Source organism: Saimiri boliviensis, chromosome 5 (genome assembly GCF_048565385.1).
Source record: "Saimiri boliviensis isolate mSaiBol1 chromosome 5, mSaiBol1.pri, whole genome shotgun sequence".
Taxonomy (NCBI): Eukaryota; Metazoa; Chordata; class Mammalia; order Primates; family Cebidae; genus Saimiri; species Saimiri boliviensis.
This window is the reverse complement of record NC_133453.1, coordinates 6,225,135-6,297,223: the sequence shown is the minus strand read 5'-3', so window position 1 is coordinate 6,297,223 and position 72,089 is coordinate 6,225,135. Positions and strand designations below refer to the sequence as shown.

At 44.4% G+C, this 72,089-nt stretch overlaps 1 pseudogene; it reads right to left on the bottom strand.

Annotated features, from left to right (window-relative positions):
* Positions 1-36,478: 36,478 nt before the first annotated feature.
* On the bottom strand, positions 36,479-51,151 carry LOC101049514 (peptidyl-prolyl cis-trans isomerase E pseudogene; annotated as a pseudogene).
* Positions 51,152-72,089: the final 20,938 nt, after the last annotated feature.

Sequence of the window (72,089 nt, the reverse complement as noted above, 5' to 3'; positions counted from 1 at the left end):
CAGAAAATGGGGATTGAAGTAAAGAGTAGACTTTGACCCAGATCCTTCTCACTAATCTATTAGAAGGAATTGGAAAAAATTCACCCACATTTAAAACAGTCTACAACTTTCTCCTTCTCCAGCAGTGACTGAAATTATTTAAATGTCTAATTTTAATTTGATACATTTATCAGTATTTCTTAACTCTCGTGAACCTATTCCAATCCTATTATGCAGAGATGTAGATTCAAATACATCTCAGTAATTTGCAGCAGTTAATCCTTTCCTGAATCCTATGCTCCAAGGCTAAACCTGGCTTTGTGATGTCAGAACCGATTAATGACAAAAAGGTAACACTCGCTGAGTGTGAATATTTCAGTTCATTTCTGCAACAGCTCTCCTTGGCCATTTTTATCAGACGGCATCCCCCCAGTGATTCTCATTTCTCTCAGACAAGGACTAGCACAGTGAGAAAAAAAAAAAAAAAAAAAAAAAAAGCCGTAATCTTTGGTACCAGACAGACTTGGGTTTCAGTCCCAGATCTGTAAATCTGTAATTAATAGCCATAGAATGTGGACAAATAGATTATTTCTGAGCTTCTTTATCTGCTGATGGAGTCGTGATTGTTTAACTTTCAGGATAGTGGTGAGACTTAGAAATATGTGATATGGGCTGGGAGCAGTGGCTCACACGTGTAATCCCAACATTTTGGGAGGCTGAGGCAGGCAGATCACAAGGTCAGGAGTTGGAGACCATCCTGATCCATATGGTGAAATCCCATCTCTATTAAAAATACAAAAATTAACTAGGCGTGATGGTGCATGCCTGTAGTCCGTTAGTCAGGAGGCTAAGGTGGAAGAATCAGTTGAACCTGGGAGACAGAGGTTGCAGTGAGCTGAGATCATGCCACTGCACTCCAGCCTGGGTGACAAAGAAAGACTGTCAAAGAAAAGAAAGAAAGAAAGAAGGAAGGAAGGGAGGGAGGGAAAGAAAGAGGAAATAACGAAAGAGAAAGAAAGAAAGAAAAGAAAAAGAAGAAAGAAAGAAAGAAAGAAAAAGAAAGAAAGAAAGAAAGAAAGTAAAATGGATGGATGGTTGTGATGTGTCTGTGTCATGCCAAACTCCATGCTTCAGGTCTTCCACAGGGCATCTGGTCTATTTCTCACCTCCGTTGGCCCTAATCCTTCTTACTGGCTTTCCAAAAGCAAAAGTAGCCTCCTTGTATGGTAACCCTGAACTTTGCCTGGATCCCTTTCAATCAAAAGGAAAGAATGTTCTCCTTCCCATTAAAGGAATGTGACATTCTTCCAGCCATCGATCACTGCTCAGTGGATTCTATTAGGAACTTAATGTTCCTTAGCAACCCCCTAGCAACAGAAACTTACCTGAAATTGCATAAGGCTTTCCAGAAATTGTTTTCTAAAAGCAAACTTATTCCTTCCCAACAGTTTTACCCTCAAGGAAATAATTTCTCTTTATTGCTTTTTCTGATCACAAAAGTAACGCAAACTTGCTTTAGAAAATTCAAGCAATATACAGGTAAAATAAAACTTCCTGGCTGATACTACTCTGTTCCCACCCTCACACCCCACCCCTAGGAGAATCTCCCAACAGGTACTATTAAACAAGATTGGGGAGGTGGTGCCTTTGTTGTTTTTTGGGTTTTTTTTTAAATGGAATTTAAGTTACTTTCGTTGGCAATATGTGACAAAACATTTTTTAGGTGTCAAAAATAGAAAACAATTCCCCTTTCCTTTTAAGGAAGTGACTATCAGAATGCCTTCATTCTGGGTTGTTTTGTTATTCTTGTGTTTTCCTTTCTTTCCTAGAAAATAAATACTTTATCCTGAATTTCAATTATCTACCCGCCAGAAATTTTATTTAATGAGGATAGGACACAAGGAGACAAAGGTACAGACTGTGGAAAGACGGTGAATAAGTTTGCCCAACCCAGTAAGCTATGTGGTATAAAGACCAAAACGAACTAACATAAAGGTCAAGATGACATGGTGACTCAGTAGCTATCATGATAATAAGATGAGCTGGAATCCTCTGCACCTGAAAATAACAAAGATGCTTTTTAAACCTTAATGAGAGTCTAAATGGATGCCATTAAAGCTAAAAGGAAAAATAGGTTCTCTTGACCTCACACACATCTTTAAAACAGTCTAGAACTGTTACTGTCTTTCCACTGCAGTTAGAACTGAGCTAGTGGAATTTTATATCACCCAGCACTGAGAAAACCTGTGTAACAGACAGGGGTCTGGCCCCTGACTTCGGAAAAGCTGAGCACCTTAACTCCAAGTCTTCCTGTCTGAAAGTCAATGTCAAGGTCATTTATCCTATATGGCTAAGACAAGACTGAAATCATGCTTAAATGACTGTAGACTTCTCCAAAGAAAGAAAAAGTCTGCATTTGTATAATCGCCCACTCATTCAACAAATATTATTAAGAATAAATTCTTAATCAGACCCTTTGCTAGGCTCTAAAGATTTCAGTTGACAAATAACACTGCAGGTACCACAAAAGGTAATTTTTGCATTTTTAGTAGAGATGGAGTTTCGCCATGTTGGCCAGGCTGGTCTCCAACTCCTAAGCTCAGGTGATGCACCCACCTTAACCTCCCAAAGTACTGGGATTATAGGCGTGAGCCACCGCCCCCTGCCCAATTAAACATTTTTCTAAATAATAATTTTGAGAAAATAAAAGAGTCACATGAAGTCCAGACATCAAGCAAAAGGTGAAGGCACAATGATTTTACAAGAGGAAGGCAAGCTACCACCAGCTGGTCCTATTTAATAAAGAAGGAAATTAGAAATGAAGGACTCCATTGTGCCTAGCGATAAAGAAGAGAGGAAATAAATATTAACCAAGGCAAAAGAAGAAGAAAAACAAGCCACAGAGAGTATTTTTGTTAGCTTCTGAAAGGCCTAAGAATGGTGTTCTAGCTGATCATTCCCACAAATGGTCTAAGTTGATGCCCCCAGAGTAGATCATTACCAACTGTTCTGTGGTCTCAGGGTCTCTCAGTCTCTCATACTTTTTCTTACTACGTATATTAAAATACACAAAATGGTGTACATCTTCTCTCCATTACACTGTAACCCAATGAGGGCAAAGTTCAAGTCTGTTGCCCTTGCCCCTCACCTTGATATCCACAGAGTACTTGACACATAACAGAGAATCCAGTGAAGATTGATTGATTGGTTGATTGGATGATTGATTGAATCCATGCATGAATAAACCCATAAAAACCCTTCTTGGAAAGCAGTGGTTGCACTGGTGTACTCTTCTTGAAATGGGATTGTAAGTTGCAATTGTATTTTTGGAGAGCAATTTGGCAAACTCTCTCAGCATTTCTAAAGCACATATCCTTTGACCCAGAAACTCCACTTGCAGAAATTTTTCCTGCAGATAAAATTCCACAAATTTACAAAGACGTAAACATGGACTTTTTTTTTAGACACAGTCTCACTCTACTGCCCAGGCTGGAGTGCAGTGGCGTCACCTCAGCTCACTGCAACCTCCACCTCCTGGGCTCAAGTGATCCTCTCGCCTCAGCCACCTGAGTAGCTGGGACTACAGGTGCACGCCACCACACTCAGCTAATGTTTTGTAATTTTTTGTAGAGATGGGGTTTTGCCATGTTGTCCAGGCTGGTTTTGGACTCCTGGCCTCAAGCAATCCATCCACTTTGGCCTCCCAAAGTGTTGGGATTAAAGATGTGAACCACTGTGCCTGGCCAACATATACATTTATTGCAGCATTATTTGCAAATGAAAAATCCTGAAAAACATAAAATTATTTAAATAAATTATGATATATTTGCATAGTGAAATACTATGTTGTCATTTGAAAATAGGTCTTCATATTTATAATCTATATTCAAAGCTAACAGGCAAATGATTGAAGAATATATTTAAGGTAATCCCAGTGGTGCTTTTTTCACCCCAGTGTTTATAACTGAAGAGAAGAACTACAAGAAATACTATCTCAGGAACAGGATTGTGTTTAGGAGGGGGGCAGTAATTTCTACTTTTCAGACTGTACTTTTCCACACTCTAAAATTTTTTTGACCATAAGCATGTATTAATTTTATAATATAGGCCAGGCATGGTGGCTCATGCCCATAATCCCAGCACTTTGGGAGGCCAAGGTGAGCAGATCACTTGAGGTCAGGGATTAAACGCCAGCCTGGCCAACATGGTGAAACCCTGTCTCTACTAAAAATACAAAAATTAGCTGAGTGTGGTGGCGGGAGCCTGTAATCCCAGCTACTCTGGAGGCTGGGGTAGGAGAAATTGCTTGGACCCAGGAGGCCAAGGTTGCAGAGAGCCAAGATCGTGCCACTGCACTCCAGCCTAGGTGACAGAACAACACTCCAGATATATATATATATATATATATATATATATATATATATATATATATGGACTAGTGTGAAACAATTCTCAAACCTAGAACATTAAATTGTAGAAAACATACCAACTGAACATTAGTAGGCTGTGCATTTCCTGTATGTTTCACATTTCCCCAATTGGATCTCTGTAAACAGGAAGCACCTTTGACGTCATGTTGAGCATGTGAGTTTTGTTTGTTTGTTTGTTTTTTGGATAACCCTTGAGGAATTTCAAAGTACCTGAATTAGTCAGAATAAACTCTGCTATGCTGGGAAAAAAAAACCCAATAGAGGTTGATTTCTCAGAATACAGTTGGGGCAGCCCCCTTACTTCCCTAGCTTCCAAGGTAGTTATGGTAGAAGAAGGGAGAGAACTAGATGGGAGGTGGCTCACGTAACTTCTGCCCATGTCACATGAGCTGGAACCTAGTCCCGACCTAACTTCAAGAGAGACTGAGAAATTAGGAGACAGAGGAATATTCAGCATTAACTACTAATCACAACCGGGCACCCTCATGTGTGTCAGAACATTTGTACTTAACAAATATCCTTGTGAAGTCAGAAGGGAAGCTGTTGCTATCCCTTTTTACAAGGCAAGGAGACAGACGTTTTATTCAACATTCAAAGAAGCCAAGGGGGCCGGATGTGGTGGCTCACATCTGTAATCCCAGCACTTTGGAAGGCCAAGGTGGGCAGATCCCTTGAGCCCAAGAGTTCCAGACCAGCCTGGGCAACATGGCAATAACCTGTCTCTACAAAAAATACCAAAAAATTAACCAGGCGTGGTGGCATGTGCCTGTAGTCCCAACTACTCGGTAGACTGAGATGGGAGAATCACCTGAGCCGGGAAGGTCAAGGCTGCAGTGAGCTGAGATCATGCCACTGTACTCCAGCCTGGGTAACTGGAGTGAGACTCTGCAGAAGAAGAAAAAGGAGAAGGAGAAAGAGAAGGAGAAGGAGGAGAGAAAGAGAAGGGGAAGGGGGAAGGAAAAGGAAAGAGGAAGAGAAAGGAGAAGCTGAGGGCATGGCATTGACACCCATTAAGCTTCCCTTGTGCCAAATGATCTGTGCAAGATGCTTTAAGTCTGTGACCTTAAGTCTCACAGGGAGTTGCTTTTCTTCCCATTTTACAGCTGAAGAAGCTGCTCGCAGAGATGGGAAATGCTGTGAGATCAATGACTAACAGGGAAAGAGCTCTCATGAGAACCCAGGTCTTCAGACCCCTGGGCATTCTCCATCACTCCAAGTGGCCACCCCTACATTCCTGAGTCACCTTGTGACATAATCTCATGTCAATATGTAGTCCCCAGTGCCGGAGATAAAGCCTGGTGGGAGGTGATTAGATTAAGGGAGTGGATTTCTCATGAATAATTTAGTACTATCCTCTTGGTACTATCCTCGTGATAGCATCTTCCTCCTCTCTCTTCCTCCTAGTCTGGCCATCTAATGAGTCTGCTCCCCCTTTACATTCTGCCATGATTGTAAGTTTCCTGAGGCCTCCCAGAAGTCAACATCATGATTCCTGTACAGGCTGCAGAACTGTGAGCCAAGAAAACCTCTTTTCTTTATAAATTACCCAGTCTCAAGTATTTCTTTACAGCAATGTAAGAAGACTAATACAACTCGCAACTGCCATCTCAGCCTCTCCCAGTTCTGGAAGGGAAGAAGATATTAGCACCTTCAGCCCTGGTACTGGGTGGGGACCATCCCAAGATACCTCTCCATTGCCCCCTTCAGCCTTGTGACTAAGCAGCAGCTTGTCTTGACTTCCTGCTACCTCCTGAACCGACCTCTGAATCTCATCCAGGCTCAGGGCCTAGAAGCCTCTGAAAATCTGCCAGCCCATGACCCCTATCCACACTCCCCCCATAACTGCCATCTCTGGACAAGTTGAAGGCCAAAGCCCTTGGACTCCCTGGGTCAGCAGTCTCCCAGTCTCTATCTCTGGGTACCAAAGCCCCACCTCCCTTAGACTCAGCTGGGCAGAAGAGCAGGGGTTGTCATCTTTCATGGATGTGATCTATACCCCATAGCCACCCAAGCCTAGACACCAATGAAAGTCCACTCAACCAGCCCTAGACACTTACAAGAGCAGCCAAATGTCCCCCTCCTTCTTCTCCCCTCCTGTTGACTGGACCTCCAACCTGACTTCTGATTCCAACAGCAGTGCATGGTAGAGAATGCAGACCAACTATGGATAGTGACTGGAGGTCCGAGATCTTAACACCCCTTCCTCATTCCCTCGACCCCACCCACAGTATCACATCACTATCTAGCCCTGCACCTTCAGAGGGTCTCCATGGAACCTCAACTTTTCCGGTGTTACCTATAAAATAATCCATATTAGCTGGGAGTAGTGGCATGTGCCTGTGGTACCAGCTACTCGGGAGCCTGAGGTGGGAGGCCTGATTGAGCCTAGTTCAAGTCCTGTCTGGGCAACATAGTAAGATACCATCTCAAAAAATATAAATAATCCATATTGCAACACAGGCATTTATAAATTGCTAGGGAAGAAAGCATCTTTTTTAAGGCAATAGAATGAAAAAAAAGTTTAGAAAAAATGGTCAGAATAATCGATGATTATTTACTATTATTGAGCTGCATGGAAGAGTTTAGGGGATTCCAATGTTATTGTGGGGACCTGGTGTCAAAGTTGCAGAGAAGGAGCCAAGAGCTCTGTCCCTGTATGGAAGGCATGATTATTTTATCTGTCCAGCAGTCCCTTCCTCCTGCTGGCACTGAGCCTGCTTTGTTCATCTACGTGGCCTTCAGGAAACATACAGGTTCATATATCACAATGCTGGGCACCTGACTCAAGCCAGACCAAGGAGTTATTTGTGTGTGGGGAGAAGTTCCATATTTATACTTAATTCCTGGCATGGAAGAGGACGTTTTTAATCTGAAATTTACCAAGATTAATTTTAAATGTATACATAATTTGGAAATGAGACTGTTTCCATGTAAGCTTGACTATTGTCTTGAATGGAGCCAACAGGAACGTGGGAGCTGTTGGGGCGCCATTTTGAAATGTGTTGTCTGGGATGCAGAGATGGTCTTTCTCCAGCAAAGTAAAGGCTCACACAAAGACTGAGGGAAGCAGAAACTCGAGTCCCTGGTAGTATTCTTCCTGAGAGTCTCACTGAATTCCAGGGCCTGATTCCATTCTACCCTGAAGCTCAATAGCATCCCAGGCCTTAGGTTCACAAAGGCCCCATGCCCTTAAAATGGATTTCTCTTCTTGGTTAGACAGTTCATAGGCTATTCTGTGCTTTGCAACCAAAATTCCTAAGTAATACATGCTGTAATTGAGTCAGACCACCATTGATCAATTTGCAATCAGAATTTTCTATTGATACTCTCAAAAACATTTATGGAATGTATCTAAACTGAACAAAATTATTTGGTATTTAGGCAATGAATATGTGTTTTCCATAAAATTATATCTTTCATGAATAATTTCATGAAATTATTTACCATTTTGACCAAGTTTTCTCAGAATTGACAAACACATTATTAAATCAATTTTACTTATTCCACAGGAGGCAAAATATGTTGGTAGAACAAGATGAATTGCTGTTTTCAAGGTAATTGCCTTTGACTTTTTTGGCATTCTGAATTTCTAGCAGAACCTGTCAGTCTTTCTCAGCACTGGTTAGTAGAATCTCCAGTTTCCTGAATTGGATTACAAACCTGGGAATCTTTTCTTTTTTTTATTACAATGGCAACACACATACCTGATCATTTGTCCTAAATTTAACAGGAAAGAGGAAATTGGTTAAAAAGAAATGCAGTGAATTCTACCTTGGCTTTCCTCAGGGGTCAGTGACGGGAGGGATGCATGTATGGAAGGCTTTTGTGTGGTATCTGCAGTTCCACTCAAATGCGTTGATCTCGCCTTTGCTGTCTGCCAGGTCTTGTGCCAGCTGCTAGGTGCTCAAAAATAACTGCAATTGTGTCCTGACCCTCCACGAGCCTTCAGAGTCATCAGGAAGATGGACAGGTGGCCAGGAACCATGGCACCATGTGACAAGCCCTAAAGAGCTCAGTCTTTGGGCACAAAGATAAGAGAGTAGGGCAACTTGCCAGGTCATTCTGTGGAAACCACAGAGAAGAGTGGGCATGAAGGGAGCTGGGCCAAGCAGACAGAAGTGGGAAGAGGATGAACGAAATGAACCGAAGCGTGGTGTCGAGAAGGTGCATGGGGACTTGAGAAACTGCTAGTGGACCAGTTTCCTGAATGACCTAGACCCCTGGGCTCTATCAGGACAGGCAGTAGGGGTGCCTGCTTTCTTCTTTCTTTCTTTCTTTTACCTTCCTTCCTTTCTTTCTCTGTTTTTTAAAATAACAGCATTATTGAGATACAATTCACATAACATAAAATTCATCCATTCCAGTGCACAATTCAATAGTTTTTAGTATATTCACAATATTGTGCAACCATCAGCGCTATCGAACTTTAAAATATTCCATCATCCCCAAAAGAAAATCCATACCCATTTGTATCAGTCAAGTTTCCCTAGAGGGACAGAACTAACAGGATATATATGTGTGTGTGTGCATGTGTGTGTGTGTGTGATATAATAGGATATATATGGGATATATATGAGATATATAGATATATAAAGTAGAATATTTATGGATATATATATGAACATACATTATATATATGTAAAGGGGAGTTTATTAAGTGTTAACTTACACAATCACAAGGTCCCACAATAGGCTGTCTGCAAGCTGAGGAGCAAGAAGAGCCAGCCCAAATCTAAAAACTGAAGAACTTGGAGTCCAACGTTTGAGGGCAGGAAGCATCCGGCACAGGAGAAAGGTGTAGGCTGGGAGGCTAGGCCAGTCTCACCTTTTCACATTTTCCTGCCTGCTTTATATTAGCTGGCAGCTGATTAGATTGTGCCCACTAGATTAAGGGTGGGTCTGCCTTTCCCAGCCCACCGACTCAAATGTTAATCTCCTCTGGCAGCACCCTCCCAGACACACCCAGGAACAACACTTTGCACCCTTCAATCCCATCAAGTTGACACTCAGTATTAACCATCACAACGTTAGAGAGTGAGAATCACTTCCTCTTTTCCCCAGCCCCTGGAAACCACAAATCCATTTCCCATCTCTATACATTTGCTTATTTGGGACATTTCATTTAAATGGAATTAAAGAATATATGGTTCTTTGTGACTAGGTTCTCTCACTTAACATACTGCTTTCAATGTTCACTCATACTGTTGCACTTCAATCCTTTTATTATCAAATAATATTCCATTGTTTGGATATACCACTTTTTGTTTTTCCATTGATATGTTGATGGACATTTAGTCTGTTTCCCCTTATTGGCTATTTTGAATAATTCTGTTATAAACATTCATGCACAAGTTGTTATGTGGGCATATAGTTTTCTTTCTCTTGGGTAGATATCTAGGAGTGGAATTGCTATTTCATATGATAACTCCACGGGTAACATTTTTAGGAATTGCCAGACTATTTCTCAAAGTGGGTGTACCATTTTACATCCCCCCCCCAGCATGAGGCTCATGCTGAATGAGGCCCCAATTTCTCCACACATTTATCAACATTTAACATCTTATTATTATAGACATCCTAATGGTTTGACTTGGTATCTCATCGTTGTTTTGATTTGCATTTCCCCAATGACTAATAATATTCCACTTTTTTCATATGTTCTTTCTTTTTAAAGTTCCTCCTTACCGCGCCATTGCACTCCAGCCTGGGTAACAAGAGCAAAACTCTGTCTCAAAAACAAAAAAAGTTCCTCCTTAAAGATCAATAAATGCCTGACTTCTTGATGTAAGAAAAAACAAAAAAGCACTGAAGGTCATCATTTTAGATTGGACAGATAAGGATTGCCTAACCCAGAAATGACATGAACACTGTACACAGGTATCAAGCTGAGTGAAGCCACAGTATAAGCGGGAAGCTCTGAGGACCCATTCATGTTTTTAATTCTTGACATTAAGGAGGATGTTTTAAATCTGAAATTTATTATGATTAAATTCACTTGTATACCTATAATGTGTCAGAAGGTTCTTTAATATATGCAAAAAGCATAGACTTAGAAATGAAATGAATCTAAATTTTATTCCTGTTCTGCCATTTGCTAATTAGTTGGCTTTGGGCAAGTCAATCTCTGTAAGGCTCAGTTCCTCATCAGTTACACAGGAAGCAAATATCTAATTCACAAGTCTGTTGTGAAAAATAAATTAAATGATGTATTAGATAGAACTTGTCGCTTGGTGATCACCCCAATAAGCTGTGGTCCATTTCTCGCTCTCCTAATACTTGACTGAGGACAGTTTCACTGTAGCACATGGTCATGACTGTCATAATTGTTACATGTTTTACAGTAAAAACAAGATATTCTCTTGGTCTACGAAAGGAATTTCCTGTCGTATTTACTCAGTGTTTGTCAAGGGCTGATAATTTGGGGCCTGAGCCAATCAGCACACACTCCAGAGCCTTCTAGCCTGGTTCTCAGCAGTTGAGCAAGTTCAAAAAAAGATCTAATTGCATTTTCCCCCGACCTTTAGGACCTCAGAATCTTCATGTTGACAACACAAGGAGTTGGTGAGATGGCTCAAATGGTACAGAAAATATGTGCTGTGTGCTCAGGAGTGAGATCCCTGGAAACCCGGGTTTTCTGGGAAGGTCATAGAGAAGCTGGTCCCTGAGCCAAGAGCGGGAAGAGGAAAAAGAACTGCAAAGTCGGAGGAGAGGGGCATCATTTCCCTCAAAGAGAAATTGCCATGTCAACGGAGCCTGGGCTTGGGAAGTATCTGAGGTTTCAGGAAGTGAGTTAAAATTTGGTTGGGCAGAATGCAGGTACAGCAGAATGGAAGATCTGGTCCTGAGAAGTAGCCACCCAGAATCCCTGCTTTTCCACTGTGTGTGGCTTTGTTTGATGAAATGTGATTGCCAGAGGTCTCCTGGATGGCTGCTGTTGGTGTCCCAGGGACGGTCACATGGTTTGTGCTATTTTTTTTTCTTTTTCTTTTTTTTTTTTTTTTTTGAGACAGATTCTTGCTCTATCACTCAGGCTAGAGTGCAGTGGTGCGATCTCGGCTCACTGCAACCTCTGCTGTGATCCTCCTGCCTCAGCCTCCCAAGTAGCTGGGACTATAGGCGCCTGCCACCACACCCGGCTAATTTTTGTATTTTTAGTAGAGACGGGGTTTCACTATGTTGGCCAAGCTGGTCTCGAACTCCTGACCTTGAGATCCACCTGCCTCAGCCTCCCAAAGTGCTGGGATTACAGGCATGAGCCACTGCACTTGGCTCAGTTTGTGCTATTTTTCTTGTGGATAATCAACTCATGAACGGATGGAAAAAGCACTGTCTTAACAAAGGCTTCCCCCACCAAATGTGCTAAGCAGGTCTGGGGGATAAGGCAGGGGCACCGCAAAGCTGGCCCTGCAGTCAGTGCCATCCAACATCCATTGCCACGCTGGGACAATAAGGCTGTGTCCCTTCTCCACTCACCTCCTCTTGGCAGCCCCTTCACACTGGCTGGATGCTCCTGGCTTTCCTGCCTGCTGGCTTTCAAGTCTAAAAGATGAATCGCTTTTCAGTAAATGTATGTACAAAATACATGTTATAGACTGAATGTCTGTGTCCAGCCAAAATTCATATATTGAAATCCTAACCTCCAATGAATGGTATTTAGAGATCAGGCCTTTGGGAGGGGAACGGGATTAGATGAAGGTGGGGTCCTTATGATGGAATTAACATCCTTACAGAAGAAATGCCAAAGAGCTAGCTTTCTCTCTGCCTTCATGCCCATGGAGAGGCCATGTGAGCACACAGCTGGATGCCAGCTGCCCACAGCAAAAGAGGCCTTAGCGAAACCTACCACCAGCACCCTGATCTTGGACTTCCCAGCCTCTAGTGCTATCAGAAATCAATTTCTGTTGTTGAAGCCATCCAGTCTATGGTATTTTGTTATGGCAGCCTGAGACAATATATATACCAGAATATTAACTTCTTGGGAAAATTATTGAAGTATCCCATTGCAGGTTGCAAAAAAAAAAATCCACGATGTTCTTTTTATAACTAGTTCATCAACTTTTAAAGTAATAGTTAATTTTTAAAATTGCTTTTCAGGAAGCACCTACACCCTTTGATAAACGACCTCTTCGAAGATTCAGCATCGAATGAGTTAACTTCATACATTATCATTTTAGCTCTTTGTTTCTAGGGCCCTCACGCATGCCTTATGACAACATTCCCCTGAGCTCTTACTCTGTGTGAAGGACTGCATTTGTACTTATCTACCCATAAGAATACTTCAGGCCAGGTGCGGTGGCTTACACCTGTAATCCCAGAACTTTGGAAGGCTGAGGTGGGAGGATTGCTTGAGCTCAGAAGTTTGAGACCAGCCTGGGCTACATGGTGAGACTTTGTCTCTACTAAAAATAAATTTTAAAAATCAGCTGGCATGGCGGTGCATGCCTGTAGTTCCAGCTACTCAGGAGTCTGAGTTGGGAGGATGGACCAAGCCTAGGATTTCGAGGCTACAGTAAACTATGATTGTGCCACTACACTGTAGGTTGGGTGACAGAGTGAGACTCTGTCTCAGGAAAAAAAAAAAAAGAATACTTCTACATTTGATATTTTTCATTTTGCTGTTTTTCAAATTGTATGAGATAGCAAACCCATTTCTTTCAAAGAATCAGTATGTCAGTATGTTCAGCTCTCTTATTCTTTAACTCTCTATTATAAAGTTTAACTTTTTTGTAGTTCCAGTAAACAACCTTCTCCACCAGTTCTAATCAGTAGTTTATATCTGTTCTCCTGGCCTCTGGCTCTGTCTTGACTCATCCTAGTCACCTGCTTCAGTCACCTGCTGCAGTCACCTTCTTTGACCTAGGTCACCCCTGGCCACCTGCTCTGACCCACCCATAACCATCCTTCCCACCAAACCACCCACTCTGCCACTCCAGCTCAGACCCCTGCTCTCTTTAAAATAGCCAATCGGGATTAGTCTAGTTTGTGCGGTCTGATCCTAGCCAATAGGGAAATGACACAGCAGTAGGAGCAACCCCCGTCAGGCATAAGTACCCCTTTTCCTCGCTTGTCCAAATGTGCAGTCACCATTGCTCCGTCCATGAGCCACACCCTTCTATGAAAGTAAACTGTCTGGCTGAGAGGATTTATCTTCAAGTGCTATTTCTTTTGCAACATTGAAATTTTACTTATAACAAACCGTAAACTAACACACAAAGTGCTATATTAATTTTATAATCTGAGACATCCATTTTTCCAAATTGCATAAAATTGTGAGTCTCTTAAAAAAAAAAAAAAAAAAAAAAAAAGTTTCCCAGGTGAGTCTGTTTGCTTCCCAGCAGTTCCAGGAAATGTTGAGCTGGAGACCTCCTTAGCTCACCCCTTATGGAGAAAATTTGATCAGATGGGAACAGAGCGTGGTGGAACTAAACGTCCCTTTCTGAAGCTATTTATGCAAAAAGTCATTTCCCCACTGGCTCTGCATATTATTTGGCTGTGAACAATATTATTTGCCTATATCCAGCACATCTTATTTGGCTCTATTTTGACAGCAAACCACTTTATCAGACCACGTGCAGTTTACAGCTTACTTTTCCAAGGCACAATTGTTTTTAGGAGATGCACTTGCTATAAGTAAAATTCCGATGCCACTAAAGAAATAGCACTTGAAGACACATCGTCTCAGCAAGGCAATTTACTTCTATAGAAGGGTGCAGCTCATGGATGGAGCAATGGTGACTGCACATTTGGACAAGTTTGGAAAAGGGGTGCTTATGCCTGATGGGGATCACCCCTACTGCTGTGTCATTTCCCTATTGGCTAGGGTTAGACCACACAAGCTAGACTAATCCCGACTGGCTATTTTAAAAAGAGTAGGAGTCTGAGCTAGAGTGGCAGTGTGGGTGGCTTGGCAGAAGGGATGGTTATGAGCAGGTCAGAGCAGGTAGCCAGGGGTGACCCAGGTCAAAGGAAGGTGACCAGAGCAGGTGACTGAAGCAGGTGACTGTAGCAGGTGACTGAAGCAGGTGACTGGGATGAGTCAGGATGGAGCCAGGGGCCAGGGGAACAGATGAGAACTACTCATTAGAACCAGTGGAGAAGGTTGTTTACTGGAACTACAAGGAAGTTAAACTTTAAAATGAAGGACAAATAACTAAACATTATGACATACTGATTCTCATTGTATCCAATACACTTATATGTGAAGATATGCAACACTGGACTTCGGCATACAAGTCTTTGGCCGATTGCTTGCGTATAAAGAGATTTTCATAAATGTCCTCAATAGCTGTGAAAAACTGGAAAAATCATATCAAAAACTGGAAAAATTGTATCACTAACCACCCCGATGTCTTCAGAGTTGCAGATGGGTCAGCCCTTCATTTACGGAACGCACTGTGTTGAAGCTGTTCTGCCAGTGACTGCCTGACTGAGCCACACCTGGGCCCCCCTCAGCCATGCCACAGCTTCAGAGTCTGTATCTTGATCCCTCACCGTCCTGCCCTCAGGCATAGAATGTGAAAGCCGAAAGGAAATTTCAGACTTAGTGTCTATGATGAAAGGGACCTCAGGGGTTATCTGTCCAGTGCTTTCATGGATGAGGACACTGAATTGCAGCAGTGTGAACTAGCCTGCCAAGGCCATTCAGCGAGTTAAAGGCTGAACCCAGGCTCCATCCTGGGTGTCCTGATGTTCGTTCTATGGCCCTGTCCCCCACTCTCAGTGGCCTCGTGGTGACGTGTTTTCCCACTCATGGCGGGAAACAGGGAGAGTGACGGCGGTCAGCATTCCAACACTCTTTCTCCTGTTGCCCGGGTGGGGCATCCTCTCTGTGAAGTCCCATTTAGCTAATAACTGTGTTACTCAGTTAATTAAGTGGGAAAACACAGGCGCCATCCTTGCCCTTCAATAGTTTCAATGCAACCTGTTCCCATGGTGTTTTAACGCCTCCTCCCTCCTCCAACTCCACCCGACACCCACCTCTCCAGCAAGGAATTAATGTACACATTGGAACTGTCTTTCCAGTAAGAAGGCAAGGTTTCGAATGGGAGGCGCAGCTTTTTAAAAACGCTTTTGCTGCATCAAAAGAGGTGGAGCAAACATAGATACTCATGATTCACGTAGGCGATCACAGTGCAGCTTTTGAATGAGATTTTAAAACAAAAGGAAGAATCCATTGTAAGAATTGAAAGCAGTTCACTTTGGCTTTTCAGTTCAATTCAACAAATACTTAATTAGTCCCCACTGTATACAAGTCTCTGGCCATGCTGGGAAAACGAAAGATGAAGACATGTTATCTCTGGCTTCAAAGGAGCATATAGTTTTGAATAGGAAGAAAGCATGTGTTCAAATAAAGCTCATTTATACCATGCTAATTATTCATGTCAGTCAGGAAGTATCTTCAAGCGAGCCTAGCAGCAGAAACCTTTTATCTTCAGGATGGAGTTCCATTTCTGCAAAGAGCAGAACGAGGTCCTTGAACTTCTGGAACACAAGAAATCCACAGGACAGAGCCAAGCCTGTGTGCAAGGTCCCCAGACCAAGTGCTCAGTCACCGTTTCTGTGTTACTAGAGCACTGTTTTTGTTTTTTGATGTTTTTTAGACAGAGTCTCACTCTGTCGCCCAGGTTGGAGTATGGTGGTGTGATCTTGGCTCACTGCAACCTCCGCCTCCTGAGTTCAAGCCATTCTCCTGCATCAGCCTCCTGAGTAGCTGGGATTACAGGCACACGCCACCACACCCAGCTAATTTTTTATCTTTAGTAGAAATGGGGTTTCTCCATATGGGCCAGGCTGATCTTGAACTCCTGACTTCAGGTGATTCACCCACCTCAGCCTCCCAAAGTTCTAGGATTACAGGTGTGAGCCACTGCACCAGTTCAAGAGCATCGTTTTTTTCTGTCTATTTCCATTGCGACATAAGAAGCCCAAAATTCCAGCAAGAGGTCCTTTGAGAAGGATTTGGAGCTCAGATTAGCTCACTTGCACCTAGGTTAAGATGCTCCGGTTTTTGACAACTAACAGGAGGAGATGGGCACCTCACAGCAAGCCCTGGGTCGGATACTTGGAGAAAGAGGGGACTCACTCTGAGAGGAGGAAAAGGTAGTTCCTGAGGCAGAAGCCCAGAGGCGCCTGGTGGCCTGCTGGCTTAGCTACCCAGCTCTTTGAACCATCCAATCTCTCCCCACCCGCTGTGTCCAGTGCCACATTAAAATGGGCCTCTGATGCCTTCCTCCTCTCACAGTTTCCATCCCTATCCCTCCCGAGCTGACTCGTACAGCACATCTCACTCGCTCCAAGTCCCCCCAGTCTCAGCCTTGTGATTCATTTCCTCATTGTTCCCTTCCTCCTTCCTCCCCCTAATCTGACTCCTGGTGCCTTCTCTCATCAATCAGGCTGCCATTGCCCACAGAAGTACTACCTGGGCCACCCCTGTGTATTTTTCACCCAGTCTGGTCCAGGTCCCGGGGTCCCAGCCTCTAAAAACACCCATGTGGATACTGAGGATTTCACATCCTAGCCTTGAGCCAGGCAGAAGTGGCTGCATCATTGGGGGAGGGCAGTGAGGGGTCCAGATGGCAGCAGCCATGGCAAGGGGTGTTGGGATCTGGACCAGAGAGGAGTTTGGCAGGGCTGCAAGGGACTGGACCAGCCAGAGCAGGACAGGTGCCAATCCCAGCTCCTGTCCAGAGATGGAGGGAGGAAAAGCTAGAACATCCTCAAGGTAGATCTGGATGGCACCTGGGGACACTCCTGGGATAGCTAAAGACACATCCATATCTGGGCATGGTGGCTCATGCCTGTAATCTCAGCACCTTGGTAGGCTGAGGCAGATCCCCTAAGCCTGGAAATTCAAGACCTACCTGCACAATAAGACAAAACCCTGTCTCTACAAAAGAATGCAAAAAAATTAGCCTGTTGTGGTGGCACATGCCTGTAGTCCCAGCTACTCAGGAGGCTGACGTGGGAGAATAACCTGAGCCCTGAGGTTGAGGTTGCAGTGAGCTGAGATCATATCACCGTACTCCAGCCTGGGTGATAGAGTGAGACTCTGACTCAAAAAAAAAAAAATGGCAACAACAAAGACACGTCCACAACACATTTGCAGCCACAGTTGCCTGCTGCATACAGAGGAAGAGAGATTCCGGGGCTCTTCCAGACCAGTATTTCCCAAACCTTGCTTTTTTGCGTGACCCACAATAAAAAGGCATTTTACAAGGTGGCCCATTATACACACACATAAATACACTCTCACACACACAGCATACGCACAGATGAACCAAAACTTTATAAAATATTAGTTACTCTCACTGAGTGCAATACACTCCAATATTTTCTCTCTTTCTTTTTTTTTTTCTTTTTAGATTGAGTCTCACTCTATTGCCCAGGCTGTAGTGCAGTATTGCCATCTCAGATAACCACAACCTCCACCTCCCGGGTTCAAGGGATTCTCATGCCTCAGCCTTCCAAGTAGCTGAGATTACAGGTGGGCACCACCACCCTGGGTTAATTTTTGTAATTTTAGTAAAGATGGGGTTTCACCATGTTGGCCAGTCTGGTCTCGAATTCCTGACCTCAGATGATCCACTCACTTCGGCCTCCCAAATTGCTAAGAATTTCATTTTTTGTAATGCAGATCAAAAACCTCTACATTGTTTGATGAACTCCTAAAGGTCATGACTCATAATATGAAAACACACAGCTCTAGGTCTCAGGTACCTTCAGAGGCAGGAGAACACATGACTGGAGGCACAGGTGCAGGGGAAAGTGGGGGCTGTTGGCCTGATGGGGGCTAAAGCCAAACCCAGCTCTCACGGTGTACAAGCTCTTGATGGCTCAGAAAGAGAGCAGCCCTGAAAGTGAGAGTGACAGCTATTCCTCCTGCTTTTCCACCTATAGAGAAAGAAAAAGAGAGAGGAAAGTGAATCACTAATATTAACAAAGGAGGAGTGAGCCGAGATTGCACCACTGCACAGAGTGAGACCCTGTCTCAAAAAAAAAGAAAAAAAGCAAGAAGAGTTGCATAGTCATAGTTCACCTTACTGCCTTTACAGATACTGCATTTTTTACAAATTGAAGATTTGTGGCAATCTTCAATTTGTAAAGTACTTTGAACAAGTATATCGGTGTCATTTTTCCAACAGCATGTGTTCACTTTCTGTCTCTGTGTCACATTTTGGTGAAATATCCTTGAAATATTTCAGACTTTTTTGTCATTTGATTATTATATCTGTGATGGCGATCTATGACTTTACTATTGTAAATGTTTTAGGGGCTCCATGAACAATGCCCATATAAGACAGCAAACTTAATCTTTAAATATCACATGTGGTGTGACTGCTACACTAACTTGTCATTCCCAGTGTCTTTCTTCCTCTCCCCTGGCCTCCCTGAGATACATAATGTTGGAAGTAGGCCAATTAACCTTGTAAGGCCCTCTAAATGTTCAAGTGAAAGGAAGAGTCACACACTTCTCACTTCAAAACCTTCTGGAAATAATTAAGCTTAGTGAGAAGGGCACATCAAAAGCCGAAGTAGGCCAAAAGCTAGGCCTCTTCCACCAAACAGATACCCAAGTTGTGAAAAGTTCTGGAAAGAAATTGTTGGAAATAGTTGTTCAGTGCCGCCAAGAAAAATTAGCACCAAGACAAAGGATCTTTTAGGAACTCTATTTTTACTTCCTGGACTGCAGGAAGGGTTTTCTAACTAGCCATCTTGCCACAAGAGTACAATGAATAAAGGAAAACACACGCATTTATCCCTTATGAATTCGGGGTTGTCCTCACTGCTGTGTCTGATCTCCATTGGCTGGAGCCAGACCTCACAATCTAAACAAAAACCCGATTGGCTAATAACTTAAAACTTTTCTAAACAAGTAAAAGTAATGGAGAGCTAGGACATGCCTGTGAGCACATCCAGCACAGATATCTTGGTTAAAGTACAAGGACATAGAATGTACTATGTGCTTGTAATCATGGCATGTTTAACAGCTACAAAGAATAGGGCTTAACAAAGCTAATAGCACACTTACTCTTTAACAAGAAAAGAAACTGTAAAAAGGAACTTCTACTTCCCACAGAAATTAAAAGAGTGACTCCAGTGAGCACAAAAATAATAAGAAAGTGAAACAGCCTTATTGCTGATATGAAGAAAGTGTTAGTGACTTAAGTAGAAGAAAAAAACCCAGCCATAACATTCCTTTAAGCCAAAAACCTAATTCATAACAAGGTCCTAACTCTCTATAATTCTACTGAAGGCTGAGAGAGGTGAGGAAGCTGCAGAAGAAAAGTCTGAAGCTGGCAGAGATTGGTTCATGAGGTTGAAGGAAAGAAGCCATTTTCATAACATAAAAGCACAGGGTGAAGCAGCTAGTGCTGATGTAGAAGCTGCAGCAAGTTATCCAGAAGTTTTAGCTATGATTATTGATGAAGGTGGCTTCACTAAACAACAGATTTTCAATGTAGAGGAAACAGCCTTCTATTGGAAGAAGATGTCATCTAGGACTTTTATAGCCAGAGAGGAGAAATCAACACCCGGTTTCAAAGCTTCAAAGGATAGGCTGACTCTCTTGTCAGAAGCTAATGCAGCTGGTGAAATTAGGGGCATTTACCATTCTGAAAATCCTATGACCCTTAAGAATTATGTGAAATTGATTGTGCCTTTGCTGTACAATGGAACAGCAAAGCCAGGATGACAGCACAGGTTGGTTGACTGAATATTTTAAGCCCACTGTTGAGACCTACTGCTTAGGAAAAAAGATTCCTTTCAAAATATTACTGCTCACTGAGAGTGAACCTGGTCACCCAGGAGCTCTGATGGAGATGTACAAGGAAGTTAATGTTGTTTTCATGCCTGCTAACACAACATCCATTCTGCAGCCCATGGATCAAGGAGTAATTTTGACTTTCAAGTCTTAGTATTTAAGAAATATATTTCATAAGCCCATAGCTGCCATATATAGTTATTCCTATAATAGATCTGGGCAAGGTAAATGGAAAACCTGGAAAGGATTCACCATTCTTTAAGAACTTTAAGGTCATTAAGAACTTTGTGATTTGTGGGAGGAGCTCAAAATATAAACATTAACAGAAGTTTGGAAGAAGTTTATTCCAATCTTCATGGATGACTTTGAGGGGTTCAAGACTTCAGTGGAGGAAGTAACTGAAGATGTGGTGGAAATAGCAAGATAACTAGAATTAGAAGTGGAGCCTGAAGGTGTGACTGAATTCTGCAAACTCTTGATAAACGTGAATGAATGAGGAGTTGCTTCTTATGGATGAGCAAAGAAAGTGATTTTGTGAGAGGGGATCTACTCCTGGTGAAGATGCTGTGAACCTTGTTGAAATGACAACAAAGACATTTTTATTTTATTTTATTTTATTTTTAACTTGGCCTGGTAATTTGCATTGAGGGGATTTAGAATATCACATAAACTTAGTTGATTACTCAACAGCAAAGTTTGAGAAGATTTACTGCAGTTTTGAAAGAAGTTCTACTATGGGTAAAATGCAATCAAATAACATCACATGCTATAGAGAAATCTTTCATAAAAGGAAGAGACCATCAAAGCAGCAAGTTTTTTGTCTTATTTTAAGAATTTGTTACAGCCACCCCAATCTTCAGCAACCACCATCATGATCAGTCAGCAGCATGAACAATGAGGAAAGACCGTCCACCAGCAGGAAGATTACAACTCATTAAAGACTCAGATTGTGAGCATTTTTTAGCAATAAAGTATTTTTTAATTAAGGCATACATATTGTTGTTTTAGACATAATGCTGTTGCATACTTAACAGACTATATATAGTATAAACATAACTTTTTTTAAGACAGGTCTTGCTCTGTCACCCAGGCTGGAATGCAGTGGAGCAATCTTGGCTTACTGCAAGCTCCGCCTCCCAGATTCAAGGGATTCTCCTGCCTGAATCTCCCAAGTAGCTGGGATTGCAGGCATAAGCCATCATACCTGGCTAATTTTTGTATTTTTAATAGAGATGGGGTTTCGCCCTGTTGGCCAGACTGGCCTCAAACTACTGGCCTCAAGTGATCCACCTGTCTTGGCTTCCCAAAGTGCTGAGATTATAGGCGTGAGTCACTGTTCCTATCCTAAACATAACTTTTATATGCACTGAGAAATGAAAAAATATGTATGATTCGCTTTATTGTGATACTCACTTTATTGTAGCAGTCTGAAACCAAACCCACAATATCTCCAAGGTATCCCAGTAACTGCAATGAGAAAGAATAAACTTCTGATAATCACAATAACATGAATGCATATCACTGGTGTTATGCTAAGCAAAAGAAGTCAGATACACAAGAACATGTACTGTATGGTTCTATTTATATGAAGTCTAGAATAGCCTAAACTAACCAATGGTGATAGAAACCAGAACAGTGGTTACCTGACGGTGGAGTCTGACCACAAAGGAGGGTCCATAGGAACTTTCTGGAGTGATGGAAATGTTCTGTATCTCGATTGAGATAGTTATTAGATAGATGATACACTTATCAAAATTCATCAACTTATACATTAAAATGGATGCATTTTATTGTATATAAATTAGACCTCAATAAATTGACTTCTTAAAAAATAGCTAAAATTAATAACTATGTTCAATTGAAGATGGCATGGATGATGTACTGATAAAGACAGGAAACCTACCCCAAAATAAGGATCTTGAGAATTCCCAATCACACTGGCTTGGTAGAAACTTCTAGGCTGGGCACGGTGGCTCACAGCTATAATCCCAGAACTTTGGGAAGCTGACGCTTGTGGATTGCTTGAGTCCAGGAGTTGGAGGCCAGCCTAGGCAACATGATGAAATCCCATCTCTACAAAAAATACAAAAAAATTACCCAGGTGTGATGGCACATACCTGTGATCCTAGCTACTTGGGAGGTTAAGGTGGGAGGCTCACTTGAGCCTGGGAGGCAGAGGTTGCAGCAAGCCAAGATCACTTCACTGCACTGGGTGACAGAGTAAGACCCTGTCTCAAAAAAAGAAAGAAAGAAAAATTTCTGGCTCTTCATGGCAACCAGTTTTGCTAGCGGCTAACCAAGTTAACTGTAGCACGTGCTAGTGACATGTGAGCTGTCGCTTATGAATGCTCCTTTTTAGAGGCTATTGATATCTCATGCAGAGGAGTCCTTGATCATAAATGAAATGCAAGTCCTTGGACTGTGCACTCAGCCCTTAGATATAATACATGACTTGCCTCTGGGGACCTGCCTGAGGCCACCACGTGGATCTTCTCCACACCACACTTTGAGAATCACGGCAGTATACATGCTGTCTTCCTCGCCAGGAACACTCAGACATCCGGCCAGTCTCCAGGGTGTAAGACAAACCTCAACAACGCCCCTGCCTCCCCTGCCTCCCCTGCCTCCGGGGTGCTTTGTGTCCTATGACCCAGCAACGCAAGCAAAGGGTTTGCTGTGAGGAGTCTTCGTGTATCTCCAGTCCATGCCTGGGTTGTGGTCATCAAATACCCATTTCCTGGCTTGTGACCTACCCTTACACAGCCTGGTGGGAACCCACTTTCTGTCTCACCTGAAGGCTGACTGGCTCTGCCCCACACAGGTGGGGGCCAAGGAGGCCAGATCTCCCGAGGCATGTCTTCTCCTGGGCAAGTGCCACTCCATAGAGAGTACAGCCTGGGCCCATCAGATGACCATGAGGCAGCCCCACTTCACCCTTTTTCTCTCTCTGGATAGAGCAACCCTGGCTCACAAGGAAGGCTGGAGCAGGTGTCCCAAATCTATGCAGAATCAGACAAAGAAGGAAACTCACTTGAGCCTGGGAGGTGGAGGTTGCAGTGAGCCAAGTCTCCCCCTTACCATATGTGGATGCAGACATACAAATGGAGGACATGAAACACTTACAAGTCGCATGTGAAGCTGCATGTATAGGCCAGGCTCGTTTCTAGGCCCTGCCGCCTAGAAACATCAGCTTACTCCCTCAGAATCAGCCTCCCGGCCAGAAGCTCCACAGGCCCTAATGCACAGCATACATCAGCCAGGCCCAGCTCCAGGCTCCTGGGTGGTGACTGACCTGCTCCAACAGAGGAGGGGCAGTCAGCTTCCTAGGACCCAGACGGGCAGGTGCTGTCCTCTACCATCTCTAGATTTCCTGGCAGCTCCAAGAGATTCCTGAGCAAAAGGCACTAGGAATGGGGCCGTCGTGGTTGTCTGGGGAACCTGGCCTGCCTAGATACCCTCTTCTGCCGGTTCAGGGACAGGGCTGACTTGGGACTACAGCAGCCCCATCGTCTGTTAGCTGTCAGGGGCAGGATCAGCAGGGTGGGTGGCGGCCCTCATGGAGGATCATCAGTCAGTGCAGTCAGAGGAGTGCCATGGGATGCGGACGGTCTCAGGGGCCTGCTGAGGTGGCTCTGCAGGAACTTGGAGAGCTTTTGAGTGAGTCTCTTCCTGCTGGGCGCAGTCTCCAGAAGCAGGACAATGAAGATGCCAAGTGTGAGTGTCCTTGAAGGTGGAGTCAGCCCAGCAGCATTCCCACCGGTCCCTGGCTCACACCCCAACTAAGGAAGCATCCTCCTATCCCGCCATTGACCCTGCGTGCTCCCAGAGGAAAGGGGCCACCTACCCTTCTTTATCAATCCCAGGCTAATCTTCACAAGGACATAAATAAAACAATGGTTTCAAAGGCTTTGGGGCATTTGGTTTTGTTAAGTGCGTTGTATCTGTTACTTTAAATAAATATTGATATAAGCTAGTTCTCGCTCTCTTTTTTCCCAAGATGGAGTCTCACTCTGTTGCCCAGTCTAGAGTGTAATGGCGTGATCTCAGCTCACTGCAACCTCCGCCTCCCAGGTTCAAGTGATTCTCCTGCTTCAGCCTCCTGAGTAGCTGGGATTACAGGTGCCTGCCACCACACCCAGCAAATTTTTGTATTTTTAGTAGAGATGGGGTTTCGCCATGTTGACCATGCTGGTCTCAAACTCCCGAACTCGTGATCCACCCGCCTCAGCCTTCCAAAGTGCTAGGATTACAAGTGTGAGCCACCATGCCCCACCCTGTATAAACTAGTTCTCTTAAAAAGAACAAAGACTTAGCTCTGAAAGACTTGAATGGAAATCATGATTTTTGTGCACCCAAAAGCTATGCATTGTAAAACAATGAAAGTTGTCAGTGAATGCAGAGTGGTTGACAATTCAGGCATTGCTCACTGTTGCAGGGACCCCAAATGTCCCTGGTAAGAAAGTAGATTCTGGGCCTGAAGGGGAAGCCGGACTGGCCAAGCGCCCAGCTGGACCTCACTGGAGTGGCCACTGCAGCACCAAAGAAGCAGCTGGCAGCCAGCCAGCCGTGGACAGATTGATGATTGCTGCACAGGACAAACACGATTCTGAGAGTGTACCTGAAGGACACCAGTAAGAAGCTTCAAGGATGGGGCTCCAACAGGAGGAGAGCCTGCTGGTGCTCTCAGGCATGAATTGTCAAAGCACAGGCATGCCTGGTGCTGTCGCCTCTTCCACACTCTTGTAATCTAGTGGGACAGAGTAGGAGGGTACATTTGCATGATTCTGAAATCTAAAAGCATTCACCTTCTAGTTCGAAATGGTACCTGGACAACAACCCCCAATCTATGTGAAAATGTAGAAGATAGAAATTCAGAAGGACTCCCGTTTAATAAATAACAATATAAGTTATTGCCAGGATGGGGAGAGGAATTGACACTAGTTATCAGGCAAACAGTAGTAAGTTAGGAAACGTATCTCCAGGCTTCTGCTGAAGGCAGGCCCACCTTTGTTTCATAAAATAAAGTCTCACCCTAGTTTCCGCTCCCAAGTTCAGATTTAGGCATCCCAACCAGAGAACCAGCCAGTGACCTCATCACCCTGCAAGTGTCATGCCCTGCGAAGGGCAGGAAATGATTTCACCATGCCATAACCCAAAGCAAATGACCGGTAAATACGTGAAAATCCCTTGAAAGCAAATCACTAACACATAAAAATATGCTCAACTCCCATAGTAATTGCAAAAAAAAAATCAAACTAAATAAATCAGCCTGGGTGCAGTGGCTCACACCTGTGATCCCAGCACTTTGGGAGGCCAAGACAGGTGGATCACCTGAAGTCAGGAGTTCGAGACCAGCCTGGCCAACAGAGAGAAAATCTGTCTCTACTAAAAATACAAAAATTAGCTGGACGTGGGGGCAGGCACTTGTAATCCCAGCTACTTGGGAGGCTAAGACAAGAAAATCACTTGAACCCAGGAGGTAGAGGTTACAGTGAGCTGCGATCACGCCATTGCACTCCAGCCTGGGCAACAGGGTGAGATTCCATCTCAAAACAAACAAAAAATTAAATGAATCATAGGGTCATATTTTGTCTATTAAACTTGTAAAGCCTTTAAAATGATAATACTTATTTTGGGGAAGGGTGCCATAAAGGAATAGACACTCACGGCTATTTCTGAGAATGGAAATTGGTTCGCTCTTCTGGAATCAGCATGTATCAGAAAATAAAAAGCATGGACATTTCCTTATTTGTCCAGCATGTCCCCTTCTGGGAAACCACCATTCTCCTTTTCTGAGGGAATTTCATAACACTTCAGATTGAGAGCCATTTCTCCCCATTCCCAAGAGTAGACATGAGACTCGAGCTGATGCAGGACAGGCGAGCCCCGAAATGGTGGCTTAGTCCAGGAAGGTTTTGGGCTTCACCCAGGAAAGAATCCAGGGTGGGCCTGTGGCGTTAGACAGATTTTACTGAAGCAGCCTTGCACAGCCGCAGCAGAGGTATGGATCCTTGCAAGCTGGGCTACCCCACAGGCAGTGTGCCAAGAGTCACTGCTAAAAGGAAGTCCGCCAGTCATATCTATATTCACTTTTAATTACATGCAAATGAAGGGGCACATTATGCAGAAATTTCTAGGAAAGGCGTGGTAACTTCTCGGTCATCAGGTTATTGCCATGGAAAGGGGTGGTAATTTCTGGTGTGCTGCCATGGCAGTGGCAAACTGACATGGTACGCTGGTGGACGTGTCTCACAGAAAGCTACTTCCGCCATGGACCTGTTTTACCTAATCCTTGATTTGGTCCAGCGTCCGAGCCCCACCTCTGGAGTCAAGTCCCACCTCCTACCTGAAGGCCACTACACGAAGCCTTTCTCAGGACTTTTCCTAGAGATACCAGGAAAGACAATTGCAACCTCTATAAACCTTATGGGACAAAACTGGCCAACGTTCCTTTTTGACACTACGTAAAGACTTTTTGCTTGAAGATCAAGCCCTTCAACAGCTGTGGGAAGATAGCACCAATGCCCTAATTACATTATTTGAACTTCTGGATCCAGCTGTTTCTGAAACAGACATCATGCCTTCAATTGCTCAGTTAACTGAGCCAATAAATTTCCTTTATTACATTATGCCGTTTGAGCTGAATTTCTTTTCATTTATTAGATCCTTTCACCAAAAGGATCTAATAAATACTTACCATCCAGCAATATCATTTCTAAATAATGTATTCTAAGGAAGTAGTAAATTTAAAAAGAACTCTGTTCTACGGGGGTGAGAAATGACTTCTTACATACGATTCTGAAATATCGAACTGTAAAGGAGGAGATGTATGGTTTGAGACCAACTGAAAGGTAAAGATTTCAATTCAGAGATAAAATTAATAGGCAGATAACTGACTGAAGGATGACCTCAGCATATGTAACAAAGAAAAGTAAGCCTAGAATGTACAATGAAAAAATAGAAGATGGTAAAAGACTATGAAAAGTTTATTCACAGATGGGAAAAAAAATGAATAGCTAAAAACACATAATGAAATGTCCCCATGAGTCATCATAAATTAAGTCAGTAAAAATGGTCACTTTGTACCCCTCAGATTGGCCTAAAATTTTAAACGAGATCCTATCGGGGGGTGGGGGGGATGCATGAATTTTCATGCACCATTAGTAGGATTATAAACTGACAAAGCTAATTAATGGAAATTACTCTGCACATGTAATGCTCCCTAAAAATTTCACTCCAGGATAAATGCCTCCAATAAACTTGCATATTGGGTCACTAAAAAACATACATGAGGATATTCCTCGCGGCATTGCTTATAATAGCATAAAGTTAGAAATGGTCTAAAAGTCCAGCACCAGGATGGAAAGACACATGACATTTAGTTCCTGCATGTGATTGAATACATCCCAGAAATGAAAAGGGACGAAGGAAGCTACACAAATCAACATAGGAAATGCTCAATATTTAATGCGGAAGGAAAATTGAGAAGTTCACATTTTAAAACACATAAAGCAATATATCTCTTCCACCAGATTACACCTGCATGTAAATAAAGGTCTAGAAAATAGAAGATAGATCAGAAGGACTCACATAAATTGCTCAAAAGTAGGATCTAAGGGGAGGAATGGAGTGAGACTTGGAATATGGTTGAAGAAGAAAAAAATAATATGCAATGTTTTTTTCAAATGGACGAACAAAGACAGAGAGCCCCGATCGAGAGATAATGCCCAATCCAATCCTGTGTCCCTGAAACACAAAACAAAAATGTTACAAACATTCATGACTACTGTTAGAAAAAATGTTGTGAAAGATTAGAAGCTACTTAATCAGCCAAGAATTAAGGGATCAATTAAGTAAATTATGGCACAACCATATGATGAAATAATATGCAGCCATTAAAAGTTATACTGCAGAAATCAACCAATCAATATAGAAAATTATTCATAACGTATTGAGTAAAAAAGCAGATTACAGCTAGGCGCCATGGCTCACACCTGTAATCCCTTCACTTTGGGAAGCTGAGGTGGGTGGATCACTTGAGGTCAGGAGTTTGGGACCAGCCTGGCCAACATAGTGATACCTCTATATCTACTAAAAATACAAAAAAAAAAAAAAAATAGCCGGATGTGGTGGTGGGCACCTGTAACCCCAATTACTCAGGAGACTGAGGCAGAATTGCTTGAACCAGGAGACAGAGGTTGTGGTGAGCTGAGATCAAGCCACTGCACTCCAGCCTGGGCAACAGAGTGAGAATCCGTCTCAAAAAAAAAAAAAAAAAAAAAAAAAAAAAAAAAAAAAAAAAAAAAGCAGATTATAGATAGCATGTGATTGATTTGCACATAACATGGGTAATACTCTGAAAGGACATTCAGAAGTCCTTAAATGCTACCTCCGATTATGAGTGTTTTCCCCACGTTTTCTCCTGATGTATCTGAATCTTCTGGTATTTCAGCAATGATCATATATTACTTGTATAATAAAGCAATGCTAAGTTTCCAAAATGAGCTTTTATTTAGTAAGATGCTCTGACTCTTGTGCCAACTGTCAAGAATAACTCCTCTGCTCTTTTTTAACATATTTTGGTGGTTTCAAGTGTTGGACTATTTTCGTGTCATTCTAGCCTATCAAGCCCTGGATGTGTTAATTTCTAGACTGAAAAATCAGCACCTTGAGGTATTAGTAACCTGCAGGTGCTTCCCTAGATGAAGGAAAAGTCTAAATATAGAAAATTCGACTGTGAGAATGACCTCACGCAGGTCTGCGATGTGTAAGCAGGTTTTTTCCTGTGCTCTATGTGTGGAGTGGGTCGTGCGGGCGGATGTCAGGCTACAAGGCAGCTGTCCACTCTGTGCTCACTTTGCTGTCTCTGTTTGGGGGCCATTTGGCACTGTATGCCTACACCATCCTGTTGGATGGAGTCCAAGGGAAAGACCACAGTGGCTAAGGGCACAAAAGCTAGTCCATGCCGAGATCCTGCACAGCACTCCGATTGCACAGGATGTGACTTGACCCAAGCAGACAGGCTCTCTCCCATAGGAGAACACAGCTGAGAAAAGGGCCTCTCCCAGGACTCACTGAGACATTCCCCAGACTTACAAAAATAACTTCCCCAGAGCTAGAAGGGATGCCACTTCGCATGGGTGTCCTCCTCCCAACCAAAGGTTGAATCGTAGCCCAGGACATGGTCTCCAACCTGACCTTGAAGTGCTTTGTTGCCCAGTTGTGTCTTTTTTGCAGGTTTAAATGGCTATGGGGGAAGTATTTTTGTAATTTGCATTAAAGGGTTTAAGCTCAGTAGTATAATCCAGCCTTAAATATTTCACCGCCATTTAAATAAGAATTCTCCCATTCTACACCAAAGGAGGGAGGGGTTCTAAGCTTGCCTTGAAATTCTCAGCTAAGTTAGGCAGAATTTTGAGCTTGTAAATGTGTCTATGGAGAAAGAAGAGAAACTCATCTGGGGAGAGAGGAAGGGAGGGAAAAGAAAGCTGGTTCCAGGAAAGGAAAACAGCTCAGTTGGGAGAAAGCGCCGCCTTTCAGAGGAGGCATATGATTCCAACCTACGCCGAAATCACCACACATCCTACATCCTAATCCACAAATCCATCACAAAAACAAAGTGTGGTTTGAAATATACGGAGGAGTTGGGTGTCCACCAGATGTCTCATCTGGCTAAAAGAAGAGCCTCTAGAAACATCTTAGCTAGTTTTAATAACACGTCCACGCGAAGATGACCAAGGCTAGGAGAGGAGCTGCCACTGCTGATACAAGCCTGAGCAACAGAGAACTAACGAGCGAGGGAGAAATGACAGAACTTTGAAGACAGGAAGGGAGCTGTGCAAGGCCGGTGTCCCAGCTGACCTAAGCTGAGGAACTGTGACTTGAACAAACATCACCAAAGAAGAATAGACCCTACTGAGTAAGGGGGCTTCAGATTTTTTAAATATTGACCAGGACTAAGTAAAGCACTATAGAAAACTTTCCTTTTTTCTTCTTTTCTTTTTTTTTTTTATTGCATTTTAGATTTTGGGGTACATGTGAAGAACACGCATTGCTACATAGGTACACACATGACAGTGTGGTTTGCTGCCTTCCTTCCCCTCACCTGTACCTGTCATTTCTCCCCATGCTATCTCTTCCCACCTCCCCACCCCCCATCCCTCCCCCATTTCCCCCCAACGGACCCCAGTGTGTAGTGCTCCCCTCCCTGTATCCATGTGTTCTCATTGCTCAACACCCGCCTATGAATGAGAACATGTGGTGTTTGATTTTCTGCTCTTGTGTCAGTTTGCTGAGAATGATGGTTTCCAGCTTCATCCATGTCCCTACAAAGGACACGAACTCATCATTTTTGATGGCTGTGTAATATTCCATGGTGTATATGTACCGCATTTTCCCTATCCAGTCTATCATCGATGGGCATTTGGGTTGGTTCCAGGTCTTTGCTATTGTGCTGCAGTGAACATTCATGTGCATGTGTCCTTATAGTAGGATGATTTATAATCCTTTGGCTATATACCCAGATTGCTGATGGGAGTGTAAATTAATTCAACCATTGTGGAAGACAGTGTGGCGATTCCTCAATGACCTTTTTTTTTCTTTTTTTGAGGCGGGTTCTCGCTCTGTCACCCAGACTAGAGTGCAGTGACACGATCATGGCTCACTGCAACCTCCTCTCCTGGACTCCAGCAATCCTCTCACCTCAGCCTCCCAAGTAGTTGGAACCACAGGCATGTGCCACCATATCTGGTTAATTTTATATTTTTGGTTGAGACAAGGTTTCACCATGTTCCCCAGGCTGGTCTCAAACTCCTAAGCTCAAGCAATCCACCCACCTTGGCCTCCTAAAAGGCTGGGATTGCAGGCGTGAGCCACTACACATGGCGGGAATCCATCCTTTATGTTGACGTTGGTCAGTTAATCAACATTCTGTGGGTATAATTTTGCCACAGCTGTTCATGATTGCATGAACTATCATCCGGGTCAGATTGTAAACTCTTCACCCTAACAATATCATGAAGATTTGGGGACCCTCCCAAGGATGTTCCCCATATTTGGCATTCTCATCATCTGCTCCTCCAGTCTCCCTATTGAGCTGGATGTGGTGGTGCACACCTGTAGTCCCAGCTACTCGGGAGACTGAGGCAGAAGAATCACTTGAACCTGAGAGACAAAGATTGCAGTGAGCCAAGATTGTGCCACAGCACTCCAGCCTGGGTGACAGAGCGAGACTCCCTCTCCAAAAAAAAAAAAAAAAAACAGAAAACAATAACAACAAAAAGAACAGAAGAGTGATCATGTAGACAGGATTCCCTGTTGGCGGGGGACACTTGCTGGTTGCTAATGACTGCCTTACAAACAACTCTTTAATAATTATAAGGTCTTAAATTTTTCAGAAAGTATGCAAAATTTTCTATATCCATTCCCTTTCCATTTCAGCTATGTTTATTTTGTACCTTCTTTCACCTTCGTGTTCTCCGTCTCCTTCAGTGTTGGACAGAATGGTCCCCTTTTCTGGGTACTTCGCTATTCTGCAATGTAACACAATTTTGTCCTGTTTAATTCACTTCCACAAACTTTTTTTTTTTTTTTTTTTTTTTTGCGTGCCAACTGTGTGTCTGGTGTTGAGCTAGAATCTGAACATACAGAAACGTATAAGGCGGGGGTCCCTGTTCTCAATAAACTTATAGGACAGAGAAACTTTCCATGTGCTCAGGTGGGCTGTTGTCAGAGAGGTAGGTTTCTGAACATCAAATGCAATTTGGCCTCCTTGAAAAATGTCCTGTTGTGGAAAGACTCTGAGACAGTCCCCATGATCTCCACCTCCTGGTGTTGGCACTTCCCGTGGTCTCCTCACATTGGGTGTGGGCGGGACCTGTCACTTGCTTCCGACTAACAGAATATGGCAAAGGTGATGGGATGTCACTCTGTGACTATGCAACATTATGTAAGACTCTGTCTCAGCAGACCAGATGCCCAGCCAGCCCACTGCTGCTTTCCTTTGCTGGAAATGCTCTTCTCCGGGGAAGTAAGCAACTCCACACGCAGAGGTCAGATGTCACCTCTCAGTGAATCCTGTTCTGACCACCCTGACCTCACACTCTCCCACTCCAGCATTCCCTGTCCTGTTCCCTACTTTGAACACATGTCACCAACTGATGTACCGATGTTTGACGTATGTGTTTAGTGTCCGCCTCTCCTAAACAGACTGCTAATCCCGTGAAGGCAGGGACTTGGACTTGTGGACTGACATTTCCCCAGAACCTGCATTTTTTCATTGAGTGCATTCAATAACTATTTACTAAATTACTAGGTTAATTAATTGATGAATTGATACTATTACTATTATTATATTGCCCTTCAATGGAGCCAGCTGTCATCTTCGGCTCTAGACTATAGCTTCTTGAGGGCAAAGGCTCTACGAGAAAAATTTTAGATTCCCTAAATACTTAGCATACTGATGAATAAATGAATGAGCAAATGAACAAACGAATCATCTAGGGACCAAAGGCAAATAGCACATTAGAAGTGTGGGCCTATTAGAATGATTTTGACTGGAGTCTCAGAATGTATTCTTGTTGCAGCCACTCAGGCTTCTATTTCAACCACTTATAAAAGGAGTAGGCCCAGTTATTTAATTTTTTAAATTCAATACAATTCAGGGTTTTTCAAAATGGCAACTCTTTTTTTGTAGAAATTCAAACGTCAATTCTAAATTTAACTTGGAAAGGAAAAGGACCTAGAAGAGCCAAAATAATTTTGAAAAAGAAGAATAAAATCAGACAGAATATTTACGTTATCTGATTTCAAGGTTTACTATAAAGCTACAGTTATCAAGATAGTGTGATATCGACAAAAATACAGAGCTAGAGATCAATACAGCAAAGCAAAAGTGAACCACTCATATGTTTAATTAATTTGGAGGGGTGCATGTGATAATTTAATATATTCATATGGTTTGCAAAAATCAAACCAATGTAGTTGGACTGTCCATCACCTCAAATATTTGTCACTTCTTTGTGTTAGAACAATTTGAATTCTCTTCAAGCTATTTTGAAGTGTACGATAGATCAGCTGAGCATGCAGCCTAGATCCCTCACGTGCGGTCCTCCAGGGAGACTCTAACGCCTTCCGCTGATCTGACAGGAGGCAGAGCTCAGGCAGTAATGCTTGCTCACCGACCGCTCACCTTCTGCTGTTCCTAATAGGCCATAGACCGATACCGGTCTACAGCCCAGTGGTTGCGGACCCCTGCTATAGATTATTGTAAACTACAGTCACCTTACTGATCTAACACTAGGTCCTATTTCTTCTATAAAACTGTATCTTTGTACCAATTAATCAATTTCTTTTCCTTCCCCTCTCCCCCCTACCCTTCCACCATGTGCTCTCCATCTTCATGAGAGCCACTTTTTAAGCTCCTATGTATGAGTAAGAACATTTAATATGTGTCTTTTTGTGCCTGGCTTACTTAATGTAATGACCTCTAGCTCTGTCCATGTTGCTGCAAATGACAGGACTTCATTCTTTTTCATGGCTCAATAACATTCCATTGTGTATGTACACCACATCTTCTTTATTGCATGGCAATTTTTTATTTTTTGAGATAAGGTATCACTCAATCACCCAGGCCGGATTGCAATGGCTTGGTCATAGCCTTGAACTCGCGGGCTCAGGTTATCCTCCTACCTCGGCCGTCTGAGTAGCTGGAATTACAGGCACATGCCACTCTGCTTGGCTAACTTTTTTATTTTTTATTTTTTGTAGAGACAGAGTCTTGCTATGTTGTGAGGATTGGTCTGGAACTCCTGGGCTCAAGTGATTCTTTCACCTTGGCCTCCCAAAGTGCTGGAATTACAGAAGTGAGCCACCACACCTGGGTTTGGCAAGTCTTAAAGAAAAATTTTCCTGGTGTCAAGTAAGCTTGGGGAATTCTAGCTTAACATGTTTGATAAACCTTATTTGCAAAATTTACAGAAGCCTTTAAAATGCTAATATATTCATTGTAAGTGAATCATCAATATTCACAATTGCTTTTCTTTCTTTCTCGTTTTTTTAACCACAGAGTATTGTGCCCGTGAAATAGCCATAGACATTCTGCGGTACTAGTGTTCCATTGAATAGTGTTTGGGAAATGTCATTCCAACTTACAGGTGAGAAATTAGTGGTAACACCCCTTTTCCTCATGGCCCATGGCCTTGTAAATTGGAAAACTATGTTAACTTTCTGGTTGCAAAAGAACTGCCAGGTAAATGTTAAAAAAAAAAAAAAAAAGGACAATAAGACCTAGATATGGGCCTGGCCTCTGAATGTATTATGTGGTCAGGAAGAATCCAATATAATTTTTAAATAATAATAATAATCTTTTCAAAAGTCTGTAGGTTTCAAGGTAAGGAAAAAAATGAAGAAAGAAAAATTCCAACCTCCAGGTACAAATACGCAGAAAGGAGAAAAAAATCTCACTCTCCTTTGAGAGTAAAGCATGTCTGATATGTTAGGGAATCTCTCTCTCTATCTCTGTCTCTCTCTCTCTCTCTCTCTCTCTCTCCCCCCACCCCACTTCCCTCCCCTCTCCCTCCCTCTCTTATTTTTTCTCAGGCTCAAGTGACTGCTAAGGTGGAGAACAAGCTTCAAGCCCAGTAGACACAAGGTTGTGCTTCAAACCTGTTTCTGCCCATCCTCAGAGCCCTCCAAAGCCATCCCCAATACCACGTGCCCACCCCCATCCATGGCACAGGTTGCCAAGCCCTGAGTTAGAAAATAATGGCAGGAAAACAATAAATGAAGGAAAGCCTGGCAAAAAGTCTTTTCCCTTCCAACTTGTCATTAAACACACACACACACATATTTACACAAACACACACATTTACACACACACACGTGCACAACCAAGGTTCAATGTCACTGGACATCTTTTCTGCTTTCTGTGAGGAGTGCTTGTTTGCAGAGCTGTTTCACTTCCGGCACGTGGCATGGTGCTGGCACTGCCACCCCGCTTCTTCCTGGAGGGGTTTGAAATATCAAAGTCTGCCACCTCTGTTGCTGCGAGAAAGGGAGTCTTGGCTGAGTTGTTCCATCAACAGCTTTAATCAAAATAGCACAGTCCAGTTACATAACCATATACATGCAGAGAGAGTCTGGGGAAAACGTAAACCTAAATACCCGCCGTGTTTTGGTGCTTTTAAATCTAAAGACCTTTGGCAGTAAAGGCTCATGATAAGCAAAGCTGCATAGGAGAGGCACACAGTGGCAGCCCCTGCGGCCGCAGAGGAAATGGGAAATGCTGGCTGCATCCAAGCCATGAGACATAAGCTGTCAGGGTAAGTTTGGTTCTGGAAGTTTTCTATCTCCTCTACATACCCTTCCACATTTTTGACAATATTTATTGTTTTTGTATTTAGGGAGAAAGGAAAATAAGGTTTTAAAAAAATCGGGCAGCTCAAACACCTCTTTTCTACAATCGCACAATAATATTTTAAGAATACTGTTGTATATTCTGTTACATTATTTGCATTATCAGTTGTGTAGTAAGCTACAGAAAATGGACCTAATGATGGAAGGCAAAAGAAATGTAGTTATTCCTAGTGTGCAGCGGGTTTCTCTTGTGCATCCTTGCCTTGGCATCTGGGCTCATTTGTGGGGATTCACTAAAGTGGATCTGCTCGTCTGTCATGTTTTCAGTGGCATAGAAAAGGTGTAAACCCCCAGCCCATGTGCATGGAACCTCTACCAAAAAAATGGAACTTTCCCTGAAAAGTAGGTCATAGGAGGAGCCCCGAGAGTGTCCCACAGAGATTGGGGGATGCCTGAATAAAGAAAGACTGCTGATCCCCGCTTGGGGCGGTGGCTGGACAAGCAGACACGCTGGTTCCCCGTCTGTCTGCGCAGAAGAAAAGGACAGTCCGTGCCACATGAAAGGCCAGAGAGGGGCCCGCTAGCAGCAGCAATTCTCCGCAGTGCCTCCCAGCAGGGACACCTGAGCTTCCTGGGAATCAGGGACTGTCTGGCACCTTGGGCCCTCACCGCAGGAGGCTGAGAGGTGGATGGCATGGGCAACCCCCCAGTGGATAGAGGGCAAGTGGGAGTCTGAGGACTGGGCAGTGAGGGGTCGCAGCCAAACCCGAGGGTTTGGACATACACAGGGCACCCATACCGCTGCCAAGCCTAGGCGGGTACAAACAGCAGCACCAGGTAAGCAGAGACCTGGGCTCTTCCTCCATCCGTTCTCCCAGACACCAAAATGCTGGAAGGAAAGGGGGACCCGGGAGATGGGGAGGAGGCGAGAAGGGGACATTCCGTTGCAGGCCCCTTAGGACGATGCCTGGTGGGTGCTGGGGCTGACGAGGAAGACAGGAGCTGGCCATGAGACTGCAGGGTCAAACGGGACTGCACTGAGCTTCTCCATATCTGAGAGGCCAAGACGCTGCAGGATCCTCCCAAGAAGCTGTTAGACGAGAAAGGGTGAATCAATGCGAAATGCAGGGCTAAAAAGCAAATCGAATCACAATTTACCATCAAATAATATCAGACATCTTCATGTATAGAGTAGCTAACAACGGTAGAACCATAATTCCTCTCTCCCATGCTTCATGCTGCCCCTCATTTACCTTTCTATGTGCTGTAAACACACAGTTACATTGATGCTACTTGATTTATTTATTTATTTAGACAGAGTCTCACTCTGTCGCCCAAGCTGGAGTGCCGTGCCGCAATCTCAGCTCACTGCAACCTCCACCTCCCGGTTTCAAGCAGTTCTCCCTGCCTCAGCCTCTTGAGTAGCTGGATTACAGGCACTTGCCACCACACCTGGCTGATTTTTGTATTTTTGGTAGAGATAGGGTTTCACCATGTTGTCCAGGCTGGTCTCGAACTCCTGACCTCCGGTGATCCACCTGCCTTGGCCTCCCAAAGTGCTGGGATTATAGGCATGAGCTACCGCGCCCATTCCATCGATACTACTTTTGCTGTAAACAGTCAATTATCTTCTAGTGATTAAAAATAAGAAAAAACGTGTGCATTTTCTTTTTACTTTCATTCTTACAATTTTTATTTCCTGTCTCAATCCATAAGCTCTTCTAATCTTTCTGCCTGAAGAATTTCCTTTACCATTTCTTTTGGTACAGGTCTGCTTGTAATGAATTCTCTCAGGTCTTGTTTTTCTGGGGGAGCGGGGGGAATGCTCTGTCTTCTTCATTTCTGAAAGGCATTTCCCTAGGTACAGAGCTCAGAGTTGACAGGTTTAGGGTTTTTTCTTTCACTTTAACAATACCACCTGAGCCCGGGCAAGGTAGCTCACATCTGTAATCCTAGCACTTTGGGAGGCTGAGATGAGGGGGGGAATCACTTGAGCTCAGGAGTTCGAGACCAGCCTGGCCAACACGGTGAAACCCCATCTGTACTAGAAATACAAAAATTAGCCAGGTGTAGTGGTGAGTGCCTGCAATCCCAGCTACATGGGAGGCTGATGCAGAAGAAGCAACTGAACCCAAGAGGCAAAGGTTGCAGTGAGCCAAGATCATACCACTGTACTCCACCCTGGGCAACAGAGCCAGGCTGTCTAAAAAAAAAAAAAAAAAATTGTTATCTTCTAGCTTTCTTTTGTTTCTGAGACAGAGTCTTGCTCTGTCACCAGGCTGAAGTGCAGTGTTGCAATCTTGGGTCACTCAACCTCCACCTCCCAGTTTAAGTGATTCCCCTGCCTCAGTCTCCTAAGTAGCTGGGACTACAGGCTCACGCCACCATGTCTGGCTGACTTTTTTGTATTTTATCAGAGATAGTGTTTCACCGTGTTGACCAGGGTCATCTTGATCTCCCGACCTCATGATCTGCCCTCCTTGGCTTCCCAAAGTGCTGGGATACAGGTGTGAGCCACCATGCCTGACCTATCTTTTAGCTTTCTTACCCTCTGGAGAGAAGTCTGCCACACTTCTTTTTCTTTTTTTGAAATATACTCCCCACTCCTACCATGGGCCTTCACTATTGTTTTTTGTTTTTTGTTTTTTAATTCCTTGGTTTTCAGCCGTTTAAATACGGTGAGTGTAGGTTGTGGCTTTTTGTTTTGTTTGTCATTTATCCTGCTTGGTATTCTCTGAGCTTCTTGATCATGTAGATTAAGGTCTTTGATGCTTTCTAGAAAGTTCTCCGCTGTTATCTCTTTAAATATTTCTTCTGTCCATTCTCTCCTCTATTCTCTTTCTGGGATTTCAATTGCGCACATGTTAGATCACATGATATTACCATCCTGCAGCTCTTGGCTATTCTCTTTTTTTTTTTTTTTTTTTTTTTTTGAGATGGAGTTCGATTCTTGTTGCCCAGACTAGAGTGCAACGGTACCATCTCAGCTCACTGCAACATCCACCTCCTGGGTTCAAGCCATTCTCCTGTCTCAGCCTCCCAAGTAGCTGGAGTTACAGGCACCTGCCACCACACCCAGCTAATTTTTGTGTTTTTAGTAGAGACAGCGTTCACCATGTTGGTCAGGCTGGTCTCAAACTCCTAACCTCAGGTGATTCTCCTGCCTCAGCCTCCCAAAGTGCTGGGATTACAGGCATGAGCCACTGCACCAAGCTTGACTGTTCTCTTCTGATTGATTTTTTTTCTCTGTGTTTCAGTTTAGGTGAATTTTTATTAACCTATCTTCAGGTTTGGGGGGGGGGGTTTCTCAGCTATGTGAAGCTGTTTGATGAACCTGTCAATGGCATTTCTCATCTCTGTTGCCATGGGGTTTTTTTCCCTAAAATTTCCCTTTGATTCTCTCTAGTAGTTCCCATCTCTGTACTGAAATGCCACATCTGTTCACCTACATCATACAGTTTCCATTTGAACTTTCATATACTAATCATGGTTCTTTTAAATTTCCTTTCTGATAGCTCCAACTTCTGGGGTCATCTCTACATCTGGCTTTACTGATTGCTTAGCCTCTTAACGGTAAGCTGATTTTTCTTGACTTTGTTATGTGTTTTGTGGTTTGGGGTTGAAAACTGACCTACGCAGGCCAGCAAAGGCTGAGGTTCATCTTACTGTATTGTGCCTTGAGACAGACATGCCTTTGTTAGATATAGTGAACCCCGAGTTTCCCTTCAAAGAATCAGCATGTCAGTATGTTCAGCTCTCTTATTCTTTAATTCTCTATTTTAAAGTTTAACTTCCTTGTAGTTCCAGTAAACAACTTTCTCCACTGGTTCTAATCAGTGGTTCACATCTCTTGCCCTGGGCCCAGGCTCTGTCCTGACTCATTTGGGTCACCTGCTTCAGTCACCTGCTCCAGCCACCTTCTTTCACCTAGGTCACCCCTGGCTACCTGCTCTGACCTGCCCATAACCGTCCTTCCCTCCAAATCAGCCACCCTGCCACTCCAGCTCAGACCCCTGCTCTCTTTAAAATAGCCAATCGGGATGAGTCTAGCTTGTATGGTCTGACCGTAGCCAATAGGGGAACAACATAGTAGTAGGGGCGACCCCCGTCAGGCATAAGTACCCCTTCCCCTCCTTGTCCTGGCATGCCCTTGCCATTGTTCCATCTGTGAGCCGCACCCTTCTATAGAAGTAAATTGCCTTGCTGAGGAAATTTATATTCGAGAACTAATTTATATTCTTTTGTGGCATCGAAAATTCTACTTATAACACCTTTTTCTTCCAGACCTTTGGCTTGAGATGCAGGGTGGGTCAGTCTAGGAAGGAGTTGAACTGGGTTTGAGTCTTGTTGCTGTGATTATCCTCAATGCACCATCAGCTCCAAATTCCTCTGGAATTACCTCCTGCCAGGGCATAGGCTGGGTGGCCAGAGAGTTTTTCTCAAGGTCAGTGCTGCATCTCAGTGCTGGACTTTTCCTGACATGCTCGCCTCAGATGATGCCTCTCCCCCGCTTCCTGTCCCTCTCCCAGTGGAAATGTCAGAGGTATCAGAGGAATCTATCTTGAATAGGGGCTGGGTACAATGAGGCTGAGACCTACTGGCTGCATTCCCAGGAGGTTAAGGCATTCTAAATCACAGGATGAGATAGGAGGTCAGCACAAGATACAGGTCATAAAGACCTTGCTGATAAAACAACTTTCAGTTAAGAAGCCAGCAAAAACCCACATAAACCAAGATGGTGACAAGAGTGAACTCTAGTCATCTTCACTGCTACACTCCTACCAGCCAGCGCCAGGACAGTTTACAAATGCCATGGCAACAATAGGAAGTTACCCTATATCTAAAAAGGGGAAGCATGAATAACCCAGCCCTTGTTTAGCATATAATCAAGAAATAAACATAAAAATGGGCAACCAGCAGCCCTCCAAGTACCCATTCTTTCATTTCTTTATTTTCCTAGTACATTTGCTTTGACTTTAGGTACTTGCCCTGAATTCTTTCTTACCCGAGATCCAAGAACCCTCTCTTGGGGTCTGGATGGTGACCCCTGTCCTGCAACAGAGATACTGTTATTTCTAACCCTGTGTGTCAGCCCGGGGATCCGAAAGGTTGTTGTCTGTCGCCTTGGTTCGTCCTCAGTCTTAGGCAGACCCTGTGCCCCTGGGTCCGGGTCTGGATGTGGGGGTCTCTGTGGTCCTGCCCTTGCCCCCACCTCCTGCCTGAGAAGACCTCCCGTGTTCTGGGCCCAGGTGGTTCCCTGTCCCTCCCCCAGGAACAGAAGGCTTTTTTTCCTGTCTCTTTCCTGCAGACAACATTGGTCTTCATCAGCTTTAAACCTCAGTTTCTATTAATTAAAATAATAGGGACAGCAGGGTTTCCTCCTCCACCTCCACCCCCCTCCACCCCCAGCAGCTTAAGGCTCTGTTTCCTTTGTGAGAAGGTCCCTGGGGGCCTCTGGCCTTTCCTTTGGTGGCAGCTGTACCTCCCTCCCCACCCTCATTTTTCCTGTGAGCAATTGGTGAGGTCCACAGAGAAGAGCCAGAGTGGGTGCAGCGATGCTTTCCTGAGAACCCTCACTCCGCCTTCCACAATCAGTCAGAAGTCCTGGCTGGAATCTTCCCACCTGCTGTGTGTGCCTCCCCCGACCCCACCCCCACCCCTCCACCCCCTACCCACCCCCGCCCCTCCACCCCCTACCCACCCCCACCCCTCCACCCCCTACCCACCCCACCCCACCGCACTTGCTTTTTCCCATCCTCTGATTAAGACGAGCAGGCACTCAGGGGCCATGTCACGCCTCTTTCCAGCCCCAACTTTCAGGCCGACTGGCCATTGACCTCAGCGCTGTGATGGGGTAGGAAAAGCCCCGGTTTTGTAGATGTGCTCGTTCTTGGGGTGTGAGCACTGCTCTTTCCGCCTTTCTATATCCTACGAGGAACCCAGAAGTCCTCCCATCTTTTTCTGAAAGAAAAAAAATAGAAAGCTGATTAAAAGGATTTAATGGCATCCATTCCTGTGAGCACCTTGAGTTCATTTTATTTATTTATTTATTTATTTATTTATTGAGGCAGAGTCTCACTTTGTTGCCCGGGCTGGAATGCAGTGATACCATCTCGGCTCACTGCAACCTCTGCCTCCTGGGTTCAAGCAGCTCTCCTGCTTTAGCCTCCCAAGTAGCTGGGACTACAGGCGCATGCCACAGCACCCGGCTAATTTTTTTATTTTTAGTAGAGATGGGGTTTTGCAGGGTTGGCCAGGCTGGTCTCAAACTCCTGACCTCAAGTGATCAACCCACCTCGGCCTCCCAGAGTGATAGGATTACAGGCATAAGCCACTGTGCCTGGCCCTATATGGGTTTCTTGTATGTTCTTCCAGATAATGTCTACCCACACAAAATCAGACCCATACATAATACATGTATAATATATTTAAATGGGCTGATACTGTTTTTCACTTATTTTTTTCACCAAATAGAGTATCTTGGACATCTTTCCTTACCATAGTAATAAGCATCTATGTTAGTCTTCCAAGTAGCTGTCCAGCATTCCAGTGAATGACTATTCCAAGTTGTATTTAGCCAGCTCTCTAATTGGCAGCTATATAAGTTATTTCTGGATGTTGCAATTATATACAGTACTGTGATAAATTTGCCTTGTGACTTACAGGCAGGATATTACTCTCTCTGTCTCAGTATTCGCATCTGTATAATGGGAATAGACAAATACCTCCCAATAGGTTGTTGACTGAGTAAATGAGATAATAACATAAAGTGCTTAGAACAGCATCCAGCATGTTTTAAACACTCAGTAACTGCCGATTATTATTATCATAAACCTTTGTGTTTCTTTGCCAGAATAAATGATACATTTCTGTAAATAAAATTCATGTGTAAGTACAGACATTTAGTTCTGACACATATAGTCAAAATTTGTCCTCATTGAATCTAAAGATATTCAACCTCTCCCGTAAGTGAAAGCAAATCAAAACAATACCAATTCCTACCTGCCTAATTGTCAAGATTAAGTCGTTGAAAGATGGTGGCATTGGCAAAAATTTGGAAGAAAGCGTTCTCATACTAAGTAGAGTCTTGTTTAAGACGCTGCTTTGCTAATCTGGCCGGGCTGGTCTTGGCATATCTACATGTTAGGTTTTTTTTAAATAATCATGCAAACTCTAGTTTGGCCTTCAATGCTGAGGAGGTCATGGGCTTCGTCCCTTCCATGGAAGAGCCTTTCCCAGATGCCAGGAGCCCATTCCTGGAGCCAGATGGCTTCTCATGAGAGGCTCCCAGTTGATTTCCTCTCCTTTAAAGCATGAATTCCCCATCCCAGTAGGTCCATGTGCAGCAACACAAAGGGATAGAGTGAGTGACAGAGGAAGGAAGAGGGGACCCTGCCTTCATGTAGAGGCCCCAAGGCCGAAAGTTAAGAGCGGGCATGCAGCTTCCTCTTCAAGCTACTCCTGGGTGAGCCTGAACGAGTCACCCATTCTCAACATTTTTTCTCCTCTGTGAAACGAAGACAGTCTCAGTTCCCATCTCCAGAGCTGGCATTCAGGCTCTTGACACTAGGAGAGCCATACAATGTAGAAATGTTTCTATACCAATTGGCAAATAGCCACTATCCCCATCTCTTGGCCTGAACCCTCTCCATGACAACTCACCCCCTCCCCAGGGCTGTCCCACCATTTTCACACAATGTGGCAACTAGAAGGTGTATGCCCAGTTCACCGGCAGGCCTCCAGGGCCTTGATCCATCGCGATAACCAAGTCCATTTCCAACTGATCATTGCTTATGCCCTACCAAAGCTGCAGACGTTGAACATCAGTCTTGTTTTTGTCATGGAGTCATCGGAAATATTCTAAGGAGCCACGTGCAGAGCTCCCCTGGCAGCCGGAGCAAGTTCACCACCAGGACTGGGGAACACCGGAACCTCAGCTCTTAGCGCAGCCCAGAGACAAGCAATGCCACTGCAGGTGCCACGTGGTCTGCGCTCTCTCCGGCTTCCCGGCTGCAGTCATTCTTGCTTGCAGTGTCTTGAAGGGAAAAGCCAAGGAAAGCAGAGCCAGAGGTGTCTCCCAAAGGGGGACGGGAAAAGAAGGGACGGGAAACAGAGACAGAAAAGGCTCCCGGGCCAGTGTCAGAAAGGGACCTGTGTGGGGATTAGAGGTTGAAAGTGAGAGAGAGCCTTCATCTCACAGAAAGTCAGTTTTTACTCGAGAAGAATAAGCCTTTCCCAAGACCCCAGGAGGGCCGGGTAGCGTGTTGATATGGTCACGCATGTTTGTGAAAATGTTGCAAAAGTCAGGTTTTTTTGTTTTTGCTTTTTTGAGACAGGATCTCATGCTGTTGCCCAGGCCGGAGTGAGGTCACACAATCACACCTCACTGCAGCCTCCCCAGCCTCCCAAGCAGCTGGGACTGCTGGTGCACACCGCCACACCTGGCTATTTTCTTTTTTTTTAAGTTTTGAAGAGACAGGGTCTCGATATGTTGCCCAGGCTGGTCTCAAACTCCTGGGCTCAAGCAATCCTCCTGCCACAGCCTCCTGAAATGTTGGGATTACAGATGTGAGCCACTGTGCTCGGCCAAAATTAAGATGTTTGAACAGTAGCTAGTTACAACCTCTCTCTCTCTCTCTCTCTCTCAACCATCCTTCCCTCTGTCCACCTCTCCTCATGCTGGTGGCATTAGACTGCTGTGGGCAGTTTGGGGATCTGACTGAGAGGAAATTGCCTTGGTAATATATTCAGTTGGAGTCTGATGGGTTATTTGTGAATATCTGGCTTGTGGTGACCTTTTGTACATGGTTATGTTATGGTACTTCTAGCCTTCTCTGTGTGGGAACAGCTACCAGGAATAATCCTGTCACCCACTCTGTGGCTCACCTGATGTAGCTGATGTACTGACTGGGCCATCATCTACTGACCTGTGGGTTTCCAGCACGCTTCGGTTTCCAGCACTCAGAACATGTGGGTGGAAGAGTAAACATGAGTTTAAAGTCAGAGGCTGTAGCTGTCTGTGGGCAACTCTCCCAGCCACTATGTGTGTAAAATCATAAGCTGAGGCCTCAGTGCTCACGGCGGCTACCTCCAGGGGCCGTCCTCTCTCACAAGGAACCTACCCGTTAATGCTGCCCATGCAGCAGTAAATGGACAAAGTTTTCCTTTAGCCATGGGAGTTGTGTAAACAGAGCTTACCAGAATCTCTGTGTAAATGCACACTGACCTGCAGCAGTGATCCAAACAGCAGGCACACCTGTGGATAAAGATACATTGTGCACACCAACCTTTATATCGTGTTTTCACATATCAGACACATCTTGGCCTTACAAAGTCTTTTGGCTCTAGATGACACAGCATACAAATTGCTACCCACAGAGCAAAATGGACTACATAAACAAGGTTTCATTAAAAGCATTTTTTTTTTTTTTTTTGGAGATGGAATTTCACTCTTTTTTTGTTTGTTTGAGAGGGAGTCTCACTCTGTCATCCAGGCTGGAGTGCAGTGGTACAATCTCAGCTCACTGCAACATCTGCCTCCAGGGTTCAAGCGATTCTCTTGCCTCAGCCTCCTGAATCCCTGAGACTACAGATGTGCACTACCATGCCCAGCTAATTTTTGTATTTTTGGTAGAGACATCCTTCACCATGTTGGCTAGGATGGTCTGGATCTTTTGACTTCATGATCCACCCACCTCAGCCTCCCAAAGGGCTGGGATTACAGAGTTTCACTCTTGTTGTCCAGGCTGGAGGACAGTGGCACTATCTCAGCTCACTGCCACCTCCACCTCCACCTCCTGGGTTCAAACAATTCTCCTGCCTCAGTCTCCCAAGTAGCTGGGACTACAGGTGCCTGCCACCACACCTGGATAATTTTTGTATTTTTTAGTAGAGATGCAGTTTCACCATGTTGGCCAGGCTGGTCTCGAACTCCTGACTTCAAGTGATCTGTCCACCTTGGCCTCCCAAAGTGGTGGAATTATAGGTGTACACCAACATGCCCAGACAAAATCATAATATTTTTCTGTAAGTCAGTGTGTATGGTATGAGAGAAATTCAATTTCAAAATTGTGTATAATCAAAAATCTCTTGTACTTTCTTTACTTTTTTAATTAATATTCATTTTGGTACCGAATTTTCATAATTTTTGTACCTAATATTCATAATTATGCATCCTTCTCAATGAGACTCTCCAAAATTATGCTTCAAGCTCCACAAAATGTGGACCTGCCCCTGCATGAAGTCATGAGGAGAGAAAATGATTTCCTTTAAACTTTTTATTTTGAATAATTTTAAACATTAAAAAAGGTATATGGATAGTATACTGTGCTTCCAACTAATGCGAACACAACCGTAGTTTAATCAAGAACAGGAAATTAATACTCCTTGGTATTATTAACCAAACTACAGTCCTTATTAGAATCTCACAAGCTTTTCCATGAACATGCTTTTTCTGCCCCGAGATCTCCGTGAGGAACCCACGTTGCATTTCATTAGTCCTTACCAATCTCCTCCAGTGTCACAGTTCCGGAGTCTTTCCCCGTCTCTCCCAACCTTGACATTTTTGGAGAATATTGATCAGTTACTCTCTAGAATATTCTTCAGTTTAGGTTTGGCCAATGTTTCCTCATGATTGGTGCAAGGTTGTACATTTTTAGCAATAATGTGGCAAAAAAAATGACATTACATCCTTTCGGTGCATCTTATCAAGGAGTTCCTGATGCCAAAATGTGCACATTTACCTTGATCGTGTGGTTAAGTTGGCGTCTGCCAGCCTTCTCCATTCTAAGTTACTATCTTTCTCTCCTTGGTAGTTGATTAGTATCTTCTGGGAGATACTTGGAAACTATACAAACTCTATTTCTCCAGTAACTTTCTAATTTTAATTTAAAACTACTTAGTTTTAGTTAAACTACTTAGTAGTTTCTGGATTTAGTTTAATAGTTTCTAAAAACTACTAATTTTAGTATCAATGGGGCTCTTATGTGCAACAATTATTACTGAGGTGTTTGCTTAATGCTCTCCTCCACTTCCTTTCATTTCTCTTTAGTAATTGAAATGCTATTGTCCCCCATTTATTCACCTATTTATGTAACTGTTCACTTATGCCATTACAAACTCATGATGGTATTTATTTATTTAGAGAAGTTTTACTCTTCTTGCCCAAGCTGGAGTGCAATGGTGCGATCTTGGCTCACTGCAACCTCCGCCTCCTGGGTTCCAGCAATTCTCCTGCCTCGGCCTTCTGAGTAGCTGGGATTACAGGTGTGTGCCATCATGCCTGGTTAATTTTGTATTTTTAGTAGAGACAGCGTTTCTCCATGTTAGTCAGGGTGGTCTCAAACTCCCAACCTCAGGTGATCCACCTGCCTCAGCCTCCCAAAGTGCGGGGATTGCAGGCATGCGCCACCACGCCCAGCCCTGTTTTATTCTTTATATTAAAATTCAGTACCATCGGCATTTATTTTGTTGCTCAAGTGTTTCTGCTTGAACCACTAACAGGTCTTTTGGGTTGACTCCTGCAATTTTTTGACAAACTCCATCTTTTCTTGGCATCACAAGATGTTGTTCTAGGCTCATCTTGTATTTTCCCTGCCCTGGCACCACTTCCATTGCTGCCTTTTATTGGGGATGGTGTTTAAAGACCAAGATATGGGCACTAGGTTTACTCATTGTTAGTGGGATGTCATGGCTTCTAGACTCTCTCAGCAGACAGAGCTAGGAAGTATATGCATGTACTAACAACCCATGTGCACACACAACTATACCATCTATCATCTGTCGTGCTTGCACTATAACATGATGAGTTTATGCTGATACCTCTGGTTCCAATCCAACACCACAAGGTTCATATATCCTGCTCTAGGTAAGTATATCAGGGAGGCTACCGGGGCCATGGAAATGGCAGCAAAACCAATCCTCCAGAAACCCCTAGTCCATTTTGTAGCCCAAGAGGACTCGTGAACACCCCCCAGGGGTACACTTCACTGAGCTCCTCCTGTAGTGATGTGACTTAAAACAGATAGGGCACAGCCTCAACTGGAAACAAACACACAACCTTTTCCCTCTGTTTCCATCATAGAACCAAGGACAGGAAATAGACTGAAAACGATCCTGTTATAACTGCCGATTCTCTAAATGTTCTAACTGGCAAACAGTCAAACAAATTAAGATACTTATATCACACTGAATTTTATTTCCAAAATTACATTTTCTGTGGACATTGGAGCTCTACCAATCCACAGCAACTGACAGCATTTCAGGTGAAAGAGTTATATATAATATGAGTTAATACGTCAATAAGGGACATTGGAAACCCCAGACTGTAGATGCTCATGCGAAACTTACCATTCACAAGCTAACAAAAGATATGTCAATGACAGCCTCAAAATAGTTCTCAATGTCTAAAAGGCATTCGGCGCCTCCTTAATAGTGAGAACTGCATTTCCGTTGCTTCTCCATTGCTACGCTGGTTTCCATGAGAGAAACTTTCCCTAAATACTCCAGTTCCTTGTCCTACCTCTTGCTTTTCCCAAGAAGGCTGGGCTCAGTGACCTGATTGAGAAGTCAGGGAAAGAGATGGAGCATAAATAGCTCAGGCCCATCCCCTCTCCTGCCGGCAAAGAGCTGACTTTCCATCTACAGCCCCCAGCACCAAGCTTTCCAGGCTGTTATCCTGTGTCTTTGCTTATGGTGAGCAGATGGGTTACTTCTAAGCCTGGTGCTGCCATACATCTAAACCATGGTCTGGTATAGGAGTCCTTTTCGGATTACAAAAGACACGGGTCAATCGAGCCTTCAGCGAGAACAGGCCTTGGAGATTTTGGATATTGACGGTTTCTAGTAACTTCTAGTAGCTTCTGGACAAGCAGATTTAAAACAATCCAAAGGAGATTTAACCTTGGTGAGTTGTTGTAGGTTTGGGTGTTTTAATTTTAAACAAGAAGGGCAGTAGGCCCTGACCTTGACCGAGTACGCATTACCCACACCTTAGCAAATGCTCCCAGTCTAGGACAGCCTAAGCAAACTGGAACAGGTGGTACAAGCTGCAGGGAAGCTGCACACACCCGGGGCCTTAGCAAAGACGTGTGCCACAGGGGCCAAGCAGGTGTGTTAGCCAGACACAAGCTGCGTGGGCGGCCTTGATGTGCCGGCTGCTGTGGCCTGACCTTGAGCCGGACTGTGCAGACACATTGGAATGTTCAAGCTGGTACTGCAGGTGAGGCTAAGGCTAAAGGAGACCTCCCCTGACAGAATATGTTCTGCTTTTAAACTGTGAGGCAGCTGGGTTCCACGTTCACCGCAGCTTTAGCATGAGCGTGCCCATCCAGGGGAGATGGGCAGTCATAGCTTGGTTACCCAATTCTGTTCTTATGCACAGCAAAGGAGAAAGCTGGAGGGACTCAGCTGAATCCTGGGGTTCCCCACCAGGGTCTCAAGTCAGCTCTGTATCCGTCTATTGCAAAATTCTGATCTTGGCTTTCAACTTCAGAGACCCAAACTGACTAATTCTCAGGAGGTGGTAGATTTCTGGCAATAAACAAATTTTTAAAAACATGGGTCTCTGTTATAAAATAATATATATTTATGCTACCATCACATATATATGCAGGGGTGTGTGTTTGTGTGTGTGTGTGTGTGTGTGTGTGTGTGTGTGTGTGCATAAGCTTGCCATTTTGGATTAAGATAGAGAAACAAGTCAGTAAATTATTACCAACCCAAAGGCCTGTGCCCGTTACATGTTGTCTTTAGAAATCATATTTGCTCAAAGATCAAGAAGAAATCAGAGTGACATTTAAGAAAGAAAGCTTAAGGCTTAAAGTCAGAACAGCAGCCTTGGAAAAACAAAAATAAGGCCAACCAAGGTTTCCACTGGAGAAAGAAATTTCCTTGTAAGACAGAAGAAAGAGTGGAATTTTAGCAGGCAACCACAACAGTACTGAAGGGGAAAAATGAGACCTAAGGTCTGGGAAAGACAAGTATCAACAGGAAAGGGCACCCCTAACTGCTCTTACCGGGGAAAGGGGGAGGATGCTGGTAGTGACATGATCTTCATAGTCAACAAATCAGAAGCGGCGATGGTGTCTGATGCAATCTGGCAGCACTGCACTCTCAGGGGATCTGTCGGAAGGACTGCCTTTGCAGGGGAACCACTTGGAGCATCAGAGTCTAGGGTAAGTGTAGCTGGAAAAACACCATTAATGGTTGAACAGCTATTCTAAATGAGCACAGAAAATCTGAACAGATTTGAGAGAAGGCCACAAAGAAGAGAGCAAAACACCGAAAGCGGCATCCTTAGGTGGATTTCAAGGTTATCACAGTCGGCGTGACGTGAGTAGTTCCTGGGCTCTATGAAAACAAGCTCCAGGAATAAGAACACCAAGAGGAAATTCAGCCAAGATGTCCTGAGCTAAGGAGGAAAGTAATAAATCAAGTCCAACTCCAGCCTAAAAACTCATCTTGTGGGAGAATGTCACCCAGGTAGGACTGTCCCACTCAGGAAGGGAGTTAGTTGTCAGCAGAAGAGAACTTTTTGAACAATGGGTAGTTGTGACAAACCTAGAACTGTTTGATTTCATTTTTCTCACCATGGCAGCCTCACAAGGCAGGGTGTGGAGGAGTCAGAAAAACCAAAGCCACAAGAAAATAGGAAGCAAGGCACTCAGAACAGGGAAACAAGACTCACCCTACGTGCTTCATTAGAAAGAAATTAAGAAAAAAATCAGAACAATTAAGAAGAAATACTAAATTAAGAAAAATTCATGCTTAATTTAAGAAGTAACTTAAACTACTAGAAATTCAAGGGTCCCCCGTCAGACAAGGACAGCAGTGGGAAACCCCCACCAGCCAAATGCCCCAAGGTCAGGCCCCATAAAGCCCAGTGGAGCAGCCCAGAGCTTGGGCTGAAAAGGAAAAGGCAAAATCAGAGGTTTCCTTATGCAGAACGGGGAAAAACATTATCTCAAGTAAGACGTGGGGAAAGGGTGTGCACCCACTGCAAATGTGTAACCTTTGCCAGAAGGCAGCAAAGTCTCCGATGAGCAGATGGATTCTCCCCCAGATGAAGCCAACACAGCATCATCCCAATGCCTTGATTCAGGTTCCTCCACTTGCTTTCCATTCAGAAGTCAAGGATACCCACCAGTCCAAGGCAGTTGTGAAAGCAAGGAGGTGAAAGCCCGCCCTTGCTGCCCTGGGCCTCAATTTGTCGCAAGACATCCAGGCCTTCAGTGATCTCTGCAAACACCACGTGCTTGCCATCCAGCCAGTCTGTCTTGTCACATGTCAGGAAGAACTGGGCGCCATTGGTGTCTGGGCCGGAGTTGGCCGTGGAGAGTAGACCTGGTCCCGTGTGCTTGAGTATAAAGTTTTCATCATCGAATTTCTTCCCATAGACGGACTTGCCTCCAGTACCATTGTGGTTTGTGAAATCACCGCCCTGGCACATGAACTAGGGGGATGATACGGTGGAAGCTGCTTCCCTTAAAGCCAAAGCCCTTTTCGTGGGTGCACAGGCAGCGGAAATTCTCTGCAGTCATAGGCACAACGTCGGAACGCAGGAGCATCTGGATGCAGCCGGCGGCTTGTTCCCAATCTTGATGTCCACGTACACCTTCTTGATGTCCATGTCCAAGTTCTCCCCACCCCCACCCTCATTCGGACCCCACCCCAGGGTGGCTGCAAGTCTAGCATGAGCCTGCTTCCTTATGGCAGAGGGTGTGACCAGGACATTCTGTGGTTCCCATCCTTGTCACTCTTGACCTCTGTAAAAGAGGCATATGCAAGAGACCCACTCAACTTCCTGAGGCCTAAATCAGCTTCTCAGACATGGCTGCACATTGGAATCACCCAAGGAAACTTGAAAAGGTCCTGTTGTCAGGGCCTCGCCCCAGAGATTCTGAATGAACAGGGGTGGGACACGGCCTGGGTGCTAGGAGTCACTGACTCTCCCCAAGTGTGATGACACAAAAATTTGTGTCCATCCAGATGCTCAAAATGTGGCCTTCTTTAGAAATAGGGTATATTTGCTGGTGGAAATAATTAAGGATCAAAGGGAAAGTCATATGGTTGGTCTGTGTCCCCACCTAAATCTCCTCTTGAATTGTAGCTCCAATAATCACCATGTGTTGTGAAAGGGACCCAGTGGGAGATAATTGAGTCATGGAGGTGGTTTCTCCCATCCTGTTCTCATGGTAGTGACTATCGTTTTATGAGGGGAAACCCCTTTCGCTTGGCTCTCATTGTGTCTTTGCCTGCAGCCACATAAGACTTGCCTTTATTCTTCCCTCACCTTCCACCAGGAGTGTGAGGCCTCCCCAGCCATGTGGAACTGTGAGTGCATTAAAACTCTTTTTCTTTACAAATCACCGGTTTCAGGTCTGTCTTTATCAGCAGCAAGAGAACAGACTAATACAGAGATCACATGGAATTTGGGTGGACCCTAAATCCTATGAGTGTCCTTATAAGAGACAGAGAAAGGACACACAGAGTCACAGAGAAGGTGACATGAAGACAAAGGCGGAGTGGAGTGAAGGGTCCTCAAGCCAATGCACACCAAGGAGTGCCAGCAACCCCAGTCGCTGGAGAGAGGCATGGGACCCTTTCCTTCTCAGAGCCTCCAGAAGGAACCATTCCTGATGACACAGATTTTGAGCTTGTAACCTCCAGTGTTACGAGACAATAAATTTCTGTTGTCTTTCGTTGGTTTGTGTTTTGTTTTGCTTTGTTTTAATAGGGTCTCGCTCTGTTGCCCAGACCGGAATGCAGTGGTGCAATCATAACTCACTGCAGCCTTGAACTCCTGGGCTCATGTGATCCTCCTGCCTCAGCCTCCCAAGTAGCTGGGACTACAGATGTGTACCACCATACTTGGCTAATTTTTTCTATTTTTTTGTAGAGATGGGGTCACATTATGTTGCCTAGGCTAATTTTAGTCATTTTAAGCCATCCAGTTTCTGTTCTCTTGTTATGGAAGTCCTAGGCAACTAAGACACCAGGCGACTGTCCTCTGTGGCCGAAGCTGGAAACCTGGCCGTCTCCAAGAGAAGGGGACCCAACTGCAGGAAGAGCCCTGGGGCTACTGCACATCTGTCAAGAACATCTATGGCTGAGCTCCAGACAGATTAGAAACTGGGGGGGCTTGATGTTTGGTCTCTAATTGCTTTGACTTTTAACTCACAAGGGCAAAGAAAATTTTAATTCCAACTTTCATTCCCTTGGACTTTCACTTCTTTGAACTTAAACTTGCAAGGAAACTTAATCTTCTGGTTTTAATTTATCCCCAGGAAGTTCTTAATGAAGAGAGGGCTTATATCCAAATAGAAGACAACTTCTTGGTGCCTCTGAATTCCTGGAGTATCTTCAGGATGTCATTTGATCACACTGCAGAACCTCTGATAAGCCATGTCAAACGACATGCTTAGATATAATTTGAGATAAGAAGTAACAGAGTGTCTGGCCTTGGGGAGAAATGACCTTGGGTTGATTTAGCTCATGTGGTATTCTGATTTCAGAGCTCTTTGGAAACAATCTCTGTACTGCTCTGAGCTCCTAAGAGAATCCCTGAGAGCCCAGTGCCTGATGTTGGATCGCATCACATGAAGTTGGCCACAGCCCCGCTCAGAGAAACTGCGGTTTTGCTTGCTCTGGGAGGTGAGGCTCGCCCTTGGCTGACCAGTGTCTTGAACGGGAAGCCTAGCGGGGAAAGAGGACAGAAAGCTGGGATTAGAGAAGCCATCCTCTGCTTTTTCTTGAAGAAGGATTTTCAAGAAAAACCAGGCCTCCTGCCCACCTGCACCTTCACAGAAGCAGAGCGAGCTCTCTTTGGGCAACAGCACCAGCCCTCACTGCTCTGCTGCAAGAAGCTAACCTATCGACAGTCTAAGCCCCAAGAGTCTGTCTTTCCCTTTCCCTATGCAGACCAGCCCAAGGGAGGAATGGGGTACAATGTCTCAGCTGGGCACAGACTCAAACCTCCCTCCAAGACCTCTGCCAATTCTACACTACAAGAAGGGAGCTGGCAGTCTGTTCTTGAATCTGGCCCCGACTTTGTCAATAATAAAGGTGACATTGAGGTCTCTGTCCCCTGATTATTTTGGTTTAGTTTGGCATTGTTCAGAAGTCAGGTGGGGATCAGGTGCGGTGGCTCACACCTATAATCCCAGCACTTTGGGAGACTGAGGCAGGAGTATCGTTTGCGCCCAGGAGTTCGAGACTGGCCTGTGCATAGTGAGATTCCCATCTCTATTAAAAAAAAATTGTTTTAATTAGCCAGGCTTGGGAGTGGGCACCTCTGGTCTCAGCTGCCCAGGAGGCTGAAGTAGGAGAATTGCTTGAGCCCAGGACGTCAAGGCTGCGCTCAGCAGTGATCTTGCTGCTGCACTCCAGCCTGGGTGACAGAGCGAGATCCTGTCTCAAAAAAAAAAAAAAAAAAGAAGTCAGGTGGGAAGGGGAATGCCATTTCCCGACCCTGAAGGCCAGCATTTCAGAAACTTCCCGAGGGCTGGCTCTGTGCCAGGCTCAGTGCCAGGGACATTACAGGCATGGCTGTACTGAATCTTCACTACTGCGTGAAAGGCAGGCAATCTATCATGGCCATCTCACAGAGGAGCACGCTGACACTCAGAGAGGCTAAATGATATCACACTAACTGTGAGTGGAAGAGCTGAGATTTGAACCCCAGGAGTCAGACCCCAAGCACTAAAGTTAATGAAAGAAAAGTATATCTGGATGGCACCAAAATCATTTTTAACAATATCATATAAATCTAGAATATATTTATATATATAATATGAATATGTATATGCTCATAAATCTTTTGATACACATGTAATATATATGTAGTAAATATTGTGTGTGTTTTTATTTCCAGCAATTTCTCTTTCAATAATTTATTCTAAGAAAGAGCTATAGAAACAAATATGTCCAAGGCTGTTCAATTCAGCCTCACTGCAATACAACAAAAATGGAAACAATTTAAATACCCAGAACAATAGTCGATTAACTAAATGTTTTGCAATAGAGCCATATAACAGAAAAGTGTTGTTTTAAGACACACAAATGAGAAAAATGGAAGAATAAGCAACAGCCACAAGACTCGGAAGTTGGAAAGCAGTCCAGTGAGTGAGAAAGACCGAACAGAGCTTGGAAACTTGATGCAGGCTATGAGAAGGCTAAGATCCAAGGTGCAGAATCGCTGAAAGGTGTAGCTACCGCTAGAAGTAGGTGAGTGGGGGCAGTGGGTATAGAGCTGAACCAAGGAGATTGGGATGAGAGTTCACTTAAGCAACACTCAGCTGAGAAGATGCCTCTTCCCATTCAGCAAAGCCTGGGACTGGACCCTCTGGAGAGAGAAGAGCAAACTCCCTCTGGACTGGGCACACTCACTGGAGCTGAAGACAGGCTCTCTGCTGACCTCCTAAAGATGCGGGGGTTAGCGAATGTTCACTTTCTGGATGCTGAGACCCCGCCCCTTCCTCTCACAGCTCCTGAGCACAGGCTGCAGGACCTCAACTCTAGGCAGGGCCAGGCACTGTGGCTCATGCTTGTAATCCCAGCACTTTGGGAGGTCAAGGCAGGCAGATTGTTGGAGCCTCCGAGTTGGAGAACAGCATGGGCAACATACCGAGATTCTGTCTCTACAAAAAATAAAAATAAAAAAATTAGGTGGATGTGATGGTGTGTGCTTGTAGTTCCAGCTATTCATGGGGCTGAGATGGGAGGCTCACTTGAGCTCAGGAGTCCAAGGCTGCAGTGAACTATGATAGAGTCACTGCACTCCAGCCTGGGCAACAGAGTGAGACCGTATCTTAAAACAAAAGAAACAAAACAAAACAAAAAACGCCAGGCAGAATGCTAGAGGCTTCTCCTTTGCAAACAGCCCAAGGATGTCAAACTTGGGACGACTGCGCAGCCCAGCTGTTGGGAGTTGATGTCAACTAAACAGCTCAGCTATTGGGAGAGCTGAGTAGAAAAGATTGACAGTCAGAGGACTGGGATGGAGTTATGCAAAAAGGAAGAAGATGTGAGCTTGGAGCGGGAGGGGCTGTTTGCCTGCGGGTGGTTCTTGGGTCACACTTGCCCTGTCCACCAACATTGGTAGTCTGAAGTTCTCAAACTGAACGTGATGAGAGTCGATGGAGGAGATGGGCTAGATGGAATGTTCCATCAACACTGGTGGAAATTACATGCTATCTAGGGACACAGCTCAGAGTCATGCTGCCAGGTGGTGAAAATAAGAGCAAAGCTGTTGGTCTATTAGTTCAGGAAACAGGACAGGTGTCAGTGACAAAAAATCGGAATTAAAGGGATCAGAATTGAGAAGAAAGGTAACAAGTGTGTGCTTCCACGAGGCGATTCATTTGCCATCTCAGAAGGAAGTAAGTAGAGCAAGGGAACAATTATCAAAATTCAATTAGATCAAAGGCTGGTGGTTAAAGAATTTGAGATCTGTGGAGAAGAGATTTTTCAGAGACTATTCTAGCTCAATTACTTGTGACCCACTACATTTACTTTTTGTGTATCAGTTTGGGTTTTGTGTGACCAAATGAAGAACACCAATCACAATAATTGGTCTGCCCTCAGGATCCCAGGGCTGCTCTTCAATGCCCTGGGGAAGAGGGAGTGTGGGCTCCCTAGATAGCACCAGGACTCCAAAGCTCTTCCTCGTGACTCTCACAGTAAACATTCAGACAGCAGATGCCAGCATTGGAAGGTGTTGAATTGTGTCCACCAAAATGATAGGTTGAAGCCCTAATCCTGTGACTACAACTTGAATTGGAAATAGGATCTTTGTGGGTGTCATCAAGATGTGAAGTTAAGGCTGGGGGCAGTGGCTCACACCTGAAATCCCAGCAGTTTGGGACTCTGAAGCAGGCGGATCACAAGGTCCGGAGATGGAGACCATCCTGTCTAACACGGTAAAAACCCCTCTCTACTAAAAAGAGAAAAAAATTAGCCAGCATGGTGGCACGCGCCTGTCGTCCCAGCTACTTGGGAGGCTGAAGGAGAAGAATGGCTTGAACGTGGGAGGCAGAGGTTGCCGTGAGCCGAGATCACGCCACTGCACTCCAGTCTGGCTGACAGAGCGAGACTAAAAAACAGAAGATGCGAAGTTAAGGTGAGGTGCCAACGGTATAGGTTGGACCCTTAATGCAATATGACTAATGTCCTTATAAAGAGAAAGGACGCTGAGACAGATACAGGGAGAAAGTTGTGCTCTATAGGGGCAGAGACTGGAGCGAGGCATCCACGAAACAAGGAATGCCAAAGACTGCCAGCAAAGCCAGGAGAGAAGCAGGGGACAGATCCAACCTCCAGGCCCCCAGGAAAGAACCATTCCTGCTGCCTCCTATGCTGTTGGACATCTGACCTCTACAGCTGCAAGAGAGTGATTCTCTGTTGCTTTAAGCCGCCCAGCTTGCAGGGCTTGATGAGAGCAGTCCGAGGAGACTCACTCAGAAAGGCTCAGAGTCAGACCCAGCACCAGAATTTGAACCCACATCCCTGACTCTTCCCTCCCCTGCCTCTACTCATTGAGGAGCTGGTTATCAATACTGCTCAATGGACGTGGGTCGAACAGAGCAATGGCTCTCCTTGAGAGAACATGCAGAAGCTGTGGACTTAGAGAAGTGAATACAGACAGACCCCTGCTCATGTGTTCGGCATTGACAAGGTGTTCAGGACGGCTCCAGCTACCGATTTATATTTCTAGGGCTTAAATGCAAAACCAAAAGGCCATCAGTAGGATTTTCTTTTGTTGGTGTTTTGTTTTTGTCTTGTTTTTTTGAGACAGGGTCTCGCCGTTGCCCGGGCTGGAACACAGTGATGCAATCAAGGCTCCCTGCAGCCTCGACCCTCTGGGCTGAAGCAATCCTCTCACCTCAGCCTCCCGAGTAGCTGGGCCAGTAGCCGAATGCCACCATGCCCAGCTAATTAAAAAAAAAAAAATTTGTTGTAGTGATGAGATCTCACCATGTTGCCCAGGGTGGTCTCAAATTCCTAGGCTCAAGCAATCCTCCTGCCTTGGCCTCCCAAAGTGCTGGGATTACAGGCATGAGCCAGCACATCCAGGCCTGATTTTTAAAATTCAGTATCAGCAGAGGAAAGTTACCCCTTGTGTTTTATTTGTGAGGAAAATGTCTCAGTTCACAAGCAATTGAAAATGAATGTGGAACTAACTGGCTGATATCTATGTCCGAAAGCCCCATTTCTGACTCTTAGCTATGCTCAGCTATAAAGGACAATTAGGCCCATTGTGGCCATGAGGTTCCCTGAATCCACGGGTCTGTGGCATTTGTATAAGGAGACTACTCACTGCAGGGCACAAACTGGGTCTTCTTTAAATTTCTTATTGATTAGATACCTCTTATTTAAATGCAGCACAATTTCTACCTATTCTCATGGGGAGACCTTATAGCTGTGCCAAGCACCGTGGGGCTGTCTCTGCTGCCCATGCCTGGATTCCACAGATTGGCTCTGTCCAGCTACAGCTGCAGCCGCAGCCAGGTAGGATTCCTGTCACATGCTTGCTGCACACAGGGAGCTGGAGTGGTTAATGGGAAGCCTACTTTTGCCAAAGAGGGAAAAACCTTCCCAGTAGCAGTGCAAATGCACAGAAAGAACTTCAAAATGAATCTGAATTCCTGCCAACTTAAAAAATTTTCTCTTTTTATTTTGCTAACTTGTTGCAGCATTTTGTTCTAAAATAACCTGAGGTTCTAAAGCCAAGCTTCAAGATGCATCCTGCCTGGGTGCAGTGGCTCATGCCTGTAATCCTTGGGAGGATGAGGCAGGTAGGTCATCTTAGGTCAAGAGTTGGAGACCAGCCTGACCAACATGGTGAAACCCACTCTCTGCTAAAAATATATAATTATTTGGGTATGATGGCGCAGGCCCATAATGCCAGCTACTTGGGAGACTGAGGCAGAAGAATCACTTGAACCCAGGAGATGGAGGTTGGAATGAGCCGAGATCCTGCCACTGCACTCCAGCCTGGGCAACAAGAGCAGAACTCTGAAGAAGGAAGGAAGATATAGGAAGGAAAGAAGGAAGGAAGGAAGGAAGGAAAGAAGGAGAGGGAGGGAGGAAGAAAGGGAGAAAGAGAGAAAGAAAAGAACGAAAGAATAAAAGAGAGAGAAAGAGAGAGAGAGAGACACACACAGACAGAGACAGAGAGACAGAGAGAGAGAGAGAGAGAAACATCCCAATAGAATCCACTCCCATCAGCAGGCTATCTTGAGAAAGACTTGAGTTTGCTGGAGATCGCTGGTAGGAACTGAGGAAGGAACAGAGAAGAGTCCAACTGTGGTGGGGGAGGATGCTGAAATGTCTTCCCATTACTCCTACCTCCAACCCCAGATGCCTCCAAGAGAAGCTTCTGTAGAGGCTGCTGGTGCCTGTGCCTCACTCTACCTAAACAGTGTCTGAGCTGCAGATGTGGGGGCCATTCTGATGCACTGGGATGGAGCGTGGGCGGGAGGGCTTGGGAGACCTGGAGCCTGCACCCATTGGAGGGCTCTGACAGTGGGGAGCTGGCTGGGACCCCGTGACAGATGGCAGGACTGGGGTTTGGGCAGCTGTACAGTTGCACAGACCCCCAACATCTGCTCTGGTAGGAATGCATGAGTTTTCTTTATTTTTGGAGAGGAGTGGCCAGTGGATGCTGAGAAGATAGGCTGAGCAGAGTTGACATTATGGGAACCCACCAGCAAAGGCAGCCCTCCGAGGGCATAGGGTCCTCAGCTATAAGAGGCTGTGGGCTGGACCTTGGGGCAGGAGCTGAGCAGAGCTACAATCAGTTAGAGCACAGGCCCATCTAAGAGCTAATACCTTGAGTGGGGCAAAAGAGCCAGCACTTGGATGCCTGCCGTGGCCAAGGGCTTTGAGGGCCGAGAGAGAATGACAAAGAACACCCTCAAAGTCAAAGGACTTTTGCTCCTTTCTGCTAAGCCCTTCTCTGCCTGCCCTGACCCCCGAAGGTGAAGACAGGAGAGGATGGGAGGAGGAAGAGCAGAGGTTTCCTTTATCCCAGGGTAGGGTTCTGCTGGCAGAGCTAGGCACACCCTAGTTATAAGGTTGAAGCCTGGGTATTAGGCTGGCCTCAATTATTTCATCTTGGGAAGGGAATCAGCATCACCTAAATGAGGCTGTGACAGCTGAGGTGCCCGAAAGCTGTGGGTCTGCCCCAGGAGTTATCTACAACAGGGAAGGGAGAAGCAATGGAGCAGGATTGGAAAAATCAAGAAGAAAGAGAGCAGGGAGTCAGGACTGTTCCTGATGGCTCCCCCATAGCATTCACCCACTTGAAAAATCTTTTTTTTCTTGCTCGTCACCCAGGCTGGAGTGCAATGCCACGATCTCAGCTCACTGCAACCTCTGCCTCCTGGATTCAAGGGATTCTCCTGCCTCAGACCTCCCGAGTAGCTGATTACAGGCACATGCCACCACACCTGGCTAATTTTTGTATTTTTACTACAGACGGAGTCTTGCCATGTTGGCCAGGCTGGTCTCAAACTCCTGACCTCAGGTGATTCACCCACCTTGGCCTCTCAAAGTGCTGGGATTACAGCCACCATGCCCAGCTAACAAATTTCACAAATCTAAGAAATCAAGTTTTTTAACAGACAAGAAGGTAACTTAACACCCCCCAAATATTGGTCTCTTCTCAATGGTTGTACCAGAATTTGTCATTATTGCTGCGTTGTACCCAGCAATTTGTCATTATTATTCTTCTAAAGCCAGGGATCTTCTCCCCTTTGAAACGCTCATCCCTCTGGGGAGGACCCCTTGGGCTTTCCTGTGAGAGGACGTTAGCTGGGTCCTTTCCTGAGTGAGGAGGGGAGGGCAGGTGTGGGAGGCTCAGGATGAGGGAGGCATAACTGCTGTTTGGGATGGGAGGACCCAGGATGCGTACAGGAAGGTGCGGAAGCTGACCTTACCCCCAGTTCCATTTACCTGGAGCTGGCTCCCCATGAAAACTTCGAAAAAAAATCTGTGTGTGTGTGTGTGTGTGTGTGTGTGTGTGTGTGTGTGTGTGTACTTAGTTCTTTAAAAAGCCCATGTGTCAACCTTTCAGCTGTTTTTCTAAGTTCTTTGTTATCAGTTAGTTTAGGTTAAATATTATGGTCAAAAAACAGAATGGGAAATAACGAAGAATAAATTGCCATCTTTTATGCTAAGGTCAGCCAATAGATGCTTCTGTTAAGCAATCCCAAGGCTCTAAGATACTGTAACTAGAGAAGTTCTCCGAAAGCTCTCATAAAAATATAAAGTTTCCCTAAAATCAATGAAACTGAGCAGAGTATCCAGAAATAGACTCAAATGTACACGGGAATTGAGCATGTGGCAATGGGGACACTTCATATCTAGGGCAAAAGCAAGGTTCAGTGCATGACATTGGGACAACTGGTGTCAGTAGGAGGGGGTGGGGAAGTGATCCATACTGCAAGTTTTGTGGGTTTTCTTTTTCTGAAACAGAGTCTCACTCTGTCACCCATGCTGGAGCATAGCGGCTCCATCTGAGTTCACTGCAACTTCCACCTCCCGGGTTCAAGCAATTCTCCTGCCTCAGCTTCCCAAGTAGCTGGGATTACAAGCATGCACCACCATGCCTGTCTAATTTTTGTATTTTTAGTAGAGACCAGGTTTTACCATGTTGGCCATGCTGGTTGCAAACTCCTGACCTCAAGAGATCCATCCACCTCAGCCTCCTGAAGTGCTGGGATTATAAGCATGAGCCACCGCTCCTGGCCCCTACCGCAATTTTTTTTTATTTTTATTTTCTAATTTATTTCGTTTTTGAGATAGGATCTCTGTTGCCCTGGCTGGAGTGCAGTAGTGAGATCTCGGCTCACTGCCACCTCCACTTCTTGGGTTCAAGCAATTCTCCCATCTCAGTCTTCTAGGTAGCTGGGTTTGCAGGTGCCGACCATTATGCTCAGCTCATTTTGCATTTTTTGTAGAAACAGAGTTTTACCATGTTGCCCAAACTGATCTCAAATACACATGTCTCAGACTCCTGAGCTCAAGGGATCCACCCACCTCAGCCTCCCAAAGTGCTGGGATTACCAGCATGAGCCACCATGCCTGGCTCTTACTGCGATCTTATCACCAGAATAAACTCTAGATGTGCAGGTTGCAATAATGCAGCCACCGGTCACCTGGAACTATTTAAAGTTACGTTAATTCAAATTAAATAAAGATAAAAACTCATATTCAGTTGCATTAGCCACAATTCAAGTGCTTAGGAGCCACACAAGGCTGGTGGCTGCCATACTGGACAACACAGAACATTTCCATCAACACAGAAGTTTCCACTGAATGAAGTGGCTCTGGACAGTTCAAAGGTTTAAATGTAAAAATGTACCTTATTAAAGCACTAGAAGAAAACATGGATTTTTAAATCTTGGAATGGAGCTGTGTCTAAGAATCCATGTAAGAACCTAAAAAAAAAACAGATAAAAATTGTTCAAATTGCTAAATGAAAATTTAAAATGTCCTCTGTGTGAAAAACAATAAACAGGTTTCAAATGGCAAAAGAACAAGAGATGTATAAACTATACGCAGACAAAGAGCTGACTTCCTTAATAAAATAATCATAGAAGGACGAAAACCCAAGAGAAAAAACAGTGTCAAGAACAGAGCATTTCACTGAACCAAAGTTACATAAATGGCCAACAAATATATTCAAAGATGTTTCACCTCAGAATTTTTAAAATGCAAATTAAATAATGATGGTATCATCGTTAAACAATGGAAGAGGCCACTTTTCAACTATCATTGGGAAAATCAAACAATTGGCATGCATAATCTGCTGGAACGTGGAAAATCTGTTAGGTTCACACATCGATGGTAGAAAAATAAACTACAGCAACCTCTCTGGAAGCAGTTTGCCAGCAGAAATCAACATTTTAAGTGCATGTTACCTTTGACCCAGTATTTCCATAATTAAGAATTTACCAGGCCGGGTGCAGCGGCTCACACAGGTCACCCTAGCACTTTGGGAGGCTGAGGCAGGCCTCTCATTATTTCACCCAGGCTGGTCTCAAACTCTTGGCGTCAACTCCACCAGGCAACACAGTGAGACCCTGTCTCTACAAAAAATACAAAAATAAGCCAGGCTTTGTGGTACATGCCTGTAGTCCCAGCTACTCAAGAAGCTAAGGTGCAAGGATCACTTAAACCCAGGATGTGGAGGCTGCAGTTAACCATGATTACGCCACCACACTCCAGTCTGCATGACAGAGCCAGACTCTGTCTCAAAAAAAAGTAATAATTTACCATACAAATGTACTTCCAAATGTACATGAAGTTGTGTGCACAAAATGTGTATTTGCAGCTGCATTTGTTATTTAAAAAAAAGAAAAATCCCTGAAATATCTATTGAAGTGTCTATTTAAATAAATTATGCTACAGTTAGAAGTAAGATACTATGCACCCATTAAAAATATATGTGTTGGCCAGACACGGTGGCTCATGTCTGTAATCCCAGCACTTTGGGAGTCCAAGGCAGGCAGATCATGAGGTCAAGATATCGAGATCGTCTTGGCCAACATAGTGAAACCCCGTCTTTACTAAAAATACAAAAATTAGTTGGGCGTGGTGGTGCATGCCTGTAATTCCAGCTACTCAGGAGGCTGAGGCAGGAGAATCCTTGAACCAGGGAGTCAGAGGTTGCAGTGAGCTGAGATCACACCACTACATTCCAGCCTGGCAACAGAGTGAGACCCTGTCTCAAAAAGTTTGTGTGTGTGTGTGTGTGTGTGTGTGTGTGTGTGTGTGTGTGTTGCAATGAGGTGACTATAGTCAATAATAGCTTAGGTGTATATTTTAGAATAACTAAGAGTATAATTGGATGTTTATGACACAAAGGATAAATGCTTGAGGGATAGAAACCCCATTTTCCACAATGTGATTATTACACGTTACATGCCTCTATCTAAACATCCCATGTACCCCATAAGTATTTGCACCTACCATGTACCCACAAAAATAAAAAATCTAAAAAAGTATATGTGCTGATAGGATCCCCAGGATACATAACTAAGTGAAAAATGTAAGGCTAGAGCAGAGCACAGAGCAATCCTAACTTGGTCCTGTTTTGTTTTTAAGGTATACAGAATATTCATATAGATTCTGCATATATGCAAACATGATAGACCTGAGGAGACACAGGAATTTCTAATAATTACTCCCAATGAGTAGACCTGGTGGGTGAGGACATAGTTTTCCTTTTCTCTTTACACTTTTTTGTGTTTTGCATGGGTTTGTTTTTTTTTGTTGTTGTTTGTTTGTTTGTTTGTTTGTTTGTTTGTTTTGACCATATGTTCATTTGGTTACATTGAAAAAAAAACAGATTCAAAAGTTGAATAAAGGTGCTGTATAAATAGAGAATATTCATCACTTCCTGTGTAACTTTAATTCCAAAAGGACAGCGTGCACCTGAGTCATGTAGATAAGAGGCTCTGAGTCTAGAGGCTGTGAGATGGACGCCCCGGCACCCACTGAAGCAGGAGACACTCCTGCTGGTCACCGGGAAGAGACCCGAAGGCAGTTCCATTCCTGATGCCTCAATGTCAAAAATGGCCAGGCCAGGTATCACCTCACTCCTGCTACCCGAAACTCAGTTCCACTTGAGGACTCAGCTCTGACTCAGAGAAGGATCTGGTTCCAGGGAATTTTGTCATGAGAAGCAAGTCATGTGACACCCAGTGTGCAAAACGGCTGGCCAGTGTTAAGCTGTGGAAAATTGAAGTTAGTCTTGGCTCCGGGCTTTATGGAGGTTTTTCTATTAACCAGAGGTAAGCTCAGGTGTTAGCTTAATGGAAAGGTGCAGAGAAGGCTGTCGGGGGACCGAGGTCACAGTTGCCACTGCTGTGTAGGACGCAGTTCCTGTGACAAGTGGATGTTCTCTCCTGTGATAAAATAGAGCCCCATGGGACTGTGGCATCAAAGGCCTCTTGTGGGTCTGGAAACTCTTAGCCAAGGAGGAAAACAGGCCCTGCTGAGGATGCAGGCTGGCAAGCATAAGCCCTGTTTTGTTCTCTGTAGAAACAATGGAACTTCAAGGATAAGGAAAAATTGTTTAAATTCCCTGACATCCCACCACCCTCAGTTAATTAATTATCATGTTTTCTTCCTATCTTCCTATGTATGGGTACATGTTTTTGTATCTCTAATTAAAATACAAGTCGTGGCATTTTGCCTTTTTAAGCTATACACCATAAAATATAATTTCCACATCCCCGTGTAATCCTCCGACTTGTGGTCTTACTATACTGCATTTTACCGAGCTGACACACCGTTCCCTATTGTTGGATAGTTCTTTGTTGTTAAATACTTCTGATTTGATGATCCGAAAGATATTATTCCAGGGAGCATCTTCAATGTACACAGTTTTTTCCTTCAGTTAAATTGCTTCCTAAAAATACTGAGGACTGCAACAGCAAGGCCAAAGGCACAAACATTTTTGCAACATAGTGCCACACTGCTTTCCAGCTGAGTTATAATGGTGTGAAGTGCCTAAGTTGCTGGGAGGAGTTGCTAGGAGAGGAGAATAGAGCCAGGAAGACAGTAGATATTTTGGTCAACTGAGGCTGCGATAACAAAATACCATAGACTTAAGAAACACAAATTGATGCCTCACAGTTCTGGAAGCTGGAAGTCCAAGATCAGGGTGCCAGCATGATTGGGTTCTGGTGAGGGCTCTATTCTTGGTTTGCAGATGACCACTTTCTTGCTATGTCTTCGCATGACATTTTCTTGGTGTGTGCCCTCAGGAAGAGAGATAGAACAAGATCTTTTATAAGGCCACCAACCCTATCAGATTAGGACCATATTCTTATGCCCTCATTTAACCTTAAGTCCTTCCTGAAAGCCCTATCTCCAGATACAATCAGATTGGGGGTTAGCACTTCAACATAGGCATTGGGGTGGGGGAACACAATTCAGTCCACAGTGGTAGCCCTGCCCACTAGAGAAGCTCCTGGACCATCTGAGCCCAGCTTGTCTACGGACGCACAATGTGAGAAGAGGGAACATGAGCTCTGCACCTTTTACAGAGTTTGGGGGAAAGTTATTAAAACAGAGAGGTGGGCAAAGTTGATTTCCATGTTGAGACCAGGAGACTGATTCTGACCTGGTTTGTTTGTAACGAACAATCACTGGATGTGAGCTCAGCGGAAGCACACTGAGGACGAGGCAGTGGCGTTCTAGATGAAATCTGCCACTTAATCACCTGTCAGTGATTCCTCTACCTCCAGTCAGCTCCGGTCCTTAGGGTGACCTGACACCACCACCAGGACCTTGCCAGCTTCCCCAGGATCCTGGGGCAGCATAATGAAGATGGGCTTGTTTGCTTTAGAGAATCTCTAAGAGTATCGTTGGCCTCCTGACATCACCATCACCTTGGAGACAGGTGATGAAATAGCTGAGGCTGAGCGCAGAGGAGCAAAGGTTGGCTCCCATCGCATCACCTGTTCCAAACTGTCCTTAGGTCAGTCCTCACCCCCTCCTATCACCATGACTAAACAGTCCAAGACTGGCCAGGGGTCTTTGTTTTGAGGCAAGATGGAAAAAAGGTGGTCTGCCTGCCAATATGCCCCTCGCCCACGTCTTGTACTCTGGAGCACTGGACCGTTCCCAGGGCGTCTATGCTTTGGCCGTAGGGATTCCTCCAGGCAGCAAAAGTGGTACCCATGAGACCAGAACTGGTGAGTGAGGCTGCTCAAGCAGGCAGGGCAAGACTAGGAACCTGGCTCAGACCAAACCCGCACACTCGGACCATAGGAGGCTGGAGCCTGGGAGCATTGCCGCTCACTCCCCCACCCAGTCTCAGCACTCCTCCCATCCAAACTAAAAGGTCCACATCCAGGTCCAATGTATGTACAAGTAATGTAGATTTTATGGATTTTCTGCAGAAAGAAAAGAATGCCATGCAGTGATTTAAAAAAGATCACATGCCGTATAGTAAAATTTAATGAAGCTTCCCATCAGTCACATTGTTTCTGCCTCTAGGTTTTAGACCTGACTACCCATTACTGGGCATGCTCTCCTCCTCCCATTTCTTCCCGGAGAAGCTTGAAACTCTACCTTTAATCATCTAAGATTTTTAACTTTATTCTTCTGCAAACGTTTATTCCCTCTCTTCAAGACAAACAAGGCTGGGTGCATAGGCTCATGCCTGTAATCCCAGCCCTTTTGGAGGCCAAGGAGGGAAGTTTGCTTGAGGTCAGGAGTTTGAGACCAGCCTGGGCAACATAGTGACGCTTCCCCATCTCCACAAAATTTCCTTCTTTAAAATTAGCAGGGCATGGCATTGTACATCTGTAGTCCTAGCCACTCGGGAGGCTGAGCTGGGAGGATCATTTGAACCCAGGAATTCAAAGTGGCAGTGAGCCATGCTTTAAGGATAAAAAGCTTTCCTCTCCTTTGTTCGGTGTGCTTTTATGGTGAGCAAGTTTGTGAGCGGCACTTTTCTGCAGAAGTAAAAATTGGTTTCCTGAGAACGTCTTTGTTTGAGTGTTCGTTTTCTTCATGACTCCGAACTTTTACTTCTGACACCCTGCAACTCCAGTTCATCATGGCCATGAAGGTCAGAGTCAAAGAGAAGTTCAGGCACCACGGGGTAATAAATGCATGAATCTGAGAGAAGGGAACATGGAAATCTGGCTTCAGACCCTTGGGGTGCAGACACCGAAGCCAATGTCAAGTGTGACTTACCTCAAGTGCACTGGAGCGCACACTTGAAGTTAGTTAATTAGTGATGAGAAAGTATTCGCATACTCTCTGAACACCCCGACAGCTCTGAGAAGGAAGTGTGACTCTTTCTGTTTCCTTTACCATGGTGCCCCGGATCTCTAGCACCATACTCCCCCAATACAAACCTGTCTCCCCAAATACCACCTGACATAGAGCAGGACTCAACAAACATGTATCGATTGGTTGACTGGCCCCAGTTTTATGCAAACCCCAACGCAGACTATGAATGTATAGATCTTGAAAAAGATTGCAGGGGGTAAATTTAAATTCAGTTAGATGTGCTTCGAGTTCAAAAGCAAGTGTAAAAGGTCATTAAACGTTGTAATTGCATGTGTGTACATTAAAGTTATTAATGCTGCCAGTAAGAGTGCAGATGGGCAAATTCCTAGAAACATCATCATAATTCTGTAGGCAGGAGATGCTTTAGTGTCTCCATTTTACAGGTGGGGAAACCAAGGCCTGAAGAAGAGAATGAATTCACCCCAAATCACAGAGCTAACCATGGCAGAGGTAGAATTTGAATCAAGTGGACCGGTGTATGCAACCTTCTCTTTGTGTTAGGTTTAGGGGTTCTCTGGAGAGGGCAATGGAGCCGACATCTTACCTTGCCATTGATCTTGCCATGGACCTTGGGGTGATTTGAGGCTAGCTGTGAGCCTCTGTTTCCTCATCCATAAAAAAGAGCCATCAGGAGGTGCTGCACACAGGTCTTGCCACACAGGACCTCATCAAAATCATCAAGCATAAGGCGGATTGGGCCTAACATCACTTCCAGGAAATGCAAGCCCAGGCTGAGCCCAGGCTGCTGGCAGGGCAGGAGGCAGGTGAGCATCCAGCAGTCACGGACTGTGAGGCTCTACTCCAGGTCTGGCGAAAGATAACTGGCGAGATGCCCACCGCACCCCAGCGAGGACGTTTTACTCCATAAACCTGGGAATGACGTTCTGCTTCTAACAACCAGGTAGTCAATGTGGCAAAATGTATAGCCAGGGCCTTTGGATTCCGGAGGGGAGGAAGCAAGGATTGTGTTCATTTCTAAGAAATTTCTGGGAGCCACTTTGGTTTTCACAAATAGAGGAGGCTTCCTTGAACAGGGCTATGGTCTAAAACAGTTCAGAGAGAAATTTAATAGCAACGATTAAAACGCAAAAAAAAAAAAACCTTTCCAATGACAGCTGTGTATGTTACAAGAGCCCATTCCCACATCATCCTGCCTGATGAGAGGTTTTGGTGGGCTGGTGCCTCCAGGCTGGCTTCTCCACGCAAGAGCAGTGGACCTGTTCCTGGAACCTGTTGGAAGTGCAGAATCTCCTTACAGACTCTGAATATTGGTCTTTTGTCAGATGCATAGTCTGCGGATATTTTCTCCCATTCTGTGGGTTGTTTACTTACCCTGTTAATAGTTTGTATTGTTGTTGTTTTGCTATGCTGAAGCTCTTCAGTTTAATTAGATCCCAATTGTCAATTATTGTTCTTGTTGCAACTGCTTTTGGGGACCTAGTCAAAAATTATTTGCCAAGACTGATGTTGAGAAAGGTATTTCCTAGGTTTTCTTTTCTTTTCTTTTTTTTTTTTTTTTTTGACTTGGAGATTCCCTCTTATTGCCCAGGCTGGAGTGCAATTGTGTGGTCTCAGCTCACTGCAACCTCCACCTCCTGGGTTCAAGTGATTCTTCTGCCTCAGCCTCCCAAGTAGAGGGGATTACAGGTGTCTGCCACCATGCCTGGCTAATTTTTGTATTTTTAGTAAATATGGGGTTTCACCATGTTGGTCAAGCTGATCATGAACTCCTGACCTCAAGCGATCCACCCACTTCCCGAAGTGCCGGAATTATAGGCGTGAGCCACCACATCCGGCTTTCCTAAGTCTTCTTCTAGGATTTTTATAGTTTGAGATTTTTACATTTAAATCTTTAATCCATCTTGAGTTAAGTTTTGTATATGGTGAAAGATAAAGGTCTAGTTTCATTCTTCTGCATAAGGCTAGTCAGTTATCCCAACACCATTTATTGAATAGGAATTCCTTGCCCCATTGCTTGCTTTGGTCACCTTCGTCAAAGATAAGATGGTTGTAGGTGTGAAGCTTTATTTCTGAGTTTTCCATTCTATTCTGTTGGTCTGTGTGTCTATTTTGTAGCAGTACCATGCTGTCTTGGTTACTGTAGCCATACAGTATAAACTTGGATAATGTGATGCCTCCAGTTTTGTTCTTTTTACTTAGGATTGCTTTGGCTATTCGAGGTCTTTTTTGGTTCTATAAGAATTTCAGAATAGTTTTTTTTTTCAAATTCCATGAAAAATGACATTGGTAATTTGACAGGAGTAGCATTAAATCTATGAATTGCTTTGGGCAGTATGGGCATTTTAACAATATTGATTCTTCCAATCCCTGAGCGTAGAATGTTTTTCCATTTATTTGTATTGTCTCTGATTTCCTTCAGCAGTGTTTTGTAGTTCTATAGAAATATTTCACCTCCTTGGCTACCTATGTTCCTGGATATTTCATTTTCTTTGTGGCTGTTGTAAAGGGGATTGTGTTCTTGATTTTACCCTCAGCCTGGACATTATTGGTGTATAGAAATGCTACTGATTTTTGTGTATTGATTTTACATCCTTTTGAAGAGGCTTTTGGCAGAGTCTTTAGAGTTTTCTCTATATAGAATCACGTAATCAGTGAAGACAGATAATCTGCCTTCCTTTTTTTCTGTTTGGATGCCTTTTATTTCTTTTTCTTGCCTGATTGCTTTGGCTAGGACTTCCAGTCCTATGCTGAATAGGAATGGTGAGAGTGGGAACATAAACAAATCAACAAGCAGAAAACAAATAGCTCCATTAAAAAATGAACAAAGGGCATGAACAGACACTTCTCAAAAGAAGACATACAAGCAGCCAACCAAACATACGAAAAAAATGCTCATCATCACTAATCATCAGAGAAATGCAAATCAAAACCACAATGAGATACCACCTCACACCAGTCAGAATAGCTATTATTAAAAAGTCAAAAAACGACAGATACTGGCAAGGCTGAGGAGAAAAAAGAACATTTCTCACTGTTGGTGGGAATGTACATTAGTTCAGCTGCAATGGAAAGCAGTTTAGAGATTTCTAAAAGAACTTGAACCAGAGCTACCACTCCACCCAGCAATCCCATTACTGGGTATACACCCAGAGGAAAGTAACTTGATTCTACCGGAATGACACATGCATTCATATGTTGATTGTTGTGTTATTCACAGTAGCAAAGGCATGGAGTTAACCTTGGTGCCCATAAATGGTGGATTGGATAAAGGAAATGTGGTACATATATACCATGGAATAATGTACAGCCATTAAAAAAAAAACACACACACAAAATCATGTCCTTCACAGGAACGTAGATGTAGCTGGAGGGCATAATTTTAAGTGAAATAATACAGGAACAGAAAACCAAATACCGCATGTTCTCACTTATAAGTGGGAGCTAAACATTGGGCACACATGCAGATAAACATGGGGACAGTAGACGCTGTGGGCTGCTAGGAGAGGGAGGGAGCGTGGATTCACAGACTACCCACTGGGTACTGTGCTCACCACCAGGTGTCAGGATCTGTATCTCAAACCTCATCATCAAACAATATACCCACGGAACAAGCCTGCACGTGTGACCCCTGTATCTAAAATACAAGTTGAAATTAAAAAGTATAAATACTAGCCATTATTAACAAAACAAAATTAATTATCTTAAGTTTTAAAAAATAAAAATAAGTGCAGAATTATTTCTTTCCCAAGACCCACTGCAGCAGAACATGCATTGTAAGGAAGACGCCCAGTGATCTGTGTGCACTTTAAAGTCCAAGGCATGTGGCCTCCAGGTCCACTGGTTCAGCTGACATTTTTCAAGTGAGGACACTTTCAAGTCTTTACTACACATGACGGGAAGCTGGTGGCTGAGCTGGAGAGTCCTGCACCCACCATGCCCCAACCAAAGCAAGCCTCCTGCTCCTACCACTGTTTCCACACCTCCTCGACAGCTACAAGCTCCCTTCTGCCTGCAGCCCAAGAGATGTACAGAAGATGGGCAGCCTCCTAGAGCAGTGTCCTGCAAAGAACACGAGACGCTCCCGTCACCTGGTCTTGAGGAAAAGCTGGACAGAAGCCAGAAGGAGGATGCTCAGCCTGCCCAGGAGGCTGCAGAGTGCAGGGTGCGCTCGGTAGAGAAAAGGAAAATAGTAACTGGAGGGAGGTGTCAAAGCGGAAAACCAAAGGGGCGTCTTCACTAATTCCCCATTTCCCACGTGATTCCTTCTCCCTCTCCTTATGTAACCAGCACAGCAAGACACCCACGAGGATGATGCCCAGATAATCATGAAGAAATGTCATAGCACAGGAAAGCTTTTTTTGTTTTTTGTTTTCCTCACTGCAACCTCTGCCTCTTGAGATCAAGTGATTCTCATGCCTCAGCCTCCCAAGTGACTGGGATTACAGGCACCTGCCAGCACATCTGGCTCGGTTTTTTTGTATTTTCAATAGAGACACAGTTTCGCCATCTTGGCCAGGCTGGTCTCAAACTCCTAACCTCAAATGATCTGCCCGCCTCAGCCTCCCAAAGTGTTGGGATCACAGATGTGAGCCAGCATTCCTGGCCTTGGAAAATAATATCTGAAAAATATTTGGACACTCAGAACTGGTGGTTCTTAACCTCCCCCCACCAAATGAGTCTAATGGGGAACCTCATATGTTGAAAAGATCAAAGTGGAGCTTTTACACAAAGCGGTCAGGGGCTGGGGGCTACAGCCAGGGAGTAGCTGGCTGTAGGTATCAGTCCGC